The 72089-nt window shown below is 46.1% G+C and overlaps 2 protein-coding genes across 2 annotated transcripts; one reads left to right on the top strand and one right to left on the bottom strand.

Moving 5' to 3' along the window:
• Nucleotides 1-10548: 10548 nt before the first annotated feature.
• LOC148521193 (speedy protein 1-B-like) lies at nt 10549-12178 on the bottom strand. Its single transcript, XM_088475566.1, has 3 exons — nt 12099-12178; nt 11133-11292; nt 10549-10785 (listed from the first exon to the last, which is right to left on the bottom strand). Exons 1-3 carry the CDS (start codon nt 12170-12172, stop codon nt 10549-10551), a joined length of 471 nt encoding a protein of 156 aa, XP_088331692.1. The 5' UTR covers nt 12173-12178.
• Nucleotides 12179-32335: 20157 nt separating this feature from the next.
• ACTR3 (actin related protein 3) lies at nt 32336-61052 on the top strand. Its single transcript, XM_088475497.1, has 12 exons — nt 32336-32448; nt 44967-45022; nt 47726-47850; nt 50266-50376; nt 50561-50656; nt 51966-52073; nt 55804-55947; nt 57693-57866; nt 58114-58206; nt 58363-58488; nt 59940-60023; nt 60394-61052. The coding sequence occupies exons 1-12, from the start codon at nt 32405-32407 to the stop codon at nt 60487-60489; spliced, it is 1257 nt and encodes a 418-aa protein (XP_088331623.1). The 5' UTR covers nt 32336-32404; the 3' UTR covers nt 60490-61052.
• Nucleotides 61053-72089: the final 11037 nt, after the last annotated feature.

Raw genomic sequence — 72089 nt, 5'->3', positions numbered from 1 at the left:
CAACTTGCTCATATGATCTGTAAAGGAGCCGGCACATGAAATAAAAAGATTCAGCTCAGACAGGATGGCTCTACTTCTACATATAATTACTTACTGTGTTTGCTGGTCCTGTATATGCCAGAATTATATCATTCAGTACATTCGTATGATGTATTTTATAGATGGTCTAAGTGCTGATTATGCCCTCTTAATGGTAGAAAACAGTTGCAGCAAACAGTGTCAGTATTATGCTGGGCATTGAGGTATCATTGGGGGAATAGAATGCTTTAGTGATGCGTTATCTGACAGTAAGGGGTAATGGCTTTGACACTGCTTTATTTATCTATAGCACCTAAGATCTAGCTTTTATCTCCTTTGAATCATTATTATCAGCCAATAGAGGAGATTGTATTATATACTGTATTCTGAGCATTTAACTTACAAAATAGACAGAATACATGTGCTACAGTGAATTTCTACAGGGTGCACAGCTTATTATTGCAATCACTGCCCCAAGCAGCTATCACCGGGAAGCTCCATTCTCAGCTATGCTCCTACTTCGACAAATATACATTGCTGGAGGTCACGCAGCCTTCGCGTCCTGCCTATGAGGGGTACAACGCGTGCAAAGCAGCTAGTTCAGTTCGTCAGGGCTAACAGCAGGCGTCTGGGGAAAATGCTTCGCCTTTAATAATTCCACATTAAAATGTCGTTTTCGCCACCTCTGCTTGCGATGTGGTGGCAATCACCCAGTTGCCAAGTGTTTCAAGGGGGGTGCCCAGCAGCAGCCTGCACAGCCAGCAAAAGGCACAAGTGCTAGTAAAGTTCCATCCCCTGTCCGTGTCACAGCGATAGCAAAATGGTTGAGTTGGTACCCGGTTCTGCAGTACGCAGAATTTTCGTTAAAAGGCTTCAGTTTTGGTTTTCGTTTACCTATTTGCAGGGATGTCGACACATATTCGCCTAGAAATTTGAAGTCTGCCTTTGAATTGCCTCACATTCTTAGGGAAAAAGTGGCTGGCGAGGTTAGCGCAGGCGCATTGCTGGGCCTTTTGCAGAACCCCCATTAGGGATCTTGTGAATTCCCCGGTGGGAGTGGTTCCCAAGAAAATTCCAGGAAAATAAGGGCTCATGCAACATCTGTCTTATCCGCCAGGCTCGTCAGTAAATTATGCCATACCAGTTGAGGTTTCCTCGGTGGTGTACCAGTCTTTTGACGATGCTTTGGATGTCATTAGGTGTTATGGTCCGGGCGCACTGATGGCTAAGATAGATGTTGAGTCAGCTTTTCGTCTACTTCCTTTGCACCCAGAGTCATTCCAGTTTATGGGTTTTTAGCTTGGACAACGGATATTGCATAGACAAATGCTTGCCTGTGGGGTGTTCTGTGTCCTGTGCGTTTTTCGAGCATTTTAGCACCTTCCTACACTGGTGCGCGGAATTTATTTATTAATTTTTGCGGTAGTCATGGAATAGCCCACTATCTCGATGACTTTCTGTGTGTCGGCCCTTCCGGTTCAGGCAGATGCAGTTATCTTTTGTTTTCTTTACGAGCGCTGTTTTTTCATTTGGAGTTCCCGTTGCTGTGGACAAAACGGAGGGCCCTTCCCCTTGTCATTCCTGGGTATCGAGATCTGTACCTCGGTGGGTTCTTGTCGCATTCCTCTCGATAAGCCTGTCAAGTAATGCCATAGCGGAATGCACGGCTTCCAGTAGAATTACCCTGCGCCAGGCGCAATCCCTCCTGGGCCTGTAAAGTAATTCCAATGGGCAGAGCTTTTTCATGTAAATTGGAAAGGGCCACGGCTGGTGTCACTAACCGAGACATTTGCTACGTTTATCCTCAGAGATTAAGCAGGACCTCTCTGTCTGGGTCTCGTTTCTTCGGGATTTTAATGGCGTTCGGTTGTGGATGTCTCCAGCCGCTGACAATTTGCAGCTGCAGCTATTCACCGACGCAGCAGGCACCACGGGGTTCGGATGTTACCTTGATGGCTCCTGGTGCGTTGGCCGTTGGCTGGAAGAATGGGTGGGAAAGGGTTTGACTAAGGACTTACTCCTTCTCAAACTCTTTCCCATAATGGTTTCCTTGGAAATCTGGGGGGAATGGTTACGCAATCGCAGCATCATTATCAGGTGTGACAACCTGGGCATGGTCCATGCGATACAATCAGCAACATGCGGCTTCCCTGCTGGTTTTGCGCTTGCTAGCGCAGCTGTGCTCACATGTTTGCGCTGTAACATCATGTTTAAGGCAAGACACGTTCCTGGGGTGGAGAATGAGATAGACGATGCGTTATCACGTTTCCAGTGGGCTAGGTCCCGATCTGTGGCCCTGCTGCTGACGTTGTGCTTTGCCCCTCTTATGTTTGGCAGGTGATCGAGCCGGCATGGAGGGCTAAGCAGAACAGTCTTTAGCCCCCTCCACGTTGCGAGCATATCGGCAGGCATGGAATGAATGGGAAGATTATTCCCGTAGCAGCAAACAGGCAGGTAAGAGTCAGCATCGTTCGATGCTTTCTTTTATTTGGAGTCTCCGTTTGGCTGGCAGATCCAGGGCTTCTGTTGCGCGCTCTTTGGGGGGCATTGCATTTTATTGTAAATTGAAGGGCCAACCTGACTTTACTAAAAGTTTTCTGATAGTGAAGGCTTTAAAGGGTTGGGCACGGGTCTCCCGGCCAGTAGCTGACCGTAGGAGACCTGTGGACGCTCATCTGCTTCCGGCAGTATTAGGGGCGGTTCTCGGAGTGGCTCTTACTGCGTATGAGGCGGTCCTGATTCAAGTGGTGTTTTCGGAGGCTTTTCACGGCACCTTGAGGGTATCGGAGCTGGTGGCATCATCCAAATGGGTTGATGCCGCCATGCTCCTCTCGGATATCCTGGTCAGTGAGAGGTCTGTTCTCTGTAGGATTCGGCAGTCGAAGACCGACCAGACTGGTAGGGGTAGGTGGATCTCGTTGGGTCCATCTAGGGACGAACAGATCTGCCCCGTGGCACTAGCTATGCGGTATGAGTTATTGCGGCCGGATGTTCCTGGTTCATGACTCATGCATATGGACAGGACTCCGCTTACCAAATACCAGTTTGGTTGGTTTTTGAAGAGGTGTGTATCAGTTTTAGGCCTCCCGCCTCAAGATTTTGGTACACACTCGTTTCTGATCGGAGCCGCAACTTCGGCGGCAGCTGCGGGTTTCTCGGCATCAGAAATTAAGGCCCTAGGACATTGGAAATCGGATAGTTATAAAGGTTACATTCGACCTAGGCATGAAGGCCCTTTGTTTAAAGTCATTTCACAGTCTGTTCCGGTTACGTTTATATTTTATGCTTGCCTGGTTTTTGTCTTGTCTCATGTACTGTCCTGTCTTGTCTGTTACCCCTGTCCGTCCTACTCGGGATTAGCTACTCGCCATTGCTGGCAATGGGAGTCTTGAGGGATTTTACAATTTTTACCTGAACTGACGGATTCAATTCGGCTATTCTCAATCATTTAATTAGGCCAATTCCCCCCCACCCATTCTTCCCCTTTGTGTCTTCTGTTTGTCTCAGCCACTTCAAATAGTAAAGTCGGCGACCAATAGAAAATTTTTCTTTTTGGCAGATACTCACTTATGTTCTATCAGATCCCACTAATACACCATAAAATTTTATTGTTTTATGACAATTACTAATTTTTTATTTACTGCTTTCCTCCACCTTTAGGATTGCTCTTTGACACGCAGGACATTTGGGTTATAGGCCACTCATATATTTTCTGGGCTGCTAGGTTTGAGTTCAGATCAAGCTCCAATTTTTGAATATTCAGCTAGGGTCCGTTGGATAGGTTCCAGAGGTATGAGATGGCATTCCTTTTGTCCTAAACTGTTAGAGTATGCAAGGCTTTTTGGTAGGCCACGTATTTTGGTGGCTTATTTAGGAGGCAACGACTTAGGGCAGAGGTCCACTGTAGAATTACGAGTTGATATTGTCAACGATTTGGCGAGGGTGCTATCGGCCTGGCCCTTGTGTAAATTAATTTGGTCTTACATTGTACCTCGACAGGTCTGGCGTGGGGTTAGGAGTTTTCCTGCTAATGACGAAGCTAGGAAGAAACTTAATTTCGCAGTTGCCAAATTTGTGATGGCCAATTATGGCCGTTTCATTTACCATAATAACATTCAATTTCGATTTAGTTATATGTATAGACCTGATGGAGTTCATTTAACAGAGGAGGGTGTGTCATTGTTTATTGGGGATCTTTTTGAGGAGTTGGCGTTATTGGGGTAGTACTTGGTATGGTGGCGGTGCGGCGGTTCTATAAGCTGAACCTTGCTGTGGCGGGAAAGAACGGCAGTTCACCAGTCCAGGTGCAATTATGAGTTAAGGGCGCTCCCTTCGTTGACTGGTAGTTGGCTGTACCAACCTAACGGGGGGCAGTATCATCACCTAAACGGGTGGGTAGTCAAGTTAGAGGGTGAGCGTTACCTTTTGTGTTTGACATGGTTTACATGGTTATGTGTATGCACTCTGGGCGATCTACGCCTGCTATGTCTTTTGTTGTTTGTGTGTGGGCATAGCAGATCTGGCTGATTTCTGGCCGTCCTTTCTTTGCCACCATACATCCTTAATTAATTTAAGAATTAATAAATAATATTAATTTCTCCAATAAATCGCCATCAAGTTATCTGCCAAATCCACGTCTCAGTGTCTTTATTTTATGTTAGTATGATAAGTGGTTTGCACACATGACAACACCTCATCCGATAGAAGGTTTAATAAGAATCCTGGGTTTTTTGCTGATTGGCTGTCTAGACAGCCTTGTTACTAGGCAGATTAAATGGTTAGGGGTCAGGTGGTTTGTTAGCTGACCAATGCCTGGAATTGTGGGTGTGCCTGTGGCTATCAGTATAAAAGGAGTGATTGGCATTTGATCTGCCTCTTTGGTGATTTCTGGATCCCACCCTCCCGCCCAAAACTTTGCTGTTCGTATTTTGTTGTGTTTCAATTTTTCCTTATTCAGGGAAGGTGCAGCATGGCGGGAGATAGCTGCATCTCAGTGGCTTTATTGTGATGCAAGAGAGCGTTGTGAGGGCGCTGGACCTCAATGTAACATGACAAGACTTTCCTTCTCGTACGAGGGGACCCGAGCGCTTTTTTACGGAAGCGCGTGGAGTAGACTGGCCCAGGAGGGAGGCGAGACCTTCATGGTGTAAGTGCGTCTTTAGGGGGAACGTTTTAGTCGTTGTCAGTTTGAAAGCTGGAACTGAGTATGCAGCGTATCCTGGCCACCATGGTTAGGTGAACTAATTAATTAATTAATTCAGAAATAAAAGCTGTGACCTTTTATCTAAGCTGTTATGGTGTCCGTCTCTTTCTTTATTAGATAAGTTAAGTGCTTAGTTAATTAAGGTTGGTTAAGGTATTTAATCAGCAATAAGCCAATGGAGATCTTATAACACTGAGTACAGTCTGCGTGTACATGTATAGGGGGTATTTAGCTCACACCCCTATGCTGGCAGCAACCTCTGTGTGTCAGTAATACAGCCCTGGTAATAACACTGAGTATAGTCTGCCTGTAGATGTATAGGGGGGTATTTAGCTCACACCCCTATGCTGGCAGCAGCCTCTGTGTGTCAGTAATATGGCCCTGGTAATAACAGAGTACACTCTGCCTGTAGATGTATAGGGGGGTATTTAGCTCACACCCCTATGCTGGCATCAGCCTCTGTGTGTCACAAATACGGCCCTGGTAATAACACTGAGTACAGTCTGCCTGTAGATGTATAGGGGGGTATTTAGCTCACACCCCTATGCTGGCAGCAGCCTCTGTGTGTCAGTAATATGGCCCTGGTAATAACACTGAGTACAGTCTGCCTGTAGATGTATAGGGGGGTATTTAGCTCACACCCCTATGCTGGCAGCAGCCTCTGTGTGTCAGTAATACAGCCCTGGTAATAACACTGAGTACAGTCTGCCTGTAGATGTATAGGGGGTATTTAGCTCACACCCCTATGCTGGCAGCGCTCTACTATTCATGCCATAATACACCCCATACCCCCACTTCCTTCTCCCCATTCTTGTACTCTTTCTGTAATGTTAAATCTGTGCAATAAACTAGCCTACATTTTTTTTTTCATCTTTCATTTCCTAAAGATATCTGGCCACACCCCTCCAGCTGATGACCACACCTGTGTAATAGCTGGCCACTCCCTTTTAGTGGGCCCATTCCATTGCATGTACCTGGTGGGCCCTTTATGTCCCAGTCCGACACTGATAGCACATAATCATAATAATAATAAAGTGCTATAAATAGAGCGCTGTTAAAAATAGAGCATGCAGGTAAATATTGCATAAAAGGAGAATTCATCCACTACCCCAAGTGACACAATAACCAAAGGAGAGAAATCTGCCATTAGCCAGCGCTCCCTATTTATACATGTATAATTACTACCTAGTGACTATTGCACACACTTAGGTGACTGAGCCCAGTGAACAAATAAGAATAAAATCAGTCACCAAAATGAGTTTTGCAAAGACCCATTAATTCCTGTGTATAGTAGTTTTCTTCTTTTATTATCAGGAAGAAACAGAGAGTTCCATAGGGCGATCATCCCATAGATATACGGTGTCCTTCTGGTATCTTCTCTGTAACAAGAAATGCGTCCCCCATACATGTGACCAGTGACAATGATCGGAGGACACAAGGACAGGAACAAGCCACAGTGCAGAGACATAACAATCACATTTATCACACAATGCACTTACACTATGAAGACATTTTGTACAGTATAAAATACTCCTTAGTGGTAACACAGGAGCATGTCAGTCCCCATCTTACAGTCCCGCAGCTGATAATAGGGAATGGTGGTAACACAGGAGCACGTCAGTCACCATCTTACAGTCCCGCAGCTGATAGTAGGGAATGGTGGTAACACAGGAGCACGTCAGTCCCCATCTTACAGTCCCGCAGCTGATAATAGGGAATGGTGGTAACAGGAGCACGTCAGTCCCCATCTTACAGTCCCGCAGCTGATAATAGGGAATGGTGGTAACACAGGAGCACGTCAGTCCCCATCTTACAGTCCCGCAGCTGATAATAGGTAATGGTGGTAACACAGGAGCACGTCAGTCCCCATCTTACAGTCCCGCGTCTGATAATAAGGAAAGGTGGTAACACAGGAGCACGTCATTCCCCATCTTACAGTCCCGCAGCTGATAATAGGGAATGGTGGTAACACAGCAGCATGTCAGTCCCCATCTTACAGTCCCGCAGCTGATAATAGGGAATGGTGGTAACCTGGGCCGTAGCTAGGATAGTGCGGCCGGTGCCATTGCACAGGGCACCACAGGTCGGGGGGCGCTGTTTGGGCCTGTCAAATGTCTGTTTATTATCATTCTCACTTGTAGCTTCCTCTTATTTCATCCCCAGCATCTCCTGGCCACCACTATCTCTTCCCTGGCCCTTCCCCATGAGGCCATTCCCCTTTTTTGAGTGCACTATGTCCCTTTGAAAAATAAGGGGGACGCCAATGCTCTTTGTGGCACAGGGCACCAAACAGTCTAGTTACGGCTCTGGTGGTAACACAGGAGCACGTCAGACCCCATCTTACAGTCCCGCAGCTGATAATAGGGAATGGTGGTAACACAGGAGCACGTCAGTCCCCATCTTACAGTCCCGCAGCTGATAATAGGGAATGGTGGTAACACAGGAGCGCGTCAGTCCCCATCTTACAGTCCTGCAGCTGATTATAGGGAATGGTGGTAACACAGGAGCACATCAGTCCCCATCTTACAGTCCCGCAACTGATAATAGGGAATGGTGGTAACACAGGAGCACGTCAGTCCCCATCTTACAGTCCCGCAGCTAATTATAGTGAATAGTGGTAACACAGGAGCACATCAGTCCCCATCTTACAGTCCAGCAGCTGACGATAGGGAATGGTAACACAGGAGCACGTCAGTCCCCATCCTACAGTCCCGCAGCTAATAGGGAATGGTGCTAACACAGGACCATGACAATCACCCTCTTACAGTCCTGCAGCTGATAATAGGGAATGGTGGTAACACAGGAGCACGTCAGTCCACATCTTACAGTCCTGCTGCTGATAATAGGGAATTGTGGTAACACAGGAGCATGTCAGTCCCCATCTTACAGTCCTGCAGCTGATTATAGGGAATAGTGGTAACACAGGAGCACGTCAGTCCCCATCTTACAGTCCCACAACTGATAATAGGGAATGGTGGTAACACAGGAGCACGTCAGTCCCCATCTTACCGTGCCGCAGATGATAATAGGGAATGGTGGTAACACAGGAGCACATCAGTCACCATCTTATAGTCCTGTAGCTAATAATAGAGAATGGTGGTAACACAGGAGCACGTCAGTCCCCATCTTACAGTCCCGCAGCTGATTATAGGGAATGGTGGTAACACAGGAGCACGTCAGTCCCCATCTTACAGTCCCGCAACTGATAATAGGGAATGGTGGTAACACAGGAGCACGTCAGTCCCCATCTTACAGTCCCGCAGCTGATAATAGGGAATGGTGGTAACACAGGAGCACATCAGTCCCCATCTTACAGTCCCGCAGCTGATAATAGGGAAGGGTGGTAACACAGGAGCACATCAGTCCCCATCCTACAGTCCCGCAGCTAATAGGGAATGGTGCTAACACAGGAGCATGTCAATCACCCTCTTACAGTCCTGCAGCTGATAATAGGGAATGGTGGTAACACAGGAGCACGTCAGTCCCCATCTTACAGTCCCGCAGCTGATAATAGGGAATGGGGGTAACACAGGAGCATGTCAGTCCCCATCTTACAGTCCTGCAGCTGATTATAGGGAATAGTGGTAACACAGGAGCACGTCAGTCCCCATCTTACAGTCCCGCAACTGATAATAGGGAATAGTGGTAACCCAGGAGCACGTCAGTCCCCATCTTACAGTACCGCAGGTGATAATAGGGAATGGTGGTAACACAGGAGCACATCAGTCACCATCTTATAGTCCTGTAGCTAATAATAGAGAATGGTGGTAACACAGGAGCACGTCAGTCCCCATCTTACAGTTCCGCAGCTGATAATAGGGAATGGGGGTAACACAGGAGCACGTCAGTCCCCATCTTACAGTCCTGCAGCTGATTATAGGGAATAGTGGTAACACAGGAGCACGTCAGTCCCCATCTTACAGTCCCGCAGCTGTTAATAGGGAATGGTGGTGTGGGTGCAGTTCCGGACTCTGGGCCTGATTCAGAGCCGCTTGTAAGCGGCCGCTCGTTCACTCCGAGCAATGTTCGCACATCTGCGCATGCGTATGGGTTGTAATGCGCATGCGCCAACCAGTCAGTGCGGTCAGAAATCGTGTGCTCGCAAAATAACGAATGCCTGCTAATTTGAGTGACAGAATGAGGCGTTTGTGGGTGGTAACAGGGGAAGGTGCTTGAAAACGGGGAGTGGAGATCCGAACGCAGGCGTGCCAAACGGTCAAAACGGGTGTTTAATGGGTGTATATAATTAACAAAGCAGCGTCATCGACCACATCACTTGGTTGTCTTTTAGCCTGAACTGCTCGCATGATTGCGGTAGGAAAATGCTTCCACATGAATAGCGAGCAGTTCAGACGCCTTTCGATGTACTCGATTAATCTAATAAATAGCAGAGATGACGTATGATGCGAGCGGCCAAGGGGCATCTTTACAAAATAGCGAGCGCATGTTTCGTTCGCACGCTCAGACATAGAGGTGTCAACACACCGCAAAGAGCGAGCGCTCAATTTAAAAATCCGGCCCCTATTTTAGAACGACTGTCCGCAAATAGCGTCCGGCTCTGAATCAGGCCCTCTGTCCCTGCCACCTGTGATGATGAGTGGTACCAGCAATTGTCCCCCGGAGTCAGATAAATAATACGCCAGGCTTAACGCATTTCAGACCACACCACACATATGCACACATTCTAAGTGATGTTGGTATTTGAGACTGGTCCCTTTACATTACTTTCATAATATATATATACTGTGATTTGTACAAATACTTCAATACCTTTTTTAAAGGTATTTCATATCTATGATAACCTACTAGTTAGAGCCTTTTGATGTCATTTGTGCTTGCTGTATATACTTTTTTGACTAGCTATTGTGTTGCTATAATATTATCAGGTCATTGTACCATAATGGGTGATAATTATACCACCACTGATTTTTGAGATTCTTTGTAATATTTCACTTGGCTTCACAATACCTGTGATATTGCAATCAGTCTTATGTTTGTGTCCTTATGTTGTCTGTTTTTTTGCTTCTTTCATTTGTTTACACATCTCTGCTGCTTCTCTAGCAGTAAGATTGTTTGGGTGTTAGTGGGTCTGTACTTGCAAACACATTTTTAATGCATATTTAATAAAAGTTATTTATTAAGACTATGAATTTTTGATACACACATTGTATATTAGAGTGCCCTCAAAAAGAGAGTTTTCTTTCTTCTCTTCCATCCACACCGGATCCTTTGTCAGACGGATTGTTTGAGGAAGTGGGGCCCCAAATTGGTGTCTTGCTTAGGGCCCCATGATGTCTAAATCCGCCTCTTCTCACCAGTGTGGGTCTTTATGCGCAGCGGCAACCTCCACTCCACCTCCTCTGTGGCACCTCGGCAAGGCGGACGCTGGCAGCTGGGCGTCCCTCTGCTCTCACAGGAGGTGGTCCTGTAACAGTATTCCTGGGGACCTCAGCTGCCATTTGGCGGGCAGGAATGGCGTTCCGGGGCAGATAGTGCCTTATGGCCCCTCCTAGGTGGACATTTCTCTCTCGTCTCCACGCCCAGTGATCGTCCCCTCTCATCACCTAGTAAAAAACATAAAAACATAAAATTATAATTCAACTTGTCAGGGACATAGGGGTTTAGTCATCATGACGTAATTATCAATGCTGATAATATCGGGAAAATGAGGCTCAGATTTTCGTTCTTGACCGACAGATTGGATAATGGAAGGAATGTGTTTCTGGATGTTTTCTAACCATTTTATCTGTAAAACGCTAAAACAATCATTCATACACACTATAACATAAATCAGGCCGATCACCCGATTATTGACAAATCGCCCCAATAATTGTATAGTGTGTAGGTAACATTACTCCCAGTGTGGCCCTTGACATTCTCATCCATGAACTTAATCTACTACATTACTCACCTCTTCCAGCTGTTCTGGAGCCACGTATGTGCGGTGCTGGATCCTGGCCCAAAATGCATCTTTTTTCTTCCGGAAGAACCATAATGGATGCACCCAAGAAATGTCATCATACATTCTTATATAGAACAGTTTATCTTCTTCCATTTGATTGGCCAGAAAGCTATAGAAACAGAAGAACACAGTAATAATAAGCATCACATCTGCAAACATGTCTAAATTACCAGTATTACAGAGGACCTACCATGTTTTCCACAGCTCCTTGTATGCCAAGTGCAAGGCTATGGATAGACTGTGGTATGGAAGGGTACAGCCCTTCTCTGGGCATAATGGTGTAAAGGGCCTCTCTTTACTGAACACAATTTAGTAATGAGATTTCCATAGATAATTTCCTCTCCAGCTATTGTATCATTTATCAACTATCCCAAACGATTCCTGTTTTGGTAGCGCCATCTCAGGATGGCAGTAACAGAAAGAATCATCTTTTTAAAAGAATGGGCATATCGTTCCTCCCCCAGAAATAAATAGTATTTTGGGGGATAATGTTGTATTTTTATATTATGCTGTCAGGTATACTGATGTCCTGGCCATGTACATACTAAGAGGAGAACTCTAGAGTGATAACTAACTTTTACAGCTCTGGATTTTTGTCTCCATGGCAGCTGGGTATTGGTGCTCACTTTCCATGGTAATAAATCACTGTTGAATCACTGTGATAAGTACACTTATATTGCCACGATAATCAGTGATAAAAGATTAGACTGGCCAGTACATTGCTGTGTCCTGATGTTACACTGATAGCTACGGTATAATTTGGGATGTTTAGTTTGAACTCAGGAAACTTTATTGTCTGGAAGTACAGTAAATTATATTTAGATGAGTAAATAACCCCTGACTTGTTTAGTCAGTTCTTCTGGAGCATTTTGCATTCTGGTCTCATCTGATGAATCAATGAGGTAAAATACTTACAGTGCGCAGTAAAAGTTGCCGATGGTGTATTCATCCACGGTGAGACCAGCCCTCTTGAAATAAATGAGGGCCATCGCCAGTAAGTACTAGAATAGAAATACCAGATACATTATTAGATGTAGAAATGTGTGTATACATACACCAGCAGTACTATTGTCCAATGTTGGGAATAAAATTGGTAACATAGATATGGGATTTGGGAGCGTAGTTTTGGAGGATCTAAATGTGGTCTAGTAAAACCCACTCTAGGATTTGCTTGGCAGGGTGCTGACCACCGAGGAGGGCACATTATAATTTTGAAGGGCAACATTTTGGGCACGAAGCATTGCTAAATCTGAAACATATAGTTATTGATATGCATTTAAATATGTACATAGAATCACTGAATATTATTTAAACCCTTTTGAATTCAATTCAGTAATTCATAATATGCCACACAATAGTGCACCCACCAATTCATAATATGCCACACAATAGTGCCCTCACCAATTCATAATATGCCACACAATAGTGCCCTCACCATTTCATAATATGCCACACAATAGTACCTCCACCAATTCATAATATGTCACACAATAGTACCTTCACCAATTTATAATATGCCACACAATAGTGCCCCCACCAATTCATAATATGGGGCATTTTTATCACAATCCACATTTATTAATGCTCACGACTTTCAAATGAAGTAATGTAGGTAAGTAAGTGTATGAGTACGATGCAGATAAATCGGTGGTGGTTCTATAATGGGCACAGGTCATCATATCTTTCTGGCAAGGTATTGGGAAAGATGGAGACTCCACAACAGATAGCAAAGACTTGGTCACTGTGCCAGATACATTGCTGGATAGATGGGCGTACAGTCGGGAGCAAGTATGGGGAGGGGCACTACATGGGCACAACCACAGCCAGCACTGGTATGGGGGGTGTCTTACTATGAGAGCCCCCTCATCTCTTAGCATGCCTCTGTGATAACCTTACACACAATGATCCTTATGTCAGAAGAGAAAGTCATTGGTATATGTTGGGAAGTACATTACTGGGAGCGACATGGGGAACTTCCATAATGAGAGATACAGCAAACACTAAAACATATGAAGTTGGAATCCCCTATAAAGTGCTGTATAGTGAGAGAAGTACTGGCTAATAATAATAAGGAAATACCTTGTCAGACATCCACATTTTCTTATCCCTCCTGAGAAAACGCTGGATTGTAGGTAATTCTGAAATGAAAAGCATGAAATGTAAAAAGGATTGAAGATATAGTGGAGAAAATGACAGGATTTCATTGGTTGATAGGTAACTGCCTTTCTACATAGCTACACTGGCGTCACAAGGGGGGTGCGGGCTGCACTGGGTGACACCATCCGAAGGGGGTGATACCAAAATAGCAGAGCTGCTCTGCTATTTTGGTGTCACCCAGTCGGATGGTGTCACCATGACGCCAGGACGTGGAGAGAGGCAGGGAGAGACTGTGGGCTGCCCCAGTAACTGCAGGAGCGCTGCGGAAGCCCACTGTGTGCCTAGAACAGGATGCAGTAAGACCCCCAAGATCGGCACACATAAGGGGTGTGACTTCGTGGGTGAGATCACGCCCCTTTCTGCAAAGCCACTCACCCTATGGTGCGCAGAAGGACTCAGACCGACCGCACTAGGTGTCACCAAGATAGGTGACGCCTCTGCATAGCTACCCATATAATAGTATTCATTATGCTATAAATGTAAAACATAAAGTAATGTAGCATATAAACAAAAGTTTGCAACTGAATCTTCTCTTATTAAAGTTTAAATCTTCCTGTACTGGGATGAGCTTACTCTGCCACCATGCTTTATAGGGGTTTGCTGAATGTTTTGTACCCATTGTGCTGGGATGGGCTTACTCTGCCACCATGCTTTATAGGGGTTTGCTGAATGTTTTGTACCCATTGTGCTGGGATGGGCTTACTCTGCCACCATGCTTTATAGGGGTTTGCTGAATGCTTTGTACCCATTGTGCTGGGAGGAGCTTACTCTGCCACCATGCTTTATAGGGGTTTGCTGAATGCTTTGTACCCATTGTGCTGGGATGGGCTTACTCTGCCACCATGCTTTATAGGGGTTTGCTGAATGCTTTGTACCCATTGTGCTGGGATGGGCTTACTCTGCCACCATGCTTTATAGGGGATTGCTGAATGCTTTGCACCCATTGTGCTGGGAGGAGCTTACTCTGCCACCATGCTTTATAGGGGTTTGCTGAATGACACATGTATCAGAGATGGAGGGATGAGCACAGCCGCTTGTGTCCCGCTCTGCACATCTGTCCTTCCCTGTATCAGGCCCAGTAGTCACTGATAAACTCCACTTGGAAGAACCAACAGTTGGTAAAATTCATCCATCACCAGAAAATGGGAAGAGAGGATTCTACAAACTATTAGGTATTCTAAGTAGAGTTTTTCAGTAAATACTGATTATTAAGCATCAATAGTGAAGTGCACCCTGAGATATTATGTGTAAGTGATAATAAATAATAAGAGAATAAGCCTTACCCAGCAATTCACAGAAAGCCTCTCTCTCCTTCTGTCCGAGGAAAGTAGACAGGGAATCTCGGCTGCTGTCTACTCTCCTCCTCTTAGCAGGATGTAACTCGGCTGGCGTCCTGTGATTAGAAAGTTTTCTCTATTATATATGATATTAATGATCAATTACAGTATTTTCAAATTAAAGATAATGGATACTATTTAGCATCCTTACATGCCCCTCTGCAATTCATTGTTTGCTGTATTTTGTGTGCGCCCAGCACAGGAGGGTAACATACCGCTTTTGGGAAATGCCATCATAAAATGGGGGTGCAGCTACTTTTGCAGGATTGTAGTTCTGGCTAATATGCTCATAGTGATAACAGTTATAGAGGGGTATTCAATATGGGAGCGCAAACATTGTTTTTGCGTTAATATCGGAGGTATGACATCATTATCGCAGGTTTTACTTTTACACCGTATTCAATTTCAAAGACTTATCGCAGTTTTGAAAAGTCTGTGATAAAAAACGGTGATAACTTTTCACCATTGAATAGGTGTCGAAAAAAGTGCAGGCAGAATTGGGGTTTAGGGGTGCAGGCTTAAAAAAAATAGCCTGCACCCCTGGGAATGACATTTAAAAAAGAACTGTGTAAAAAAAAAAAAAAATTAGGGACATCCCAAAAAATGAAATAAAAAATTGGGGTGAAAAGAAAAAAAATTGGGAAAAAATTGTTTAACAATAGGGAAATAGGTTCAGGGCTATTCTGCATGTATGGGGCAGGTGTATTGTAGAATAGATTTATAGCGGCAGGTGCACAAATGCAGAATTTAAAAAAACTGACTTTAGGGACATCAAAATATGCTAGTACCCATTTTCATGTACCCCAAATTTGATGGGACCACTTAAAAAAACGAAAAAAATAACCTAAGTGCTCTTCTGCAACACTTCTTCAATGTCGGGAAAAAAACACCTGCTGCGGCTATTTAAATCCCCGACTTTCATTTAACGGCTAAAACGGGGGTACCCATAGTGATCCCCCATGTTTTTACTACTTTAGGGGGGGTCTTACAATTTTTTAAGGAAAAATTTGTAACTTTACGGAAATCCAACTTCGGAGGTTCCCGTTTTCGTTAATTTTATATTGAATACGGGGATAAGCAGGCGCGCGCCCGATACTTTAACGCAGGTAAAAACTCCGATATGAAACGTTAACTTCGACAGTGAAGTTAACGTTTCATATTGAATACCCTCATAATGTAAGGTTATAATGTCATCCTAATGAGAGTATAACAGCAATCCCCAATTAGTGGCCTCTCCTAAGTGCTAATAGTAATACAAATGGTTTTGCAGGTGGAAACTCTGCAGCCACCCACAGATCAGGTCATTCCTCTGTAAATGTGCTTTAATCTTAGTTATATACTTTGTCCCAGATAATGATGATTTGCATGTGGAATCATTGTGAGAGTCATATTGGCTCTATGACTAAGTACATTTAGTTATATTTATTTTTTCAAAGAGAATATTAGATCTAAAACTATAACAAAGTTAGGGGTATATTTACTAAGCCTTGGATGGAGATAAAGTGGACGGGGATAAAGTGCCAGCAATCAGCTCCTAACTGCCATGCCACAGACTGTGTTTGAAAAATGACAGTTAGGAGCTGGTTGGCTGGTACTTTACCTTCATACACTTTATCTCCACCCAAGGCTTAGTAAGCAGACCCTTAGTTACAAATCTGTACCCTCTATACTGGCCTGCAGAAATCAGTGGTATTGTATGTCCGCATAATATTTGACTCTACTATGTGCACAGTCACCTATACATTATTTATATCCCCTTACCAGCGTGACCCCCTATTATTACTCACCCTATAGCTTACTATTGTAATGACTCGCTTATGGTACTTACCCACTGTCCATAACTCTGCTTGTCACTCACAACCAGCAAAGACTGAAGAGTATAAGTCCTAAATAAACTAAATAAAACTAAAATCTATCTAAAAAGTAAAAAAATATAGAAAATATAATAAAATACTAACTAATTCTAAGTAGAAAATAATAAAATAAATGAAATATATATAAATAGAAAAATGAAAAATATAATAAACTATAAATATAAATAAACTTATCCTACTGCCTATATCTAATTCTAAGTATAATATAATAAAATAAATAAATGAAATATATATAAATAGAAAAAATAGAAAATAAATGCAACTTATCCTACTGCCTATATCTAATACTAAGTATAATATAATAAATAAATGAAATATATATAAATATAAAAAAATATAAAATATAAAAACAACTTATCCTACTGCCTATATCTAATGCTAAGTATAATATAATAAAATAAAATAAATATATGTATAACTAACTAACTAATGAAATCAATAAAGAAATGCAACTAAAGTCTTATGCTCATCAGTGGTCTGGCTGTTATGTCATAAGACTCCAGAGCTCTCAGCCAGGTTGAAAAATCTCAAGTGATGTCACAATGACAACCTTTGATGACTAATGTTTTAGTGCTGTTGTCATGGATACAACATGACTTAAAGGGCCACTGAGGCTAAAATGCTGCATTACATAAAGGAACTAATAGTAACATTAACAAGTACATGAGGCAGTAATTGTGGTGGAAGACTTTGTCATATGCATATCAGTTTTCCAGTTTTTTATGTCTACTGAGAAAACCTGCAGTTAGCCTGACTTATCAGCAAATGGTTTGGCTGCTATGGGGCCCAGAGGTGAGAGGCCCAGGCAATGCTAAAGAGTAGAGCAGTGGGTCCAATGCATTCCCAGTGATGTCCCAATTGGCAGCTAGGGGGAAGGGGGTATAAGCGAATACTATCTACAAACTAGGCGATAGGCACAATGACAAAATGTTCCACAGAAGTGTATTAGTGATAGTGACCCGGATCTCTGTGATTACATTGTCTGCTATATTATGGACAGATAAAGGGCCTTATTTATAAATGAGTTTTATCATTCACAACGAGTGACAAAACTCGCTGCGTACGACAATGGTGCCACAGGGGAGGCAGCAAGGAGGTGGCAGAGGGAACCGTTGGGATCTCCTTCCCATATGAAGATGGCGCTTTTTCCTACAAGCAAACTCTGGTACCTGGCCCGGTAACCTAAATATGCGGAATAATAGTGTTTCCTCATGGTTACCGGCCATTTATTGTGTGATGAATAGACCCCATAGTCCTCATGCATTTATGAATAGTCTAATTGCACATACTTGAATTTGTGGTTACTTATATCAGCTACAGACTATTGGGCCTGATCCAGCATGGAGCACAAATGTAACTGCGTACGCATATCGGTCTATGGTGCGTACTGCGCATGTGTATACACAACAGTGCGCATGATAGCATTGCGGTCACATGGCTAATTTTCTGCACGCCCCTATAACGGCGTTCAAACGTACTGGCACGCCTGCATTTCACTGGCCACCCCCAGGGCCGTCCCGAGCCTAATAATTTTGGTAAGCGAAGATACATTTTGGCGCCCCCTGGCGGAATTTGCACGTGTCGAAGGTGGGTGCACCCGACAAAGGAAAGGAGTGTGGTATAATGGGAAAAGCCACAATCATGAGCGCCGCCCTGTAATTCCAATCATACTGGGTACATGCCCAGTGGTCTTGGAGCTGCTGGGCATGCTCTGTCACTTTCTCCAGTCAATAGATGCCGCATGCATGTGCATGGCATCTATTCACCATCCACCCCCCCCCCATCTGGGACACTTTCTTGCTACAATCGGGGTGGTAGGGAGGTATGCTAAAGGCGAGGTCTCAAAAGAAAGGGGTGTGGTCACACAATAGTATCCCCAATGCAAACTACACCACACAGTAGTGTCCCTTATACACAGTGCCATTATTAGTGCCCCTTATACACAATGCCCACAGTAGTAGTGTCCCTAATACAATGCCCACAGTAGTACTGTCCCTTGTACAATGCCTACAGCTATAGTGTCACTTACACATAATGCCCACAGCAGTGGTACCCCTTATGCAGTGCCCCCATTAGTGGAGCCCCTTCTGCAATGCCCCCATTAGTAGTGGCCCCAGTAGTAATGCCCCCAGTGGTAGTGCCCCTGTAATAGTGCCCCCAAACGTAATGCTCCCTGTAAATGTGCCCCCTGTAGTCATGTCCCCAATAGTAATGCCCCATGTAACAGTTCCCCCATTAGAAATGCCCCTGCAATAATGCCCCCAGTAGTACTGCAGCCAATAGTAAGGCCCCTGTAAAAGTGTACCCAGTAATAATGCCCCCTGTAAAAGCACCCCCAGTAGTAATGTCCATGTAATAATGCACCAAGTAGTTAGCCTCCAGTAGTAGTGCCCATGTAATAATGCCCCCAGTAGAAGTGCACATGTAAGTGCCCCCAGTAGTAATGCCCCTGTAATAATGCCCGTTATAATGCCCCCAGTAGTAGTGCCCATGTAAAAGTGCCCACAGTAGTAATGCCCCCTGTATATGTGCCCCCAGTAGTAATGTCCCTGTAAAAGTACCCCCAGTAATAATGCCCTATGTAAGAGTGCCACCAGTAGTAATACCATATGTAAAAGTGCCCCCAGTAGTAATGCCCCCTGTAAATGTGCCCCCAGTAGTAATGCCCCCTGTAAATGTGCCCCCAGTAGTAATTCCCCCCTGTATATGTGCCCCCAGTAGTAATTCCCCCCTGTATATGTGCCCCTAGTAGTAATGCCCTATGCAAGAGTGCCCCCAGTAGTAATGCCCTATGCAAGAGTGCCCCCAGTAGTAATGCCCCCAGTAGTAATGCCCTATGCAAGAGTGCCCCCAGTAGTAATGCCCTATGCAAGAGTGCCCCCAGTAGTAATGCCCTATGTAAAAGTGCCCCCAGTAGTAATGCCCCCTGTAAATGTGCCCCCAGTAGTAATGCCCTATGCAAGAGTGCCCCCAGTAGTAATGCCCTATGTAAAAGTGCCCCCAGTAGTAATGCCCCCTGTAAATGTGCCCCCAGTAGTAATGCCCTATGCAAGAGTGCCCCCAGTAGTAAAGACCTATGTAAAAGTGCCCCCAGTAGTAATGCCCCCTGTAAATGTGCCCCAGTAGTAATTCCCCCCTGTATATGTGCCCCAGTAGTAATTCCCCCATGTATATGTGCCCCCAGTAGTAATGCCCTATGCAAGAATGCCCCCAGTAGTAATGCCCTATGCAAGAGTGCCCCCAGTAGTAATGCCCACTGTAAATGTGCCCCCAGTAGTAATGACCTATGCAAGTGCCCCCAGTAGTAATTCCCTCCTGTATATGTGCCCCCAGTAGTAATGCCCTATGTAAAAGTGCCCCCAGTAGTAATGCCCCCTGTATATGTGCCCCCAGTAGTAATGCCCTATGCAAGAGTGCCCCCAGTAGTAATTCCCTCCTGTATATGTGCCCCCAGTAGTAATGCCCTATGCAAGAATGCCCCCAGTAGTAATGCCCTATGTAAAAGTGCCCCCAGTAGTAATGCCCCCTGTAAATGTGCCCCCAGTAGTAATGCCCTATGCAAGAGTGCCCCCAGTAGTAATGCCCTATGTAAAAGTGCCCCCAGTAGTAATGCCCCCTGTAAATGTGCCCCCAGTAGTAATGCCCTATGCAAGAGTGCCCCCAGTAGTAATGCCCTATGTAAAAGTGCCCCCAGTAGTAATGCCCCCTGTAAATGTGCCCCCAGTAGTAATGCCCTATGCAAGAGTGCCCCCAGTAGTAATGCCCTATGTAAAAGTGCCCCCAGTAGTAATGCCCCCTGTAAATGTGCCCCCAGTTGTAATGCCCTATGTAAATGTGCCCCCAGTTGTAATGCCCTATGTAAATGTGCCCCCAGCAGTAATGCCCTATGTAAATGTGCCCCCAGCAGTAATGCCCTATGTAAATGTGCCCCCAGCAGTAATGCCCTATGTAAGAGTGCCCCCAGCAGTAATGCCCTATGTAAGAGTGCCCCCAGCAGTAATGCCCTATGTAAGAGTGCCGCGCATACTGTACACACAAATAAAAACACAATACTTACCTCAAGCCGCAATCCTGTATCCTCTGCCATCCACCGCTCCTCGTTACTATGGGAGAGACGTCATGACATGTCTCCCATAGTGCCTGTGGGGGGAGCCGGAAGCTGGAGCTCAGGAGTGAGCTCCGGCTGCCGGTGGGTGGAGCCGGGCGCCCGCTGGTAGAATCACAGCGGGTGCCCGGCAAATGGACCTCCCTGCGGCGGCCGGAAGGGGGGGGAGTATTGCGGGAAGGAGTGTGGCGATGGGAGGGGACGGGAAGGAGTGTGGCCGCGCTATTGAGCTGTGGCCTGGTGACAAATCCAAGCGCCCTCTGCTGGCTGGCGCCGTACGCAGCTGTGTAGTCGGCGTAACGGGCGGGCCGGCCCTGGCCACCCCCCATCACCATCCCCAAATGGCCACTTCTTGCCAATCACTTCATGCTGAGACTGTGCGCTCACTGCGATCGCTTCCCGGTCACAGCGGCTGGTTCGCACACGTGCACTGCGATGCACACGTATGTGCAGGACGCAAAAATCAGCGTGCGTATTCTCATCTGCGTTCCTTGCTGAGTCAGGCCCTCTATTCACTAATATTACATTACCTAAATAACTGAGGGCCTGATTCAGAGGTGCTCGCTATTTGCGAGAGCTCGCACTGAATCAGGGCAGATTTTTTTTGTTTTCTTCAATTCCGCCTCCTGGCTGCTCGTAAAGCTGTGGGTGACCATCGCGACCATCGGGCTTGCGACGAGACCCTGTGGTAGGGTCTCAGCTCCCGCAAGCCCGAGTGGACATCCTGCTGTAATAGAGCAGGAAGTCTACTACTGACATCACATGTGATGTCAGTAGGGCCGCCTACAATCGGCAGGCATTTTTTCGGGAACACCTCCGTTTGTGCAGCCACCCCCATTACCCGCCTACAAAACGGGGCGAGCCGCCCCGTTTTGTTGCGAGCCCCAGAGCGAGTGAAGTTCTCACTCGCTCCAGGGCTCGCACACGTGCGTGGTACACGCCGCGCATGTGGACTGGCCCACCATCGACTCGTTTGCGAGTGCTATGCGCTCGTGATCGGGACTGAATCAGGCCCTGAGTCACTCGCTAACTGAATCGTGCACAGGTGTGACTGACTATGAGGTTTATTACTATGTTATATTCAGTCCTTATCTAGAATGTACTATTTACACAATTCATTAAATCCACATAATACAACAGCTAAGGTCAGCATTATAGCACCTGGGTGTGGTATGAGTTGCCGACAACTGTCAACATTCATCATGCCTACACGGATAATATGTCGACATGATAACTGTCCGTGGTGGGCTAGTAGTGTCTTATCTACTCCTAGCCGCAGCGACTCCATCCGGGTCACGTGTGGAGATGTTTTATTTCGGTGACTTGTCAACAACGGCGATCCGGTGAGTATTTTTCCCACTATCCCAAATCCTAATTCTTACCTACTAATCATAACCCTCCCCCTAGTGCCCAACCGGGGAGGGGGCTGTCCCGGCCTGTTTTCGGAAATGGAGTCATGTCTCCCCCATTTCCTGGGATTGGCTAGGCCAGTCTCAGTGTGGAAGACGCAAATTTCCTGGCCTCAGCAATGCAGGTAAGACGCCATAGTGAGAAGCCTTTGGCTTTCTCAGCTGGCCTGAAGCTGCGATCAATTGTTGCCATGGTGATTCGCTGTTGAGTCTTCGGATACAGCACTCAGATCGCAGATGCTGACAGGAGGCGTCTATTACCGTCAAACGTTTCCTGCAGCATTAGCCTATTACACATTGCTGGTGTGACCACAGACCTAGTAGCCATGTGTCCTGTGTCTACATCAGAATCCGGTCCCATGCTACAAAGTATTGTTCCGTGTCAGCCATGGGTGTACTCTATCTATAATGGCTGCAGTGTGGTTGTGTTACCCTCGGGCCCCTGTGCCAGTAACTGGTGTCTGTGTACACGGATTGTATTTACCACATATTCCATTACAGCGTTATCATGAAGCTGTTATTTATTTATGTTACACATACACTCTATCTATCTATCTATCTATCTATCTATCTATCTATCTATCTATCTATCTATCTCATATCTATCTATCTATATATCTATCTATCTATCTATCTATCTATCTATCTCATATTTATCTATCTATCTATCTATCTATCTTCTATCTATCTATCTATCTATCTATCTATCTCATATCTATCTATCTATCTATCTATCTATCTATCTCATATCTATCTATCTATCTATCTATCTATCTATCTATCTATCTATCTCATATCTATCTCATATCTATCTATCTATCTATCTCCTATCTATCTATCTATCTATCTATCTATCTATCTATCTATCTATCTCTCTATCTATCTCATATCTATCTATCTATCTATCTATCTCATATCTATATATCTATCTCTCTATCTATCTCATATCTATCTATCTATCTCATATCTATCTATCTATCTATCTATCTATCTATCTATCTATCTATCTATATCATATCTATCTATCTATCTATCTATCTCATATCTATCTATCTATCTATCTATCTATCTATATATCTATCTCATATCTATCTATCTATCTATCTATCTCATATCTATCTATCTCTCTATCTATCTATCTATCTATCTATCTATCTATCTATCTATCTAGAAGAATGTAGAAGGTGATATCTGCCAACAATTGCGCTACAAAGGCTGCTAAAGGGTAAATCTCCTTGGTGTTATCCTCACCAAAATTACATTAACACAAACAAAAATCCGGAGAATACCACTCTGCGCTCACCCAAGATATAGAATTTACTTATCTTCAATATGAAGTCCTGATCTTGGGACCTCAAATCCTTTTTATAATGGACACTTTATATGATAGGTGTGGGATGTGTGTTCCAATGTTGATGAATATGTGGGAACATAAAACATAGAAAACAGTCTAGTGCAGACGTATAAGAATTCACTTGAGTACACAATAATTCACATATAGGGGTGTATATGATCTACCCCAAATTAATACATATATAGTCCATTCAGGTATATGCTCTCCATATGTCCATATTAAAATGGAAAAAAAGGCACATTTAAAAACCAAAGAGACAAAATTTCCAAAAAAATAAAAGTGTTTTAATTGGATATATCCAAATGAAGGAGTTCCAAATAACTTTAAAAATACAACAATGCTTCACAGCTGAAATATCCACAAAAGGTGAAGATGGCTTCCTACCAGAATACAGTGGTTTTTTGTGCGTATAAGAGTGATCTCACTGCCCGCAGTAATGCACCCAAATCTTCGATGGAAATGGCACCGTCCTCCTCTGGTCTGGTCAGGATAGCTGTTCAACACCAATACCGCCAACGCCTTTCGATCAGTACTCTGATCTTCCTCAAGGCCTTTTTTTCCATTTTAATATGGACATATGGAGAGCATATACCTGAATGGACTATATATGTATTAATTTGGGGTAGATCATCATATACACCCCTATATGTGAATTATTGTGTACTCAAGTGAATTCTTATACGTCTGCACTAGACTGTTTTCTATGTTTTATGTTCCCACATATTCATCAACATTGGAACACACATCCCACACCTATCATATAAAGTGTCCATTATAAAAAGGATTTGAGGTCCCAAGATCAGGACTTCATATTGAAGATAAGTAAATTCTATATCTTGGGTGAGCGCAGAGTGGTATTCTCCGGATTTTTGTTTGTCTATCTATCTATCTATCTATCTATCTATCTATCTATCTATCTATCTATCTATCTATCTATCAATCTCATATCTATCTATCTCATATCTATCTATCTATCTCTCTATCTTATATCTATCTATCTCTCTCTCTATCTATCTATCTATCTATCTCATATCTATCTATCTATCTATCTATCTCATATCTATCTACATATCTCATATTTATCTATCTATCTATCTATCTATCTATCTATCTCATATCTATCTATCTATCTATCTATCTATCTATCTATCTATCTATCTCATATCTATCTATCTATCTATCTTTCTATCTATCTCATATCTATCTATCTATCTATCTATCTATCTCATATCTATATATCTATCTATCTATCTCATATCTATCTATCTATCTCATATCTATCTATCTATCTCATATCTATCTATCTCTCTCTCTCTCTATCTATCTAATATCTATCTATCTCTCTCTCTATCTATCTATCTCATATCTATCTATCTATCTATCGATCTATCTCATATCTATCTATCTATCTCTCTATCTTATATCTATCTATCTATCTATCTATCTCTCTCTCTATCTATCTCATATCTATCTATCTATCTATCTATCTATATATCTCATATCTAACTATCTCATATCTATCTATATATCTCATATCTATCTATCTATCTCATATCTATCTATCTATCTATCTATCTATCTATCTATATATCTATCATATAGTATATACAGCCACGTGCCACAGTACGCTATTGCGCGTCCGGGATCGCGTCTCCATTAAGTTTTATGGAGATGCACTTGCACATCCATAGGATTGAATGGAGACGCTATTGCACATCCCCGATCGCGTGAGGGTGTCTCATGCCATGCATGGCGCAAGACGCTGTGATACGAACAACAAACCAGCTGGGCACATCTGTATACATTAGTCACAGATAAGATAGTGACCTGTATAGTGCAATTAGTATGAGGCTCATAGTCCTCCTGATAGAGGCGAGAGCCACCTGGTACCACTGATGGAGGGGAAAGCCACCTGATACCACTGATGGAGGGGAAACCACCTGATACCACTGATGGAGGGGAAACCACCTGATACCACTGATGGAGGGGAAACCACCTGATACCACTGATGGAGGGGAAAGCCACCTGGTACCACTGATGGAGGGGAAAGCCACCTGATACCACTGATGGAGGGGAAACCACCTGATACCACTGATGGAGGGGAAACCACCTGATACCACTGATGGAGGGGAAACCACCTGGTACCACTGATGGAGGGGAAAACCACCTGATACCACTGATGGTGGGGAAAACCACCTGATACCACTGATGGTGGGGAAAACCACCTGATACCACTGGTGGAGGGGAAAGCCACCTGATACCACTGGTGGAGGGGAAGCCACCTGATACCACTGATGGAGGGGAAAACCACCTGATATGGGAGTATTAGGACTGAGTTTGAGTCAAGACACTGTAAGACTGCCACTGTGGTGGGATTACAAATCACAAAATTCCCAGTCTACTGCCGTCTACTTCACATGCCGGGAAGATTACTTCACCAAAGATCTGCCCCCATATTCAGTCACTGGTGCCCCAGGCCCCCGCCTCCCATGCCATCTTACTTGCAGCTCTATCTTGTGCATCCTTCTTAACATCCAGGTCCTGGAAGATCTGCAGCCGCAATTATGCTCGGGCCCTCCGCACAGGTCTGCGGCTAGAGCTGCCACCAGGGAGGAGTGGGACAAGGAGTTGTGGGTGAGGGGGGTGCTGGGACTGCTGCACAGGTCCATGGCTAGGGCTCCTGCCAAGGGAACGTGGGTGAGGGGGGGCACCATATGTGTCACACTGGCTTAAGAAGCTGCTGAGGGGCAGCGACACCAATTAGCGGGGACAGGCTATAGATAGATGGAAGCGGCAGCTGATGGTCTGACATGGAGCCCTCCACTAGTATATGTTATGGTAGCTTCTCAGGTGCCAGAAAGAGGTGCCATGTATTGGGCGGCCGTGACGTTACACTCCGGGTACATATTTACAGCCCTAAGTGGGTAGAATATATTGTGGGCAATGGAGAAGGTGCCCCTTCGGTGCTGGCACCCGGTGGCAGGCGACTCCATTGTCTCCCATAGTTCTGCCCCTGCACTGAGCAGCCAAAGAGCAGGTATCAATAGCTAATGGCTGCTTAGTTTGGCACAAGGGTGCAGGCACTGTTTGTGACACCGTGATTCCCAGCATAGAAGTGGATAGCTGTGCCAATCTAGGGCAAATATAGACGTAACCATGGCAGATCCCGTATAATCAGGTTTACAGCAGAGGGAGTCACAAGAAGCTATACAGTCTCCCAATTGAGAACAACTACGTGTAAAGGAAATGACTATATGCAGATTGAGGGACCGTGGCACCTGGCATTTTGCTTTCAACAATAGCTGTCAAGGAGATTACGTGCAATGCCGATTTCCAATTATCGGGAATCTGCACGTGCAGGACCCATGCTACGAATATGCAGGACAGGTCCTGCGTGATCGCACACAGGGCCCGATTCAGACCCGCTCGCTAGATGTGTTCTTTCACACCCAGCGTATGCAAATCCGGTGCACACCCAGCAAGGCAGGCGATCACATGGCAAGGCATAACCACGCTCACTATGTCTTGGCGTGCGATCACTTTGAGTATGCAGACGCCCACCAGCCTGTTATAAGACGCCCACTAGCGCACGTCATCTCCAGGAAGTGCATGAAACCATTGGTTCATCGAGTACCATCAGATGCGATCGCAGCGCTTGAGGTTGACCATACCCTGCCGCAAGCACTGCCATCACTTCAGTGTGATATACAACCAGGTGATGTGTACAATGACGCTGCCTGTTAATTATACACGCCTCTTAAATGGCGTTGGGATGCTCAGGCACGCCTGCGTTCACACCTCCACTCCCCCGTTTCTAGTGGCCTGCCCCTGTCACCACCCACAAACGGCTTCTCCTGTCACTTACTCTGCTGGGCAGTCTATGCGCAGCGAGCGATCGCTTCCCGATATCTCGCAGTGATTCGCGCATGCGCATTGCGATGCGTACGCATGCATAGAAAGCGACTATCAGCCAGCTACGAGCGAACGCATCCTAGCGAGCGGGTCTGAATCAGTTCCAAAGCCCCTTCTATGCCTGTGCGTGACTGACAGGCAGAGGCATTTAAGGGGTGGGGATGGACGGCGTTCCCGGAAACGGGCGTGTCTGCCTCGTTTTTCAGGAGTGGCAAGTTAAGGGGCTGCGTCCACGGACACAGTTTCCTAGGCTCACAAGCTGGCCAGCCTGCATAAGCTGAGGCCAGAAATACTCTGACACAAACACGTAAAACTCAATGTTGGAATTAGTAGATGAATGTAGCTAGTCACTATATACGGGATGCAGCCAGGAAGCCAACGGTCACAATGCCGATCACAAGCTTCCTGACTGTCAAATCCCAGCAAGGTACTAATGACAGGCGTTGAAATCCCGACGCCTGTCATTAGACCTAACGCCAGGAGCCTGATGCCCGTCCTACCGATCAAAGGTAAGCCGGGCGCCAGGCGCAGACAACCGCAGGTGGGGGAGGGTTAGGTTAGGTGCTCCAATGGAGGGCCTAGGGTCAGGCACCCCCCCAGGAGGTTTACGGTTAGGCTAGGGGAAGGGCGGTTAGGGTTAGGCACCCCCGGGGGGAGGTTAGAGTCAGGCACCCCCCCGGGAGACTTAGGTTTAGGCTGCGGGGAAGGGGGGGTTAGGTTTAGACACTTAGGGGGGTTAGGGTTAGGCACTAGGGGGGGAGGTTAGGGTTAGGCACCCCTAAGGGAGGGTTAGGGTGCGGCCGGCGGTAGTACATACTGATTCCCTGTATACCTAAGGTAAGTAAGGATTTATTTGAATATCACAAGAACCAAGACACAAACTGGATGCTGTGAATCTGCATACAACACAGGGCCTGACGCAGCAAGGATCGCAGTTGCTAATTCGCACGCAACCGGCCAATTGTTGCATTCTGCGCATGCAGATGCATCGTGCAAACTAGCCACTGCCATCGGGTGTGACTACGCAGACCCATCACAGAGTGACTGACAAGAAGTACCATTTGGGGTGGTGACAAGGGGGGGTGGTCAGTGAAACGCAGGTGTGTCAGTGCGTTTGAACACCGTTACAGGGGCGTGCATAATTTATCCACTGCGATGCCCTACACAGCCTGAGGCCTCATAGCGTGCGTGGAAGTTAGCAATTCCTGAGTAAGGTCAGAGCAAGTGTGCGTGAGGCTGCGATGGTACTCGCTGTTACCGATGGTGTCACAGTCTTGCTAAACATTACGGATGTGTGTAAGGTAAGGTGAGCGTCCCTGTGTATTGCTGCGACGGCATAGCGATTCCAATGGATTAGCATACTATCGCAGTTGTACTGCGTGCGTAATTGCAGTTGCGATCCGTAGTGAATCAGGCCCACAGTCAGCTCTATTAAATTGTCACTGAAACACTAGTAGGGTCCTACAGAGCTAGAACCTATGCAGAGCAGGATACAGTACAAAGCACTTTGGGCTCTATTTATTATCATTATTTTTACTAAAATAAAGTGAAAAAGGGTGTTTTGTGTTTTCACACCCTTTTCACATTATTTTAGTATCACCTAAATTTACTAAAGGGCAATTGGAGTAGAATTCGTAAAATTCTACACCAAACCCTAATTATCACATATTTTTAGTAAGCAGATCACATTTCCCATAATTGTAAATGGAAATGTGATCTGCCTGAGATTTAATAAAAATAAAATGTGAAAAATCCTGGGGGAAGCCCTCTGACAATAACGCTACCTGGAGGTAGCGTTATCCAGGCTTTCCCCCCCAGTTGCCGGACTCCTGCTCTGCTCTAACGGGCAGAGCAGAGCCCAGAGCCGGCCCTAGTGATCAGCTGTGTGGTCTAAACAGACCACAAGCTGATCACTGCTAAAGAAAAAATAGTCCAGGGTCAGCTGGTCTCCCGGCTCCTGCACTGTGACCCTGGTCAGCTGCAGCATTAAACAGCTGACCAGGACACAGTGCAGGATGGGAGACCAGCTGACCGGAGCCCCGGTGGGAGGACATAACCGGAGCGGCGATGACCTGACCGGAGGTAATTAAAAGTAAGGGGGGGTCACGGGGAAAGAGGGCAGCTGCGAGGGGCGATCACGGGTGGGGTAGGGCCGGCCTTGGGGTGGGGATGTTTAGCGGCGGAAGGTCGGCGCATATGCGGAACCTTATCACTGTGTTTTTTCCGAAAAATACAGTGATAAGGCTGTGGAGGGGATTTGCAGGGACATAGCTTTATCCCAAGCTCTGTCCCTGCAGGGGATTTTTACTAAATCCCTCTGATATTGCCTGAATTCACAATGCGAACTCAGTCGGAAATATCACACTACAACCTGCATTTTAATGCGGATTGTAGTAAATAGAGCCCTTTGAATGTATAATAAAATACAGTATGTGCACAATGTCAGAATGGAACCTTAACTAACAACTAATGCTGGGCATACACTCTACAATTATCAGGCCGTTCCGCCCGATATCCACGGACCGCCCCGATAATTGTAGTGTTCGTGTGTCCGACCAAGGGTTAAATATCGATCGGTCGGGGATGTCGGATCGTCCAGCATGCCCGTCCGATGCGATATTTCTAAGTTAAAATGTTGGCCACATCGGGCAGTGTATGCTCAGCCGCGGCCGACAGACCGACATTTACCCTGTTCCTTCCCATGGAAGGAATGGGGAAATGTCTCCTCCCCAGGGGCGGAGCGCAGATATCGGGGCCTATGCACTGTGAGACATCTGACAGTATATGTCCGCCATGTCTGCAGGCTGACAGGCATTTTATCTGGCAATGTATGCCCGGCATAAGTTATATTCTTTGGCTCCAAATAAAGAACCTGAGTCTGGATCTTTTGCTACTGCGCGCACGGAAATATCCCCAAAAACTTGCACAGGTGCGATATTTATGCACCGTATCAAAAAAGGGACTGCACAGACGGTGTAATGGTTAGCATTACTGCCTCACAGCACTGAGGTCATGGGTTCGATTCCCACCACGGCCCTAACTGTGTGGAGTTTGTATATTCTCCCTGTGCTTGCGTGGGATTCCTCTGGATACTCCGATTTTCTCCCACACTCCAAAAATATACTGGTAGGCTAATTGGCTACCAAGAAATAAACCCTAGTGTGTATGTGTGTGTGCATGTGGTAGGGTATAATAGAGGCCCTGATTCAGAGCCGAGCGCTCGCTCTGAATCAGGGCCGTCCTTCTTGATTTTTAGAGCGGGCTCCTGGCCGCTCGTATAGCCGTGGGTGACCACCCATAGCTATAGCGAGCGGCTAGGAAGATGGTCGCGATGGTCAAGACCATCGCGACCATCGGGCTTGCGACGAGACCCTTGTGGTAGGGTCTCGTTGCCGCAAGCCGGCTCAAGCAGAGCCGAAAGCACTCCCACTGACATCACTTGTGATGTCAGTGGGGCCGGCCCCAGACGGTAGGCGTTCCCATGGGAACGCCTCCGTCTGGGCAGCCACGCCCCCGGCACGCCCACCAAAGGGGGCGTGCTGTCACTCAACATCGACAGCACGCGCCCTTTGGTACGAGACCCGGAGCGAAGGTTTGCCCGTCGCTATCCGGGTCTCGCGCATGCGCCCTGGGCCACCATCGACCCGCTTGCGAGCGCTCAGCGCTCGTGAGCGGGTCTGAATCAGGCCCAGAGAGTGTAAGCTCTACTGGGGTAGGGACTGATGTGAATGGCCAAATATTCCCTGTAAAGTGCTGTGAAATATGTGTGCGCTATATAAATAACTGGTAATAATAATAATAATAATAAAAATGTCTTGGAAAAGTACAGGGTGTTCCTGGGAGGTGGCTAAGACGCACTGAGATGGTCCGTGTTATGGGAGTGTTGCGGGTGTTTGCGCACTCAGGGTCGGATGCAGATGTGGACGCCATGCCAGTATTTACGCAGTTGAGCGATTATCTGCCGACTGTCCATGTGTTGCGGTTGCACAGCGCTCGCGCCATGATATCTTGGCGATGGCGCTCGCAAGTGATTGACAGTCATGGACTGTTTGGGGGTGGTTTCGGTGAGTGGCGACAAATATGCAGGCGTGTCGTGGCCGTTTTTGGGGCCTCTCAGCATATTACTGAGCCAAATTTACGGCGTTGAGACCCTCAGACACGCCTGCGTTCGCACCTCCACTCCCCCGTTTCTAGCGGCCTGCCCCTGTTATCACTCACAAACGGTTTCTCCTGCCACTCTGCTGGGCTGTCTATGCGCAGCGAGTGATTGGGATGTCTATGTGCAGCGAGTGATCGCTTCCCGAGTTTTTGCACTGGTTCGCGCATGAACAGATTACAAAAATCGGCCAGCTACGAGCGATCGCATTCTAGCAAGCGAGTCTGAATCAGCTTCTAAGTGCGAAGAGTGCGAGTTACCGTTGCAACGGCCTTAAAACGCCAGCAACGGACCGGCACCTCGCATCCTTCGTGGCCTGCTCAGAGACCCAATTCGCTGAATTTTGCTCCAAGCCCTATGGCTCCAGGCTGCCGTAAAGTGCGACCATTGCCGCGATAACTCGCACCGGCAAGATCATCGTGGCTAATTGGATTGACCCCTTGCAGTAACCTGTCTAGTGTATTAAATAATAATAATAATAATCATAATAATAATAATAATAATAATAATAATAAAAATAATAAAAGGGCTAATATTACAGTATTCACGTCCCCACTTTCTAACTGGCTCTTATTTCTGATTGGCTCACGCCCCCGCTTGAGGCGGATGCGATTGGTTCGCCAGTCTATCCATCGTGCCCTGTGACAGTGGCCCTGCCTCCTCCAGTGATTGGCCATAGCGGCTCATCTGGCCCCAGTTATTGGCTACAGTAGCCTTGCTGTCTCCTGTGATTGGCTACATCGCCTCAGCTTGCACCCACTGATTAGCTGTATGTCATTATTGCTACGACGCTGATTAGTTGATCGGCGTCAGCTCTCAGTCTCTGATTGGTTGCCTTTCCTTTCTGGTTTCCTCAGCCTGGGTATTGGCCGCCATCTTGCTGTCAGTCTGTGCGGAAGCCGCTCCCGATACAGGACATGGCTGCCCGGCTCCCGGCCTGTGTGGTGGACTGCGGCACGGGGTGAGACATCGCCCTTCAGAGGGACCTCTGCTCTAAATATGGCAGGGGTATGATGGGCGAGGAAGGCACATGTGTGATAACACCACTGCTGGGCATCATAGAAATATGTCAGTGGCGGGTGTATAATGGGTGAGGTGGGCATACACTCACCATTATACACCTGCCCACCTGATCTGGGCACATAGTGGTCATTACTGGCTATATAGGGGAGGAGGGCACTGTGGTGAGCTGGTGTATGATGTGTGAGATGGGCACACAGTGAGTGGGTGTAATGGGCGAACAGGGCACATTAGTGAGTGGGTGTATGATGGGTGAGGTGCACAGTGGTAAGTGGGTGTATGATGGGTGAGGAGGGTACACAGTGGTGAGTGGGTGTATGATGGGTCAGGTGGGCACACAGTGGTGATTGGGTGTGTGATGGGTGAGAGGGGCACAGTGGTGAGTGGGTGTGATAGGCGAGCACATGGTGAGTAGGTGTGTGATGGCTGAGGTGGGCACAAAAGTGGTTAGTGGGTGTGTGATGGGTGAGGAGTGCACACAGTGGTGAGTGGGTGTATGATGGGTGAGGTGGGTACACAGTGGTGAGTGGGTGTATGATGGGTGAGGTGGGTACACAGTGGTGAGTGGGTGTATGGTGGGTGAGGGGCACAGTGGTGAGTGGGTGTGTGATAGGTGAGCACACGGTGAGTAGGTGTGTGATGGCTGAGGTGGGCACAGAGTGGTAAGTGGGTGAGGTAGGCACAAAAGTGGTTAGTGGGTGTGTGATTAGTGAGGTGGGCACACATTGGTGAGTGGGTCTATGATGGGTGAGCAGAGCACAGTGGTGAACTGCTGTGTGATGGGAGAGGTGGGCACACAGTGGTTAGTGGGTGACATGGAACCCACTGATAAGTGGGTGTATGATGGGTGAGGTGGACACAGTGGGGAGCGGGTGTATGATGGGAGAGGTGGACACAGTGGTGATTGTGGGTATATGATGGGTGAGGGGGGACAGATGTAGATGTGTTAGGAGGGCACTTAGTGGTGAATGAGGCTATGATGGGTTAGGAGGGTACAGTGGGGTGCGGGTGTATGATGGGTGAGGGGGGACAGATGTAGATGAGTTAGGAGGGCACTTAGTGGTGAATGAGGCTATGATGGGTTAGGAGGGCACAGTGGTGAGTGGGTGTATGAGGGGTGAGGTGGACAGAGTGGTGGGTGAATGATGGGTGAGGCCGGTGCATACTATTGAGCACGTTTATGTTGGGTGAAGAGGGTTTGTGTAAAGGGTGAGATGTACGTTGTGAATGCCAGCAATGGGGTCACTGATTGGTATGTGATGTGGTACATGGTGAGGTATGGGCGCTAAGCTGCCCCAATGTCCTCCTGGTGCTATTACTTAAAGGCAGAGTGTTATATTGTCCATAGGATTGTGCTGGTGTCTTAATGCTGCTCCTGGTTTATTGCTACATATATGAGACATTTAGTATTTATCAGTTGTGCTGTCATGTGTGTGGGGCATGCTGAAGTGGCTTGGGAGAGTCTGCTGGACCTGGTAGATCAGAAATCCTGTAAAGAGGGACCTGTGATATGTTACCCGGGGTCTGTGTCCTGGGCACTGAGGACCGGGTCTTGGCTGATGACGCATTTGGGTTGTGTGCGGGTCACTATTATCCGTGCACACCTATGAACTGTTCAACAACAAAAGTCAAGTGTGCAAAAAATTGTGGGAATTGATTGAAGTGCTGTAGTTGAGTGAACATGTTTGGGCTGGCCCTATTACACATACACAGAAGACCTGCACACCACACAGCCGGAATGAAGTATAATGCAGTTATATTCTGTATACTGTACATAGTGGGGATGTGTTTGAATTTCCGTGGGAACACCTGAGATAACCTTTCGCACCCAGAATGAGACCATTCTGCAAAACTTTTAAAACAAAATTGTGCTGGTGTCTAATGACAGCATTGTGAAAGCTGGATAGAAGGAAAGGATCCCAGACTCTGTGCCCAGAAAGCTGAGCTGTGGGATTGGGGAATGCAGGAAGACGGAGGGCTGTGGGGGTTACTGATGGGATCGGCATTCCTTAGGCCTGGATGGGTTGTGCTTGTGCATCAGACCTTCAGGTGTGCATTGGGGTGGAGGAGTAGGTTGGGCCACATAATAACTTCCTGCTTTTTCTCTTATCTACATATAAGGAAGTTTTTTCTTTGTCAACCTTCATACATTTAGTGGACAGGAAGTGTGCAGGCCAGAGCTGGAGTTCCACATTTATGTTCATTGGTTGTGCAATATGCAGCTTTTGCTCTGTACTAAGATTAGTGAGTGTATAAATCACTGCTGGTGTTCTACACCGTAAGCAGCGAGTGTGCAAAGCACTGCCGGTATTATTCTACAGTGCATGCAGTGAGTATGTATAGCACTGCTGGTGTTCTGCACTGTATGCCATGAGCATGTACAGCACTGCTGGTGTTCTGCACTGTATGCAGTGAGCATATACAGCACTGCTGGTGTTCTGCACTGTATGCCGTGAGCATGTAAAGCACTGCTGGTGTTCTGCACTGTATGCCATGAGCATGTATAGCACTGCTGGTGTTCTGCACTGTATGCAGTGAGCATATACAGCACTGCTGGTGTTCTGCACTGTATGCCATGAGCATGTACAGCACTGCTGGTGTTCTGCACTGTATGCAGTGAGCATATACAGCACTGCTGGTGTTCTGCACTGTATGCCGTGAGCATGTAAAGCACTGCTGGTGTTCTGCACTGTATGCCATGAGCATGTATAGCACTGCTGGTGTTCTGCACTGTATGCAGTGAGCATATACAGCACTGCTGGTGTTCTGCACTGTATGCCATGAGCATGTACAGCACTGCTGGTGTTCTGCACTGTATGCAGTGAGCATATACAGCACTGCTGGTGTTCTGCACTGTATGCCGTGAGCATGTAAAGCACTGCTGGTGTTCTGCACTGTATGCCATGAGCATGTATAGCACTGCTGGTGTTCTGCACTGTATGCAGTGAGCATATACAGCACTGCTGGTGTTCTGCACTGTATGCCGTGAGCCTGTACAGCACTGCTGGTATTATTCTACAGTGCATGCCGTGAGCATGTAAAGCACTGCTGGTGTTCTGCACTGTATGCCGTGAGCATGTATAGCACTGCTGGTGTTCTGCACTGTATGCCGTGAGCATGTAAAGCACTGCTGGTGTTCTGCACTGTATGCCGTGAGCATGTATAGCACTGCTGGTGTTCTGCACTGTATGCCGTGAGCATGTATAGCACTGCTGGTGTTCTGCACTGTATGCCGTGAGCATGTATAGCACTGCTGGTGTTCTGCACTGTATGCCGTGAGCATGTATAGCACTGCTGGTGTTCTGCACTGTATGCCGTGAGCATGTATAGCACTGCTGGTGTTCTGCACTGTATGCCGTGAGCATGTATAGCACTGCTGGTGTTCTGCACTGTATGCCGTGAGCATGTATAGCACTGCTGGTGTTCTGCACTGTATGCCGTGAGCATGTATAGCACTGCTGGTGTTCTGCACTGTATGCCGTGAGCATGTATAGCACTGCTGGTGTTCTGCACTGTATGCCGTGAGCATGTATAGCACTGCTGGTGTTCTGCACTGTATGCCGTGAGCATGTATAGCACTGCTGGTGTTCTGCACTGTATGCCGTGAGCATGTATAGCACTGCTGGTGTTCTGCACTGTATGCCGTGAGCATGTATAGCACTGCTGGTGTTCTGCACTGTATGCCGTGAGCATGTATAGCACTGCTGGTGTTCTGCACTGTATGCCGTGAGCATGTATAGCACTGCTGGTGTTCTGCACTGTATGCCGTGAGCATGTATAGCACTGCTGGTGTTCTGCACTGTATGCCGTGAGCATGTATAGCACTGCTGGTGTTCTGCACTGTATGCCGTGAGCATGTATAGCACTGCTGGTGTTCTGCACTGTATGCCGTGAGCATGTATAGCACTGCTGGTGTTCTGCACTGTATGCCGTGAGCATGTATAGCACTGCTGGTGTTCTGCACTGTATGCCGTGAGCATGTATAGCACTGCTGGTGTTCTGCACTGTATGCCGTGAGCATGTATAGCACTGCTGGTGTTCTGCACTGTATGCCGTGAGCATGTACAGCACTGCTGGTGTTCTGCACTGTATGCCGTGAGCATGTACAGCACTGCTGGTGTTCTGCACTGTATGCCGTGAGCCTGTACAGCACTGCTGGTGTTCTGCACTGTATGCCGTGAGCCTGTACAGCACTGCTGGTATTATTCTACAGTGCATGCCGTGAGCATGTATAGCACTGCTGGTGTTCTGCACTGTATGCCGTCAGCATGTATAGCACTGGCAGTTCTGCACTGTATGAAATGAGCGTGCTGTATGGCTGGCAGTTCTGTACTGTATGCAGTGAGCGTGCTGGCAGATCTGCACTGTAGGCAGTGAGTGCTGGCAGTTCTGCACTATATGCAGTGAGCGTGCTGCATGGCTGGCGGTCCTGCACTGTAGGCAGCGAGAGTGTGCTGGCAGTGCTATGTATAAGTTAGACTGACTGTAACATTGCAGCATGTGGCTATATAGGTGAAATAATAATTCTGTGGAAGGCATGTGTACGTATAGCTATATGTTTAGACTGTGATTGTTACTGACCTGCCTTGCTGTGAGAGGAGTTGAGAATTTTATTACCCGCACTATCACATATTTATATACAGGTAGTAGTATGGTGACAGGACAAGGTCCAGCGTGGTATTTATTCCATACTTGCCAACTCTCCCTCATTGTCAGGACACTCCCTGAAATAGAAGCAATCTCCCTGTCTCCATGAAGCGTCTACCAATCTCCCTGATTGCATCTTACCCCCATTATGCAGCTGATATATATATCTGTATCTCTATCTCATTTACATTTGGATGCAAGTCAGGTTTATGACACGCCTCTCAGATGTAGTAGGACACGCCCACTGTAACACATACTTATAGGTGCTGCTATCACAATCTCCCTGAACTTTTCAAAAGTAGGCAAGTATGATTTATTCCTCCCATTGGCAGCTTAAATTTGTCCGATTGCTGTTGTGTTTGCGCGGTGGGCGGGGCACTAGTGGTGTACTGTGCTATGACCAGGAGCCAGTAGGTTCATCACTTGCTGATTATCCAGTATAGGTCCGTCGTGTGTGTTTATACAATATAGATCAGAAGTAGATGAATGGTCTGGGGCAGTTTGTGTGACTTCACTACACTCGCTCACAAATATTGTTGTGGTCATAAAAAAGGTTCTCACTTAGGTGAAACCCTGAGCAATGATAGTACTCTAACTACCGGCATGTGGGGAGACACTGGGCCAGTGTTCTCCCCTCTCTACATATTAATGCGAGTTTCCGCTTTGCTGATGTTAAAAGTGGAAGTGAGTCATGATCAGCAGTTCCTACTTTACATTCACCACGTCCTCTAATAGCTGTGCAGGGAGCTGGCAGTATATTACTGCACTTTTTATACTAATAGTGATAGGGACCTGTTAGATCTATTAAGAAAGGGATATGATCTGCTCAGATTACTAGTTATAGATTGTTATCCTCCATATGTGTGGGGTTATGGATGGGGATGTACGTGTATAAATCTGAGGAATGGTGGAGACATAGATCAGGGCGTCCAGTGAATGATCAAGTGTAGATCTATAGCCTTTGGGTCTGACTCAGAGCTGCTCGCTCTGAATCAGGGCCGGGCTTTTTTTTTCTTTTGGAGCGGCCTCTTGGCCGCTCGCGTAGCTGTGGATAACCACCCACAGCTATAGCGAGCGGCCATGATGATGGTCTAGACCATCGGGATTGAGACGAGACCCTTGTGGTAGGGTCTCGTTCATCGCAAGCCCCAGAGAGCTTTCGGTTCTAACAGAGCCGGAAGCTCTCCACTGACATCACTTGTGATGTCAGTGGGGCCGCCCCCAAACGGCAGTCGTTCTCATGGGAACGCCTCGGTTTGGGCATCCACCCCCCCGGCCCGCCCACCAAAGGGGGCGAGGTGTCGCTCAACATCGTCAGCTCGCCCCTTTGGTGCGAGACCCGGAGCGACGGAGTGCCCGTCGCTAGCCAGGTCTAGCGCATGCGAACGGAGCCGACTCCGTCGTGCGCATGCGCTGTGGCCCACCATCGACCCGGTTGCGAGCACTCAGCGCTTGCGACCGGGTCTGAATCAGGCCCTCTGTTCTTTACTATACAGTATACATATGTAATAAGTGCATGACCTGGTTCTTTCAAAAAAGCAGAAGTTCCTTCCAATTGTGAGATTCCGTGTCTAACATCCTGTCCAACACATCTTGTGCTAACTAATTAATCGCAGGAGCTTATTACTACCTGTGACCATCCAAACGTTTATGACTGGATAGATTGGGTTGATTTTCACACCTGAAAATTCATCAATGCGCTAATCTGATCTGCTCACCCTGCATCCCTTATGGATTAAGGTGCATACACACAACGATTTTTTGAACGATTATCGATAACGATATCGTTGAAAAAATCGTTCACTTTCTGAGTTAAAACAATGAACGATTATCGTTCACGTTTGTAGTTCAGTCAGACTGACCAACTCAACGATTTTCAGTAAGGAAATATGCAAAAATCGTTGGTCGTTCAAAAAAAATCGTTCATTACATTTAGTAAACGATTTTCGTTCATTTTTCCCTTGAAAAAATGAACTAAAATAGTTTACTAAAATCGTTCATTTACTAAATCGTTGTGTGTGCGTGTGTGTGTGCGTGCGTGCGTGCGTGTGTGCGTGTGTGTGTATGCAGCTTTAGAGTTATGTTTATTAATTGCAGTGTCCTGGAGTGCCCCTAATCAGCATTGTGACCGATTTAAAGCCGTATTTAGTCAGTAAAGGGGCCGTACATGCAAGTGACTGTACAAGATATTACAGATCCCGAATTAGGTGTGATAGACGAGATAACTGCGCCTGACGCTGTATGTGGCCATCGTCTAAATGTGCTTATGTATCGCACTCTGATCCAGACATTCATGTCGAACCCAGAATGTCTGGATCTAGATTAGTTCATACACATCTATTGGATAATGTATGGTCATCTTAAGATTGTGGGGTATATTTACTAAAGTGAGAGTTTTTAGAAGTGGCGATGTTGCCCATAGCAACCAATCAGATTCTAGCTATTTTCTTCTAGAACCGGGGTGGGCAATAAACGTCCCTCCAGCTGTTGAACTACAAATCCCAGCATGCCTTGCAACCGTTTTAACATGGCCAAATAGCAAAACTGGTGCAAGGCATGCGGGGATGTGTAGTTTTACAACATCTGGGGACCTGCTTATTGCCCATCCCTATTCTAGAAGGTGCTAGTTAAATGTTAAGTAGAATCTGATTGGTTACTCTGGGCGACATGTCCATTTCTTAAAGCTCATATATATAATAAATATATAAAATAAATGTGTGTGTGTGTGTGTTCACTCTAGGTCCGGCGGCAGGCAGGACGCCGGACCTAGAGCAAGGGCACTTCTGCGCGTGCCCAAAAAGGGCGTGTCCCCTTTTCGTCACTCTTTGGGGCGTGCCTGGCACTTACGGACATGTTGGGCTGTCCCCAAGCGCCGAGGTCACTGTGAATGCATCCATTCACCGGCGGTGACCGCTGCTCTGCCGATTTCCCCTCACGCGGGACTCTGCGGTCCGTGGGTGGAGGACAGGACGCCCGCAGGCTGTTTCAGCGGGGCGCTGCGCTGAAGGGCAGGGTGCTTTCTGCCCTTCAGAAATAGGGCAGGGTGTGGCACCCCGCTGAAACAGCCTAGCGGGAACGCTATATATATATATATATATATATATATCATCCACACACAGTACTGTGCAAAAGGTTTAGGCAGGTGTGGAAAAAATGCGGCAAAGTAAGACTGCTTTAAAAAAATACAAGTGTTAGTTTATTTTTATCAATTGACAAAATGCAAAGTGCATGAACAGAAGAGAAATCTAAATCAAATCAATATTACCCCTTTTACACCAAAGTCCCGGGTCTGCAGCCCCAAACTTGCAAGGAACCTCCACCATGCTTCACTGTTGCCTGCAGACACTCATTATTGTACCGCTCTCCACCCTCCACAGTCTGTACCACAATGTTTTTACTGTAGTCAGGTGCCCGCAGTACTGAAGCTTGTACCAGAGCCGTCTTCAATGACTGGAATGCCAACTCACAAACGGGTAGCTAGTCCACTGACTTGGGAAGTCCCTCCCTAGTCAACTCTCTAAGGGAGGTAACTACAGAACTAAAGTAGTGGACAACTCGTCCGTAGGGCCCTACAGTCTGTAAGGTCAATACCTGTCTCAGGGTTGTGGCTGGGGACAGACTCTGGTTGCCTCTACCTCCACTGGTTTAGGCCTACCCCAGTCTCCTCCCACATTATACCCTAGGTATCGCATCTGTCACTTCCACCTGGCACCTGTCTGCCCTAACTGCCAGATTTGCCCTCCCATCCTCTTCTAACGATCCATGACCCAGGCCACCTACCTTGTCACCTAGGTCTACTCTTACCACCTTGTCCGCTGCCTGTTTTGACATGTTCCCTGTCTGCTCTATCCCCTTCTACCTTCCTGCCTACCCTGTACCTTAACGTCTTCCTGCCAGGTCACTCACTGCCACCATCCCTGAAAGGCCGCTTCCAGCTTGGCACCGCATGCCTTCCTGAGATGGGTTAGTGAGCTGAGCTTCCCTGAACTCCTGCCTGTGGCCCTCACTTCTTCTAAGTTGGGACACTATAGGGGGGTAGGGTCAGTCAAAGGGAAGTCAGTGTGGTCACTCATACTCACCGCCAGAGTTGGCAAACCACTAGGGACAGGAGCATCACTGGCCACAGAATTCAACAAGCCGGACCCAACATCCTCGGCGTTGGATCCTCTTGCCCCATTCCGCCTGCCAGTCGCGTTGGCAGTGCGACACTGTGATACTGCACCTGGCTCTATAAGGTGGCGGCTCACTACTGGGATTGAGGCCCCGTGTCTCCCCCGTGCAGGGGCCCCACTTGGACTGGTTGCAGGTGCCGCCACACTCCGTAGGACTGACTAGAGGGGGAATAGTCCAAATCCAGGCTCCACTCTGATTTGGGGCACGAGTCTGGGGGTGCTTGGGACAGTTCATCCTTAGATGTCCAATTTTCCCACAGCTGTAGCAGTTCTTGTCCAGTCAAGACACCCGGGTTGGAGTATGCTTGCTTTTGGGGGGCGATGAGCAGACGATGGGTGTACAGTTTTTTGGGGTTGGCTGCTGGTCTGGCACTTTTGCCCTTGTGGCCGAATTGCCACCTACTTGTCCGCTTCAAGTCTTGCACACACTCCGAAACGACTCAGGTGTGGTGAAATATCGCTGTAGGAGGGCACTTGCGACTTCATTAAAGTCACCGCAGTCCTCTGTGGCCACTCCTTGATAGGCCTTCAGTTCCTCTTCGTGCAGAGTGGGTGCTAGGTGTCTGCTCTATCTCTTAGGCAACTCGTGGACTCTGCAAGTCCTATCAAATATTTATTATTATTACTGCTAGTTATTTATATAGCGCACACATATTCCGCAGCGCTTAACAGAGAATATTTGGCCATTCACATGAGTCCCTGCCCCAGTGGAGCTTACACTCTATATTCCCTATCACATGTACACACACACTTAAACACTAGGGTTAATTGCTGTGAGGTAGTGATGCTAACCATTACTAGTGTTCATTCTAGCTCCGGTGGCAGGCAGGGCGCCGGAGATAGAGAGGGCAATTTTGTGCGCCCGAAAAGGGGGCGTGGTCATGAAAAGGGGGCGTGTCTATAAGACGCGTCCCCTTTTCGTCATACTTGGGGGCGTGTTGGGCAGCCCCCAAGCGCTGCAGAAAGGGAGAATAGATGCCGGGTGCATGCGCCCGGCGTCTATTCTCCGGCGGTCACCGCATGTTTCTCCACCCGCGAGACACTGCATCCCGCGGGTGAGAACGGCACCCGCAGGCTGTGAGGGCAGGGCGCTTTTTGCCCTCCTCCTGGAGGGCAGGGTGCTTTTTTGCCCTCCAGGAGGAGGGCAGGGCGCCGCGCCCCGCTAAAACAGCCTAGCGGGAACGCTACATTACACCATCTTAATACTGAGCCTTGCAGTACGGATGTCGGGTTAACAGCGCGGTGAATTGAACTTCTCCGGGAACTCCTTCCTCGGGCATTTTAGCATCGCGCTGAATTGAATTGATTTATTTTTCCTAAGTAGTTTTATTACCGACGACATATTGGTGTAGGAGTGTTCACTCTAGGTGCAGGGTGCTGATCAGTGAAGAGGGCGTATTTTACTTTTGAATGGCTACATTTTAGACGTGATGTATCACTACAGATACAGTTGCTGTAGTTATTTATCACGTCTAAAATGTTGCCCTTCAAAAGTAAAATATACCCTCTACACTGATCAGCACCCGGCACGTAGAGTGAACACTATTAGTGCCAGAGTACTAATTATTGCTGCAAAACTACACAGACAAGCAGGTTATTTATAGAGTTATTGAACGCATGTAACGGTGCATACACACGTAACGATTTTGGAACCAACGATTTTCTGTCAGATTTTCCCTTGAAAAAGTGAACGATTTTTTGAAGTGTAATACATACACACGGTCAGATATGTCAGATTAACGATTTTTGACACTCTTAAAATGAATGGAAATCGTCCAAAACTAACTACAAACGCATCAGATGTCCGATTATAGTTATCTGACAATGGGGAACGTGCATCGTTCATCGTTGCACGCATGTCCGATTTTTCTTTCAGATGTGAACGATTTTTTAAATCGTTACCGTTCCGATCTGAAGAAAAATCTGACCGTGTGTATGGAGCTTAATGAACGATTTTTACGATTAACAAAAAAATGTTCCTTCCCTTAATGAAAATCGTTTTGTTGGACAGCCTGAAATGGACGATGAACCTTAACTACAAACGGGAGCGCGCTGGAACGATTATCGTTCATCGTTATAACTCAGAAACTAAACGATTTTTTGAACGTTAATGACAAATCGTTCAAAAAATACCTGTGGGGGGGCTAATCACAGCAAGTGATTGACATCTTGGCGGACTGGCTTAGCATTTGGATTGGAGGATTGAGGTCCAACGATGAAGTGATGATTATCTCCATACCTCCCTCCATTGTTCTAGTCTGATTTCTTGATACTGAGTAAATGGCACAACTGCTTTACATGGTGCAGTAAATGTAAAGGAAGGGGGAGGGGCATCTTGCAATTATATATGTAGTAAAGGTAATGTATGATCCAGAAATGTGTATGCATGGTTCTTCCTCTCACTGGTACCTCTGTAGGGGCGTCTTTCAGTCTTAGCAGTTTTCTCTGTGTGGCTGCAGTCCCTGTAGGGGGTGAGTGTGTAGCCTGTGCTTGCACAAAACTACATGTACCCTAATGCATTGCACTAAGCAGTATCTGGTACTTGCTGGTGACAATCACCAAGCCACCTGCACCCTGGCTGGACCAGGTGGAGTCCTGTGTGCACGGAGCCAGCAGAGGTGGAGAAGGTGATTCGGGGGTACAGTGTGAAGTGGGGCTTGGTGGCCAGACAGCCACAGGGCTGCACAGCCATCTATTCTCTAGAGCAGGGGTCTTCAACCTTGGCCCTCCAGCTGCTGTGGAACTACACATCCCAACATGCACTGCCACCTTTTTGATATAACGGCATGCTAAAACTATGGCAGTGCATGCTGGGATGTGTAGTTCCACAGCAGCTGGAGGGCCAAGGTTGAAGACCGCTGCTCTAGAGCAAGGGTAGGCGATAAGCAGCCTTCCAGCTGTTGTGTGACTACACATCCCAGCATGCTCTGCCACAGTTTTGCTGTCCGGGTATGCTAAAACTGGCAGGGCATGCTAGGCTGTGTAGTTCAACAGGTGGAGTGCCGCTCATTGCCTACCTCTGTTCTAGAGGCATTCTAATAAAAGTTGACTCTGCCTGAGGCCGTGCAGTGCTGCATCTGCTGAAGTCCTGTGTTGTACTGTCAGGTTTGTGTGGCTTAGACCTGGTAAATGTAATGTGTGCAAGTGGACATGAGATAAGCGTACATTGTACAGCGAGAGCACTGACTTCCAGGTGAGGATAGAATCACTGTCTATTTTCCCTGGGGTGTGTATGCGTATAATGAAGGGGCAGGGGGGGGGGGGGGCTGCTGAAGAATGATCGCATTGTAAAACAAGTACTAGCAAGCAGAGGTTCTCCTGCAGGTTTATACCTGGGATGCAGAACACACTCTGCTCGCTGCCAGCCTGTGACTTGTCCACTTTCAAATACGTAATTTCCATTCAAAATTTAAACATTAGGATGCAATAAACGAGGCCATAACCAGGAGCAAAATAGGTGCCAATGTAATATCTACACCCAGAAAGCGCGGTTGTGGCCTCATCTGCTGAGATGCATGTATGCCCTTAGTACATGCCTGCGAGGTTTGGATTAAAGTACTGTGGAGAATACTTATGGCGAACACGTGTGTATAACCCCCCTACATGCTCTCAAATGTGTTTTACGGTTTGTGTTTTTCAGATATACAAAACTAGGATATGCTGGGAATACAGAACCGCAGTTCATCATACCATCATGTAAGTGCTCATGGTTTATAAAAGTTGTATGGTGTGACATGGCAGTGATTATAATGTAATGGGCAATGCGCTTGCTGAGGTGGAGGAACTGATTAAGATGTAGCGGGCTGTGCGCTTACTGAGGTGGAGGGGCTAATTATGATGTAGCGGGCTGTGCGCTTACTGAGGTGGAGGGGCTAATTATGATGTAGCAGGCTGTGCGCTTGAACTAGTGGAGTGGCTGATTATGATGTAGCAGGCTGTGCACTTGCTGGGGTGGAGGGACTGATTAAGATGTAGCGGGCTGATTATGATGTAGTGGGCAATGTGCTTGCTGAGGTGGAGGGGCTGATGTAGTGAGCTCTCTGGGGTGGATGGACTTATTATGATTTAGTGAGCTGTGTGCTTGCTCTAGTGGTGGGGCTGATTATGATGTAGCAGGCTGTGTGCTTGCTTTAGTGGAATGGCTGATTATGATGTAGCGGGCTGTGCGCTTGCTGGGGTGGAGGGGCTGATTATGATGTAGCGGGCTGTGTGCTTGATTAATTAGTAGGGCTGATTATGATTTAGTGGGCTGTACACTTGCTTTAGTAGTAGGGCTGATTATGATGTAGCGGGCTGCGCGCTTGCTTTAGTAGTAGGGCTGATTATGATGTAGCGGGCTGTGCGCTTGCTGGGGCTGATTTTGATGTAGCGCGCTGTGCACTTGCTGGGCCCGATTATGATGTATCGGCTGTGCGAGGGTCTGATTATGATGTAATGGGATGTGCGCTTGCTGTGGCGGAGGGGCTGATTATGATGTGGGCTGTACGCTTGTTCTGGTGGAGGGACTGATTATGATGTAGTGGGCTGTGTGCTTGCTGGGTTGATGGGCTGATTATGATGTAGTGGGCAGTGTACTTGCTGGGTTGCTGGGCTGATTATGATGTAGTAGACTGTGCGCTTTCTGGGGTGGAGGGACTTATGATTTAGTGAGTTGTATGCTTTCTCTAGTGGAGGGGCTGATTTATAATGTAGTGGACTGTGCGCGTGCTAAGGTGGAGGGACTGATTATCATGTAGTGGGGCTGTGTGCTCCCTGGGGTGGGGAGGCTGATTATGATGTAGCAGGCTGTGCGCTTGTTGAAATGGGGTGGCTGATTATGATTTAGCGGGCTGTGCGCTTGCTTTAGTAGTAGGGCTGATTATGATATACCGGGCTGTGCGCTTGCTGAGGTGGAGGGGCTGATTATAATGTAGCGGGCTGTGCGCTTGCTCTAGTGGAGAGGCTGACTATGATGTAGCAGGCTGTGCACTTGCTGAGGTGGAGGGGCTGATTATGATTTAGTGAGCTGTGCACTTGCTCTAGTGGTGGGGCTGATTATGATGTAGCGGGCTGTGTGCTTGCTGTAGTGGAGAGGCTGACTATGATGATGTTGTGGGCTGTGCGCTTGCTAGGCTATGCAGGCTGATAATGTGGCAGGCTGCATTTGCTGAGGTGGAGGGGCTGATTATGATGTAGTGGGCTGTACGCTTGCTGTGGTGCAGGGGCTGATTATGATGTAGCGAGCTGTGTGCTTGCTCTAGTGGAGGGGCTGATTATGATGTAGTGGGCTGTGCGATTGCTCTAGTGCAGGGGTTCCCAACCACGGTCCTCAAGGCACACTAACAGTCCAGGTTTTAGGGATAGCCATAGTTGAGCACAGGTGACTTAATTAGTACCTCAGTTATATTGATTTAACCATCTGTGCACAAGCATGGATATCACTAAAACCAGGACTGTTAGTGTGCCTTGAGGACCGAGGTTGGGAATCACTGCTCTAGTGGAGGGGCTGATTATGATGTAGCGGGCTGTGCGCTTTCTGGGGTGTAGGGGTTTATTATGTATCCGTCCGTGCGCTTGCTGAGATGGAAGGGCTGATTATGATGTAGCGGGCTGTGTGCATGCTCTAGTGGAGGGGGCTAATTATGATGTAGTGGGCTGTGCACTTCCTGAGGTGGAAGGTCTGATTGTGATGTAGCGGGCTGTGCACTTGCTGTGGCTGATTATGATGTAGCAGGCTGTGCGCTTGCTTTAGTGGAGTGGCTGATTATGATATAATGGGCTGTGCGCTTGCTGGGGTGGAGGGGCTGTTTATGATGTAGCGGGCTGTGCGCTTTCTGGGGTGGGGGAGTTTTTTATGGTTTAGCGAGCTGTGCACTTGTTCTAGGGGAGGGGCTGATTATGATGTAGCGGGCTGTGCGCTTGTTCTAGTGGAGGGTCTGATTATGATGTACCGGGCTGTGCGCTTGTTCTAGTGGAAGGTATGATTACGATGTAGCTGGCTGTGCGCTTGCTGAGGTGGAGGGGCTGATTATGATGCAGCGGGCTGTGCACTTGCTGAGGTGGAGGGGCTGATTATGATGCAGCGGGCTGTGCGCTTGCTGAGGTGGAGGGGCTGATTATGATGCAGCGGGCTGTGCGCTTGCTGAGGTGGAGGGGCTGATTATGATGCAGCGGGCTATGCGCTTGCTGAGGTGGAGGGGCTGATTTGATGTAGCAGGCTGTGCGCTTGCTGTGGCGGAAGTATTTAGTAAGAGTACATGGCTGGGATGAGTGAAAGGGCCGATTTATGATGTAGCGGGCTGTGAGCAGAGGGGCTTGTTATATTGTTACTGCTGTGCGCGCTTGCTGTTATATTAAATGAGTGCAGATACTATGTCTTTTGCAGGTTTCATAGTAATCTCCAGATCTGCTTTTTCTCAGGTATTGCCATCAAGGAGTCGGCCAAAGTTGGGGACCAGGCTCAGAGACGTCTCATGAAGGGTGTGGATGACCTGGACTTCTTTATCGGAGATGAGGCAATAGACAAACCAACATATGCCACAAAGGTATCGCACAGTAGTGTCTATGCACCTGACTGAGTTCATGTGGCTGACTAGAACACCTGTCATGTGGAAGTAACTGGAAATGGTGGATGTTCTAGAAAAAACACCATGACATCATGAGCAAGTCCCGCACATCACATTTTGCCGCAGATTCGTGTTGGAGAAACACTATAAACCTGGGGAGTGGTCACGTATTCCTCAATGCATTACTGCTGAGTTTTTTGGGTTTTTTGTATCTTTCTGTTAAAAGCAGTTTAGAGCAGGAGGTATAGATTGTAAGAGGACTCTCCAAAATTAGGGAGGAACATGGGGAAAACGTGCAAACTCCACACAGATAATGCCTAGGTCTGGGACTCAACGCTGCGTTGCAGCAATTCTAAGCGCTACCCCAAGCGTGTATCTTTCCACTTATTCTTTGTGAGACGTTATTTGATACTGATATTTGGGGGTCTTGTTTCGGTCGCTCCTAGATGCCCACTGCTGTCAGTTCTGATCCCTCCTTGTCATCTAGTGTGTATCTGCTCTCGGTCAGTCAATTCATGTGTTAAAGTGCTTCCCGGCATGACAGGGGTGTGCTATAAGAGATAGACAGTAATTGGTTAGACAATGTCTAGGTAGACACCAGATGTTAGACAGTCAATAGTTAGACAGGGAAAAAAGTTAGACACAAACAAAAGTCCGACACATTAAAGTTAGACATGTAAAAAGGTCGACAGGTACAAAAGGTCGACAGGGTCAAAAGTTCGACATGAAAATAGTCAACACAAAAATGGTCGACAATCTTTTTTTAATTATTATTATTATTGTTTTATTTTTTTTAGCCCTAATCTTCACCCTAACCCTCCCCTTGGTGCCTAACCCTCCCTCATGGTGCCTAACCCTAACCGTCTGGGTAAGTGCCTACCCCTCCAGTAAGTGCCTAACCCTAATCAACAAAAATAAAAATGTGTCTGTGTCGAACTTTTATCCTTGTCTAACTATTAACTGTCTAACGTCTGGTGTCTATCTAATTACTGTCTATAGTCCGAAACCCCATGACAGAGGGTCTGAAGAGGACTCACAAATCCTCTGCTTAGTCACACCTATGGTAGGAAACACGTATAATGCTGCAGGCCCTTTGCGGTGAGCCTTTCACTGTGAGAAGTAGTTACTGTTCTCATCCCATTACTTCATACTACAGTGTATGAATACGTTGTTACTAAACGCACCCGTTCAAAACACTGTAGCTCATTTCAATAAAAGCTGTAATCCCCACTTCTGCATCGGACAACCTCAAGGTGGCCACACACATACTGATGTACTCACGATCAGCCGATGTGTACGATTTATGTACGATTTCCCTTGAAACTCTCCCCGGTAGCTCTGCACGCGATCTGCACACAATTTGGTGTCCAATCTTCAAATGATCTCTCATGCATGCAGACTTTTCACTGTGTATTGTATCCTAGATTGTCAGATCTGCCCTACTGCACGGCAGATCTGACGATGCGATGTGCGACCAGCGGGGACGTGCATCGTGATCGTTAGTGGGGACTCACGATTTCCTCACTATTTTGGCATATTTTACACGATCTGTCGTTCCAATGCGTCGGAATCGGACAGATTGGGTAAAATATCGCTGTGTGTGTGGGCACCTTTAACGTCTTCTCAATCGTGGTTGTACAGGTGCCCACACACTGGACGATTTTAGACACTATTTGCACGAAAACGATGCATTGTAACGATACATTGTTTAAAAACTTGCAAATTGTGCAGCTTCCAGGAACGGTAACAATCCGATGCGCGGCCCCTGCGGATCATTTGTCGTATCTTCACATCTTGCCTACCGCAGGCAAGATCTGCCAATCTTATTAACGATGCACTGGATATCATTAAGGACGCACGATGGGTCGTTGGTTACATTGCACAGTTTAGCAAGATATCGTCTGTCCAGGACGGCCGGGGAGTTTAAGGGAACTCGTTGACGACATTGCATCTCTCGTGAGTCCTCCAATGTGTGGGCACCTTAAGGGTTGAAGTCCCTTTGGTGTTTGGCTGCTCATTATTGTATACAGCAGGCACATCTCACCGTACGTGTTCTGTACCACTCGTTCTGGGTAGCGCTGATGTATCTAGAATCTGTTTTGGTTCCACCTTCCATCGTTTAAGCTTCGGTCTCGTGTGTTTCCCATATCTTGCTATCAATTGTCCATTGTCCACATCTGTAAATGATCTATTTTATGTAATGTGTGCTTCCAATTTGCTGCCTGTGGAGTTCTGTATGGATTTGTTTTCCTGGTCTCAGGTGACCTGAAATAATCACCCTAGAACCTTGTATAAGGGAAGCGGAGACGTGTGAATGACTGTTATAGTGACCCCTTTGGGGATTTTAATGTAAATGTCATTGTACCTACTGGCTCTCCTTGCTTTCTCCGATAGTGGCCGATTCGTCATGGGATTGTGGAAGATTGGGACCTAATGGAGCGGTTTATGGAGCAGGTTATATTCAAGTATCTAAGGGCTGAACCTGAAGATCATTACTTCCTACTGGTGAGGGCTTTTCCTTCATTACTGTACTTCTGTTACCGCAGACTGAGCTGAATGTGACCTGGCCCCTGCAGCAGTGATCTAACACCTGTATCTCTCCCCGCGCTTGGTTAGATGACTTACTGTACCTCCTATCTGTGATGGGCATAAGAACCAATCTAACTATCTCTGACTTTCCCCCACACAGACCGAGCCTCCGCTGAACACGCCAGAAAACCGGGAATACACGGCAGAGATCATGTTCGAGTCTTTCAATGTCCCAGGGCTATATATAGCTGTACAGGTACGTTGTCTGAACTTGGGATATATTATTATGATGTATGTAGCGTCTTATTTATTAGCTCTATGGTTTAGGCAAATCTAGGATTGTTATTTTTTGTGTAACTAGGTAACAGGTATCACGGCCTAATGTACTACATACTATGTCAGTATTATTATTATTATCCTTTATATGGCGCCACAAGGGTTCCGCAGCGCCTTACACAGTACAGAAACAAATGAGCACACAAGACAACATTTATTAACAGTACAGAATGTAGGACAAGTACTTGATTAATAAACAATGCTGCATAACACCTAAATAAGCAGCAGGGTGTCAGTAACCAAGTTTTAGGTGCCATTGTAAATGAAAGTAAAAGTAAGGCAAGAAGAAGCACGTGAGGGACGAGGGCCCTGCTCGTGAGAGCTTACATTCTGAGGGGAGGATCAGAAAAACAGGGGTGACACAGATGGGCTAGATAGTGAGGAAGGAGCATAGAGTAGTGGGTTAGAATGAGCGCTGGAAAGCATTGAGGAAGAAATGGGTCTTGAGGGCCCATTTGAAGATTAAGAGCCAGGAAGCCAAGTGATGTAGGAATTTTGAATGAAGGCCAGGGAGACTAAATAAAGGCAGCTACTCGAAGACGTTGGAAGAGGCAAATGTCATGCGTGTCGAATGGAAAGAATGAGATGGAGGGTTCAGAAGGTAAGAGTTGGTAGGAGTGACCCAAGGATAGAAGGACCCCAAGACCACCTCTATGGGAACCTCCAGGCCAGGGTATGTGAGAGAATGTGAGGCCATCTGCAGGAGCATTGGTGTTAGATGGGTAACTGCCCTGCCTCAGTGCCCCCTATTGGTGTTAGTTCCGGGATTAGTGTACTAGTCATGTGCTGTGCTCCAGGATATTGCTCCTCCTGAGGGTGTTCAACAGGGGTATTCAACTTGCGTCCCTCCAGCTGCTGTGGAACTACACATCCCAGCATGCCGTGCCCTAGGTTTAACATGCCCTAACAGCAAAACTGGCCGTGCATGCTGGGATATGTAGCTCCACAGCAGCTGGAGGGCTGTCTGTTTTACGGCAGTATGTGTGTCATAGGTATAGGTCACTTCCAGGCTGGTGGGGAGTTTTATTGGGGTGTAGTAGACCTGTCCTAAGGTGAGGACAGAAACTTCCCATAAATCAGAAGCGGAAAGGTATGTATGTGTAGTAATTATTGTTATTATTACACGCATACAATGGGGAGTAACAGGATAATCATTAGTGCAGGGATGTTATTGCTGTGACGGATGTTTGCCCCCTCCGTACGAAGCTTATCTGTGCGTTTCTTCCCAGGCTGTACTCGCGTTGGCAGCGTCTTGGACATCCCGACAGGTGGGCGAGCGCACTCTTACTGGGACTGTAATAGACAGTGGAGATGGAGTCACTCACGTCATTCCAGTGGTAAGTGCCAGCTAGAAGAACTGTCCATGTATGTCACAGTGACCTCAGCTGTCCTACAAGTAATCGCATGTGATGGACTGGAAACCACAGCAACCCGCAGTTCGTTGCTCTAGAACACAGGTTCTCAAACTCAGGCCCTGATTCAGAGCCAGACGCTCTGACAGAGTGCTCGCTCTGAATCAGGGCCATCCTTCTTAATTTTTAGAGTAGCCTCCTGGCCGCTCGTATAGCTGTGGGTGACCACCCACAGCTATAGTGAGCGGCCAGGAAGATGGTCGCGATGGTCAAGACCATCGCGACCATCGGGCTTGCGACGAGACCCTTGCCGCAAGCCCTGGAGTGCTTTCTGCTCTATCCCATGGGAACGCCTCCGTCTGGGCAGCCACACCCCCGGCACGCCCACCAAAGGGGGCGTGCTGTCACTCACCATCGACAGCACGCCCCCGGCACGCCCACCAAAGGGGGCGTGCTGTCACTCACCATCGACAGCACGCCCCCTTTGTAGCGAGACCTGGAGTGACGGCTTGCGAGCGGGTCTGAATCTGGCCCTCTGTCCTCAGGACCCCCACACAGTGCATGTTTTCCAGGTCTCTTCACAGAATCCAAAGTGAAATAATTATAACCACCTGTGGATCTTTTAAAATGTGTCGGTGAAAACCATTCATTTAAGTAATTTGTGCTTATACGTCATCCTTATCGTCCGTTACGTGGTGGTGGGCAGGTTTGCGCTTCTGTTTGTCCACATTTTATGATTTGGCTGCGACCAGCGTTGGTTTTACCCATCACATTGACCATAAATAATTTGATTTGGTCCTGGACCACCAACCTGTGGCAGAGCTGCCAAGATCACCGTAACGCCCCCAGGGTGATACCACTAGGGCTGCTCGCATGCCCCTGTGTGGTGGTGGGTTAATAAAAAAATTAAATGTAGATTTCTTTTTAAACCCCCCCCCCCCCCCCCCCACTAGGTGCAGTACAAGTATCGGTATACCCAGGCCCCCTTTAAATTGCTGGGTGCAGTAATACAAGCTTCAGCATATGTTTGGCTGCCAGGGCATGCCTGGGACTTGTAGTGCACCAAAGAGAAATGAAGTGAAGAAAAAAGTAAATGGCAAAAAATAATTGGAAAATAAAATGATAAAACTGCCTGAAGCCAAGCGCATCCCCCCAACCCCCCATCACACACACTTCTACACTATACCTTTGCTCTACAGTTATCGCGCAGCATGGTCCTGGACAATGTAGGGAGAGAGATGTGGCCAGACATACCTTGGAACAATTTCAAAACACTTTACATATGCTGATACACAATACCGTTATGAAAAACTTGCGCTCCACGACAATAGTGCTGCAATAACCGCTGGGGTGGTCACTCACACCCCTATAAAGTCAAAATATAAAACGCAGTACAGGTTGAGTCTCCCATATCCAAAATGCCTGGGACCAGGGGTATTTTGGATATCGGAATATTCCGTATTTTGGAATATTTGCATAAAATAATGAAATATCTTGGGAAAGGGACCCAAATCTAAACACAGAATGCATTTATGTTTTATATACACCTTATACACATAACCCGAAGGTAATTTTATACTATATTTTTAATAATTTTGTGCATCAAAAAAGTTTGTGTACATACATGAAATTCATTTATGTTTCATATACACCTTATGCACGCAGCCTGAAGGTTATTTTATACTATATTTTTAATAATTTGTGCTTTAAACAAAGTTTGTGTACACTGAACCAACAGAAAGAAAAGGTTTCACTTTCTCAGTCATGCTAAAAATATTCTGTATTTTGGAATGTTCTGTATTTCGGAATATTTGGATATGGGAGACTCAACCTGTACTTGCGATTCTATGCGCTCTTCCAAGGTATTTATGGACCCTAAACTAGGGCATCCTTAATTTTGTGTCATAAAAATATCCTGGAATCCTCCCACTCAACTCGTCACAATGGATTATCCTTCTTGAAATAAAATGGGTGTTCCATATAGACTTGATCAGGTATATATTCGACTCTCCGTACATAAAACGTAAAAAAACAGGGTGTATATATAGTGAAGTAATGTTTATTCAATATAAAAACAAATCCATTAAAAAGTTCCACCAATTAATAAACAGAGCAGCGTACCGGATTAGCTGGGGTGTTGAGTTGCACACACCCAAGCTCGCATGTAAGGTATATTCAGTCACGCAGACACCGACGGGGAGACTTATGGGAACCGTGGTCCGGCGCTCCGGCGCACACATTCCTCCATCTCCTACTTGAACAGTGGAAATCAGATCTTGGGAGCAGAAACGCGTTGGTGAGTTTTGAAAGGCAGAGGAACAACCAGGTGACATTTGGGGAGTGGACATTCTGCACACATGATATGGGGTGTTCCAGGACCCTAAAACCCGGGAGGTGACTGAATATACCTTATTGCGAGCTTGGGTGTGTGCAATTCAACACCCCAGCTAATCCGGTACGCTGCTCTGTTTATTCATTGGTGGAACTTTTTAATGGATATGTTTTTATATTGAATAAACTAAACTTCACTATATATACCCTGTTTTTTTACGTTTTATGTACGGAGGAGAGTCGAATATATATCTGATCAAGTCCATATGGAACACCCATCTTTATATAAGGATATTCCATTGTGACGAGTTGAGTGGAAGGATTCCAGGATATTTTTATGAAACTGAATTAATGATGCCCTAGTTTAGGGTCCATAAATACCTGTACAGATGCTGACTTGCACTGATGCAGTGTATCACCTCTAATTATACAATGGTGTTTCAACCCCCTTCCCTGTTCCCAACTGTGATCTATTGAAGGGATATGGTAGTAGTGTATGTGACACTATATCTTATAAAAAGGCGGCTTACATAATATATGCACAGGTGCAGGCACATTGGGCAAGTGCATATTTTTTTCAAGGGCACAGTATACAAATCCGTTTTTGGAGGAACTTAAACTCCAGTTTCCCTGAGCCCCAATACGTGTATCCCATATTAGCAGTAAGAGCTGTGTAAGATAAATTGTATATTGATATTAGCACAGCAGTTGGTGCTCTGCTGCCACCATGTGATTGGAATATGTATTACGTCTTCTGACAACTAGCCACTAGCCTGCTGTATAGGAATTTTATATACGAATTTTATTACAAATGATCCTACTCCTCTAACTACAATATACTCTACAATTAACATCTCTCTTTTTAATGTCTCTTGGTACATTTCTGTCATTTACTCATTTGCTGTTAACAAACCCCCAATGAACCCTCCAGCAATTGTCTCCCTCTTTCCCTTCCCTATATTCCCCTCTACACGTTCATTGCTGAAACCCTCATTCAGTATTCTGCATACAGACCTTTCCCCTAACCGGCCGCTGGTTTCCTATATTTCTGCTCCAACTATGATTTATCTAATACTTCACCCAACAGTCCGTCTGCTCTTGTTCTAAGCCAGCCAGCCAGCCAGCCACGCAGGAGTTACTAGTTGGCCCAGTTACAGAGCCCTGGCCCAAAGCAATAAGTATCTTCCTACTTAAGGGAGCTTTTTTTGCTTGTACACCCAGTGCTGCCGGCTATTAATGATTATTTGAGTATCTTGCAGTCCTTTTCCCTTCTAGCATAACACTTGGCAAGCTACCAGACTGGCCATTAGTCAGCTAAGGCTGTACACAGCTGCTACTTATATAGGCTTGTGTATATTAAAACGTTTCCTTCTGTGTCTTTCAGGCTGAAGGCTACGTCATTGGAAGCTGCATTAAGCACATCCCCATCGCCGGAAGAGACATCACCTACTTCATCCAGCAGCTGCTCAGAGACAGAGAAGTTGGAATCCCTCCTGAGCAATCCTTGGAAACGGCAAAGGCTGTAAAGGTAGGGGGGGGGGGGGGGGGGGGGACTCCTCTCCTCTCCTCTCCTCTCCTCTCCTTTCCTTTCCTTTATAATGGCAGAACGCTGGCTGGAAGCTGTCGCAGGTCATGTTTTCTATATCCTATAGGTGGGATGTGTGAAGCAGTCTCTGATGTTTTTCTTATTATTTAGATTCTATTTACTTTGAAGGAATGAGTGGTACGATGATAATTCAGTTTAAGAGCCGTATTCAATTTGAGCCGAGCCGCGATACTTTTTCGTGTCCCGGACTTTTCGCCTACTTTGCTGGCGGAAAAGTATCGCGCGCGTGCTTGCTTTACCCCGTATTCAATTTGAAAGTAGGCGAAAACGGGACCCGGCGAAACTGTAACAAGCGGAAAGTACTGTCAGATTTGGGGAAATCAGCCTGACACCCCCCAAAAGATGCTCTGACATGGGGGTTCCCTATGGTACCCCCCGATTTGGCTTGCTGAAGGTATTTGGTGTTTTTAAACGGGCTCAATAGCTGCTAAATAGCGTTTTTGTATAAGTGGTGCAGAATAGTCTTCTGGATTTTTAATTTTTTTGGCAGAAAATAACTTATCTCAGTAAATTTGGGGTACTTGAAAATGGGGGTCAGCATATTTAAAAGTTGCTAAAGTTAAGTTTAAACGTGAAAAATCCACCAGCCGCAAGTACCTGCAATGATAAAAACACCTGGGGCGTACTCGGGGACCCCCCCGGAGTCAAGTTCGCTAGTTTTTAACTTTGTCCCCCAACATTATTATTTTTTTTTTTTTTTTGCCCCCAAAATCGTTTATTTATTTTTTTTTGGGGTGTTCTTAAGTCTTTTTTTTTTTTAAAAAACATTTTTTGACACCGTTTACCTTCCGGGGACTGTCTGAAGGCTGCAGGGGGGTTCCCGCAACGTTGCACCCCAAAACCCCATTTCTACACTTTTTTTCTGCCTGCTATTCATAGGTGAAACTTTTTCGCCCATTGCATTGAGGCAGAAAGTCTTTCAAATTGAATACGGAGTAAAATGAGAACAGGCGAAGATTACGTCATCGCCGAAAAGTTTTTGCCAAAAACACGCAAAAACGGCTTTTCGCTTCAAATTGAATACGGGTCCATGTGTTGCCCCCAAATGTTTGTGCTTAGCAAAGATCTTTCAGTGGAAATGAGTTTGTGATACATAGATGTCACCGTGTCGGCCTGAACATGACACTGCTGCAGAGATGATGGACGGTTCCTCTAAAGCCAGGAATTGGGTGCTGGCTGCTAGTGCGGTGTGATCATTTGCCAGCCAAGTGATACCTGTACTCTGACACTTAGGGACTGATTCAGAGCCGTACTCCATGGCGATGCACGAAAATTCCTATTAATTCCTACGGCGCATGCGTTGCACAGAGGCGCCAATGGGCACAGCCGTGTCTCCGTCCACCTCTGAGTCACGCCTGTCCTGGTGCTTTTCATATAAGACTGCCACATGGCAGTAATAATGTGCTGTATATCTATTGTGGTGTTATCAGTCATGTTGGTAAATGAGGTAGGGTCTTACCTGCCTTTACGTGAGGTCCTTTTTCAGCTACATTGATGGGAAGCGATAGTGTCAAGGGGGCTTGGTCGGAGCTATAGTCCATCACTAATGCGTGTATTTCTGCCCTCCTGTTGTCACCCTTTTCCCATTGTACACTGTATATCTCGTATGTGTCACCTTTTCTGTAGGAGATGTTCCCAGGGCTTAGTGTTAACCCCTTGTTTTCCAGGAACGCTTCAGCTATGTCTGCCCTGATTTAGTTAAAGAATTCACCAAGTACGACACAGATGGCAGCAAGTGGATCAAGCAGTACACAGGGGTCAATACAGTGTCCAAGAAGGAATTCAACATCGATGTCGGCTACGAGCGATTCCTGGGGCCTGAGATCTTCTTCCACCCAGAGGTTGGAATTTTCTTTGCGCGTCCGATAGAGCTGTAGTCTCCTACATTTATGTCCACAGTACTGGAAAACGTCTTATATAGGGGGATAGTTCCACATACCTGGTCGTATGCTCATGTCTGCAATGGTGGGAGATACAGTGCCTGAGCGGCTGGGATTAATGAATGCAGATGGAATGCGTTAGCTGGCAGCGGGCTTATATTTATACTCTGATCTTTATTGACCGATGGGTTTGTGTTTTTGTTTGCAGTTTGCCAATCCAGATTTTACTCAGCCCATCTCGGAGGTGGTAGATGAGGTTATTCAGAACTGTCCCATTGATGTTCGGCGTCCACTTTACAAGGTGATTGAAGTATATGTGATGTTCGCCATGTTCCGTGGCGTTGTTTTTTTTTTTTTTTCCTTGCATCCGATTTTCTTGTAGTTGACCATGTAATATCCCAGGTGTATGCAGGGAAGCTTTCGTGTTACTAAAATAGTACTTCCCATTTTTGCACAGAACATCGTCCTCTCTGGAGGTTCCACCATGTTTAGAGACTTTGGCCGTCGCCTTCAGAGAGATTTAAAGAGGACTGTTGACGCCAGACTGAAGTTGAGCGAAGAGCTTAGTGGTGGCCGACTCAAGGTGAGTACTCTACTCTAGTTCTGAGCCTGCTTCCTGAGTTTTTAGTTTGCCTTGTTCCTCACATTGCGTTATAAGTGCAGATCTGATGCTAAATAACCGTTGCACGCTGCATGCACAGGGACCAGTGATTATGATACAAAGGGAGAACAATAGTGCATTTTGAACCCCTTATATATTTATCACATTTATAGGGGTATTCAATATGGGAGCGATAACATCGTTTTTGCGTTAATATCGCACCTATGACGTCATTATCGCAGGTTTTACTTTTACACCGTATTCAATTTCAAAGACTTATCGCAGTTTTGAAAAGTCTTTGATAAAAAAACGGGGATCACTTTTCACCATTGAATAGGTGACGAAAAAAATTGCAGAATTGGGATTTAGGGGTGCAGACTTAAAAAAAAAAAAAAAAAAAAAATAGCCTGCACCCCTGGGAATGACATTTAAAAAAGGTGTCAAAAGAAGGTTAAAAAAAAAAAAAAAATAGGGACACCCCAAAAAATTTATTTAAAAATTGGGGTGAAAAAAAAAAAATGGGAAAAAATTGTTAAACAATAGGGAAATAGGTTCAGGGCTATTCTGCATGTATGCGGCAGGTGTATTCTAGAATAGATTATTAGCGGCAGGTGCACAAATGAAGAATTTTAAAACATTTACTTTAGGGACTTAAAAATATGCTAGTACCCATTTTCATGTACCCCAAATTTGATGGGACCACTTAAAAAAACGAAAAAAATAACCTAAGTGCTCTTCTGCAACACTTCTTAAATGTCGGGAAAAAAACACCTGCTGCGGCTATTTAAATCCCCGACTTTCATTTAAAGGCTAAAACGGGGGTACCCATAGTGATCCCCCATGTTTTTACAACTTTAGGGGGGGTCTTACAATTTTTTTTAAGGAAAAATTCGTAACTTTACGCAAATCCAACTTCGGAGGTTCCCATTTTCGTTAATTTTATATTGAATACGGGGATAAGGGGGCGCGCGCCCGATACTTTAACGCAGGTAAAAACTCCGATATGAAACGTTAACTTCGACAGTGAAGTTAACGTTTCATATTGAATACCCCTATTAATGGTTAATATAATGTTCGTTCTACCGCCCTGCACCTGTCACAGCCCGTGCAGTTCCTCTTTCCTGCCTGGGGTGTCGCTCTTTGCTCTGCTGATGCAACAAACTGCTGAGATACAAACTAGAGCAGAGAGCGACACCTCAGGCAGGACAGAGGAACTGCACTGGTTGTGACAGGTGCAGGCTGCTAGAATGAATCAGTGCTCTCTGATGATTTCAGCTCTACTTTTAATAAAGTAACATCTAACTTATTTCTGTAATGTTCCCTTATCTGCTAGTCTAACTAAGCCTTACAGCGGATTAATCAATCCTTAGCAATACTAGACTGTTTGTGTGACCCCTAACGAGACTCTTCTCACCGTCCCTTTTGCTCCTTAGCCGAAGCCCATTGATGTGCAGGTGATTACGCACCACATGCAGAGATACGCCGTCTGGTTTGGAGGTTCCATGCTGGCATCTACAGTAAGTCTATCCCCATTTGCTTTTGGTCATTTTGATTAGACTTAGCCGTGTCTTTTCCTCTCCTGCATTGCCTCCCCTTCCATATCTCTGCCACTGATCCCAGATAATATCACGTCATTAGTAAATGCCTAATTGTGCAACGGCGAGTCTGTAAAAGAAGTGTGCTGCTGATAAAAAGAATGAATGTTCTCCTTGTACAGCACGTTACATCCGTATAATCATTCCTATGTATGTTAGTATCACAAGATCTAGGATGTAGACAGTACGTCGGTGCTGTATGAATGGCCTCCTTCCTTTTATAACAGACAATCAACCATTTCCACCAATCTTACTTTGCACATCGGACACTTCTGTTCTTATTTCCTTGCAGCCGGAGTTTTACCAAGTTTGCCACACCAAAAAGGACTATGAGGAGATCGGGCCAAGTATCTGTCGTCACAATCCGGTGTTTGGGGTCATGTCTTAAATCCGGTGACCGGAGACGGGGGAGCTGCTTCCTATAGATCGTCCACTGCCGGAGGGTACTGGGGTGCAGCTCGTCGGCGTACGCCAGTCCCCTCTGGTCATTGCCAGGAGTTCTCTTCAGATTGTGGTTTAATAAAAGCGCTGGGTTGTAGTTCTGTGCCCTGGTATTTTGTATGGACTTACTCTCATCGTCTATGTAAACATTGGTTCACGCCTTTGTATCGGGACATAAATGTGTGTTACATATTTAGACCAGCGACCAACTTATGCGGAGCTTCCTGTGGCTGGTCATGGGAATCGCTTGCCGGCTTTTTCTATCTTTTTATTGGGACCAGTTTGTAGGTTTTGGTTCCTTAGTGTACGACCTGGAAACCGAGAGCTTCTATCATATGCTGTATTCTGTCTGCTTGTCTCCTGGACGTGGACAGCTTTCTGTTCTTCGCTTGCACACACGGCTCGACCAGATTGGCAAATGTATGGTCAATTTTGATTAAAATTAATTGGTAAGGTTGGTTTGTGAAGCCTAAAATTATTCCAATAAAGACCACAGTATCTTTTTTACAAGCCCATCTCTGCTCTCTTTCTGTATCCGTAGTGTTACGATTCCTATGAGTCCCTATGGACAGCAACAGGAACCAGTGTTCTCCCCAGTAAGCCCTCTAAGCCATGCGGCACCATGAGGCAGCTGGCACTATGCACCCTGCCTCCAGTGCAGGGTGGGTGGGAACCTATCTCCACCGGCAGCCTCACTCAGTGAGCACTCTTCGCTGTACACGGTGCCCCCTGCTAGCTGATGTCAACGAACTCTGCAAGCCGGGCCGTTGCAGGGCGGGGCAAAAAAGAATGCCGGGCCGAGCGCCCATCAATAAGGCCTTGGGGAGAACACTGTGCAACCTTACTGGACTTAAAACATGGGAACTGTTAAGATGAAAGGCACGACTTCCCCTATGACGATCAACGTCTCTTAAGGTGCCGCTGTGGAATATAGAATGTCCCTCACTCAGGAGGTTCGTGTGCTGTACAAAATTTTCCTCTAGAAACTTAGATTTGGATAATTATATACGGTTAATACAAGTATAAATCTCTTTAAGAATGCAGTCATTAAAGACAGGGTATTCCCTACACATCAATTGCTTAAAGATTTAATCCTGAAAAAATGCAGAAATGTCTGTCTAAAGCTAACAGACTGGCAAATCCGGCAAGTTCGACTTTATTCTTTAAAGTGGCAATTTTTAAAAGGGAAAAACAGCATGATTTTGCCTTTTAAAATTTTGCCGCATTAAAAAAATATGGGCTACCTTGCCAGAATTGTGCCCCGTACCTGCATCTTGCCGGTTTTAATAAGGGCCATAGAGTCTGGTTCCCTAAGGTAGATGCAGCAATAGATAACGTGTCAGGTAAAACTGCCCTTCCACTTTGGGGGGTCCCTTGGAGACCGCATGGATAGGAAAATGGAGAATTCTTATACAGCATTTTAAATTTCTTCAAGGACTGCATTGAAGTCTTATTGCCATGGCCTCAGTAACTAGAGCCCTCAGACTTTGGGGAGGAACATGTCAGACAGACTTTCAGGACAAGATAAACAGACAATACCTATGGGAAGCTTCCTTGGTCCCAATTACTGTCCCCGGCCAGTAGACGCACAGACTTACTATATCTTGACTACCTGCTGTTTGGAGATTAATTAGATTCCATGATGGTAAAAATCCTTAGGAGAAAGATCTAATCAATTGCCTCATGTCTGCATTATAGAAATGCCAGAAGTTATAAGCCAGGAAGACAATAGAACAGGCAGTATTTTCCTTTTAGCATCAGACATAGCCTTTTCGAGATTATAATTAATACATTTTATTTATAGGGCGCCGCAGGTGGTCCGCAGCGCCGTACAATACAGTACAGGGTGCACAGAACATTACATTACAATACAGTAACCAAAATATAAACAGAGCACGAGTAACAATTAGCAACACAATTCACAATACAGCTGGGAAGCTTAAGGCTGTCATAGAAGTGCTAGAGAAGAGGGCTGTGAGACAGTAGGGGGGAGGACCCTGCTCCTACGAAATTACAATCTAGGGAGAGACAGATGACATGAGGCATGAGTGTGTAGAGGGGGACCTGAGTGCAGGAAGTAGGCGAGGTAGAGATGGCTGAGGCAGGAGGGAAAGAGACCTGGTAACACGGTTATGTGGTGGAAGGGTATACTTTGATGAACAGGTGAGTTTTCAGTGCACGTTCGAAGCTCTGCAAAGTCGGGGAGCGCCTGATCGAGCGAGGGAGCTCATTCAAGTGAAAGGGGGCTGCACAGGCAAAATCTTGGATACGAGCATGAGGGTGGAGCAGAGGTAAGTCATTGGCAGACCAGTGTGGGCAGGAGGGAGTATGTAAGGAGATGAGGTTGGAGATGTAGGGAGCAGTAGAGTTAGAGGGGGCCTTGTATGTGAAGGTGAGGAGTTTGAAGAGGATTCTGTAGGAGAATGGGAGCCACTGGGGGTTTTGGCAGAGGGGAGCAGTGGAAGTGGAATGGTGGGGGAGGAAGAAAAGTCTAGCTGCAGCATTAAGAACAGATTGGAGGGGAGCAAGATGGCAACATGGGGAGAGGCCAGTGAGGAGAAGGTTGCAGTAGACGAGCCGAGACATTATTAGTGAATGAATAATCAGTTTGGTAGCATTCTGGGAGAGGAAAGGCCTAATGCGAGCGATGTTGCGTAGCTGGAACCAACAGGATTGAGCCAAAGATTGAATGTGGGCGACGAAGGAGAGGGTGTAGTCAAGGTTGACACCCAAGCAGCGAAGTTGGGGTACGGGAGATTATGTTGTTGTCAACAGTGATGGCGAGATTGGTTGGGGTGGAGACTCTTTTAGGGGGAAAGATGATGAGTTCGGTTTTGTCCGTGTGCAGCTTCCGAGAGCGCCCGGACGTCCAGGAAGAGATGGCGGAGAGGCAGCTGGATACCAGTGAGAGGACAGAAGGGGAGAGTTCAGGAGAGGAGAGGTATAATTGCGTGTCATCGGCATAGAGGTGGTATTGGAGGCCGAAGGAGCTGATGAGTTCTCCTAGTGTAGAGGTGTACAGGGAGAAGAGCGGTGGTAACAAAACAAGGGGTAAAGTTTTTTTTGAATCTGCACAGGAATAAATAGAAAATGAATTTATTAATATACCCAGCCTATTATCAATATATTCATTGTCCTATCATAGACCTTGTATTAAATTACCTTGTGGCTGGTGGTGCACCACGGGAAAAGGGTCAATATATAGTTATATTGTGTGTAGAATCAAAGAATGATTCTACAGTAGAAGGTGCACTCATCTGACGAAAATTTGTCTAAAACTTAACCTTTAATTAAATAAGTAATTTAACAATAAATGGACTCCATAATACACAAAAAAAAAAAAAAGAACATACAAAATTCCTTAAAGATAAAAATACTCGCACAGCCAGCTTATAAGCATGTTGTTGCGGTATTAATCTGAATAGGGACAAACTAATAATGTTGTCCTCTATATTCAATAAAAACTCTGTCTTATATAAACCTGTCAGTTTAGGCAAAATACTTTCATATATCTAGATTGTAATGTATACATTCAAGGTTTATTTAGAACAAAAAAAGTGAATTAGAATAACCATTACCCTAATTATTGGACTCATAATGCTCCTGTAGCCAAGACAAGATGATATGTTACTTTCTGTCTTAATCTCATAAATACATTCGGGAAAGGTTATTTTGCTGCATAATATCACATCTATTTAAATTGCCCCATGTAGCCTTATAATTAAACCCTAATTAGGTAATTTAAACCTTGGTGCCTCCTCCACCAATTCTCTTCAAAATTTAGTACACAAAAGAACAATGAAAATATACAACATCATCAGTCATATACTGATAACAATACCCTATTCCTAAAATAGCCTCTTATATTGCTATATCATATCTTATATATAGTACACAGTTAATGCATTCACAAGGTTTATAAAGTGTCAATAAAAGGATTCCCCAACCATAAATGTGAAAATTATTAGGTAGTGATAAAACACATATATAACCTCTATTATAAAGTTGTGCAATTGTGTACACAAATATGATTAGCTTGTGTAGAAGACAAGGAAATATCAATATGTAACAGATGGCTCTGCCCTATTGGAGGAAGACCTCTCACCCCTTATCTGTTTACCATTGGTATTGAACAGACAAGAGGGAAAGTGAGACCCCCTGGGTGCAGAGCGAGAAAACAGTGGAGAGAATAGAAGCCGGTTTCTACTTTCCCTGCAAACACCGGCAACCCCCTGTTGTGAGTACACAGTGCAGGGCGGATTGACCGGTGAAAGCGGGATGAGAGCGCCGGCTGAGGTACCTGTTAGCAGGGCTGTGTCATGGGGGAGGTGTGCGGGAGCTCAGTCCCTTGCTGCAGCACGCGAGCTGTCCAATTTGCCGGTCACCTGTACAACATACGGAGGTCCGGTGAGGCGGCTCGTTCTGATGACGCGCGTTTCACTACAAAGCTTGTTCACATCAGAGCCTATATTTCCTTGTCTTCTACACGAGCTTATCATATTTAATTGTGTACACAATTGCACAACTTTATAATAGAGGTTATATATGTGTTTTATCACTACCTAATAATTTTCACATTTATGGTAGGGGAATCCTTTTATTGACACTTTATAAACCTGTGAATGCATTAACTGTGTACTATATATAAGATATGATATAGCAATATAAGAGGCTATTTTAGGAATAGGGTATTGTTATCAGTATATGACTGATGATGTTGTATATTTTCATTGTTCTTTTGTGCACTAAATTTTGAAGAGAATTGGTTTAGGAGGCACCAAGGTTTAAATTACCTAATTAGGGTTTAATTCTACGGCTACATGGGGTAATTTAAATAGATGTGATTTTATGCAGCAAAATAACCTTTCCCGAATGTATTTATGAGATTAAGACAGAAAGTAACATATCATCTTGTCTTGGCTACAGGAGCATTATGAGTCCAATAATTAGGGTAATGGTTATTCTAATTCACTTTTTTTGTTCTAAATAAACCTTGAATGTATACATTACAATCTAGATATATGAAAGTATTTTGCCTAAACTGACAGGTTTATATAAGACAGAGTTTTTATTGAATATAGAGGACAACATTATTAGTTTGTCCCTATTCAGATTAATACCGCAACAACATGCTTATAAGCTGGCTGTGCGAGTATTTTTATCTTTAAGGAATTTTGTATGTTGTTTTTTTTTTTTTGTGTGTGTATTATGGAGTCCATTTATTGTTAAATTACTTATTTAATTAAAGGTTAAGTTTTAGACAAATTTTCGTCAGATAATGAGTGCACCTAAAAGGGAAATCTTCTGCTTTAGAATCATTCTTTGATTCTACACACAATATAACTAGAAGAGCAGTGGTCCCAGGACAGAACCCTGCGGGACACCAACGGGATGGGGGGGATGTGAAGAAGCCAGAGGCAGACACAGAAAAGGAGCTGTTGGTAAGGTAAGAGGTGAACCAGGCATGGACGGTGTTGGAGATGCCAAAGGTCTGAAGGTTGTGGAGGAGGAGGGGATGATCCACGGTGTTGAACGCTGCAGAGAGGTCCAGGAGGTTAACCAGAGAGAAATGGCCCCTGGATTTGGCTGCAAGCAGGTCATTGGTGACTTTGGCCAGGCAGTTTCAGTGGAGTGAAGTGGGCGAAAGCCAGATTGGAGATGATCAATGATGGAGTTGTCAGAGAGATAGCTGGTGAGGCGGCTGTAGACAAGCCGCTCAAGTAGTTTGGAGGCGAAAGGGAGAAGAGAAATGTGGCACATGAGGACTGGTCAAGGTTGTTTTTTAAAAAAAAAATGTGTGATAAGCATGTTTGAATGATGAGGGAAAGATGTCGGTGGAGAGAGAGAGAAGTTGAAAAGGTGAGCAAGGTGGGTGCAGGCAGTGGCGGAGAGGCAATGTAGAAGGCGAGAAGGGAGGGGGTCAAGGGGCCAGGTGGAGGGGGAAGATGACAAGATGAGGGAGTAGACCTCGTCACCCGTGGTAGGGCTGATGGAGCACAAGGTGGAGTGGACGGGTGGTGGGGTTGCAGCAGAGAGATTGGAGGATATGTGATGGATTGCCTCAATTTTGGAAGAGAAGGAGGCAAAGCCAATTGCAGTGAGGGAGGATGGGAGAGTGTTGAAAGTACCAAATAGGCAGTGGGGATAGGAGGACTGAGAGGAGATGAGCGACTGGAAGAGAAGGGTTGCTTGGCAAGGGAGAGGGCCGAGCTGTAGGAAGAGAGGACAAACTTATGAAATTAAGGAAGTCGGCCAGAGAGTGAGATTTCCTCCACAGGCGCATTGCGGCATGCAAGCATTTTTGGAGAAACCGGTTCAGTTTGGAGTGCTAGGGTTGGGAACGACAGAGGGGGACAGAGGAGATGGGGGCAACGGAGTCAAGTGAAGAAGTGAGAGTGATGTTGTAGATGGTCAAGTGAGGATGACAGGACAGTAGAGTCGAGTCTCAAGATGGTGGCTTTGGGTGAGGGGAGGAGTTGAGAGAGTAGTCAGAAAAAGCGCACAGATGGGTGAAGACAAGGTCAAGGGAGTGGCCGAGACAGTGGATAGCGGCGGAGGTCCATTGAGGAAGTCCAAAGGAGGAGGAGAGGGCAAGAAGTTTGGTGGATGCAGGATTCATGATGTCAATAGGGATGTTCAAGTCACCAGATGAATGGGGTAGAAGAGACGGATAGAGTGGATTTCAAAGGTGGGAAAAGAGAGGGCTCAGGTGGGATAATGTGAAAAGGTGCAGTTGGGGGATTAGAGGATGCCCACTCCGCCCCCCTGCCTTGCTGGTTGCCAACTCTGACACAGTCGGTAAAGGAGAGGCCCCCATAGGGGAGGGGAGGCGGTGTCAGAGGAGGAGAGCCAGGTTTCGGTGATGACGAAAAGATTGAGAGTGGGAAATAAAGAGGTTGTGGATAGCAGGCAGTTTATTGCAGATCTAGTATTCCAGAGGGCACAGGATAATGGGAGAGAGGGGACAGGGATATATGGATGAGATTGGGTTGTAGGTGAGAGGGTATGGGCAAAGGGGAAGGTGTGAGATCAAGAACGATAAACAAAATCAAAGAACCCCATTTTGACCATTGTCACGATCCATCCCCTGTACCACCAGGAGGGTACAGAATCATGCAGACATATGGAAACATCCCAACAAGGTAAGTGGGCGTTTGAAGGTTTAAGAAATTATCGTTTTATGCGTAAGTCACCACAAGGGTTCAAACATCCATAAAATGGGATTAAAACTACAACAGGATACATAAATAGAGCCTAATACAGGCAGTATATGAATTCGCATAGAGACCCAATTACAGTTAGCATAATTATGTAGAGAAGGCAGAGGGCCCTGCTCACACGGGGGGGTATGGGTGGACACAATGGAAGAGGGCAGAAAGTGGAGGAGGGGTGGTAAGTTAGAATGAGGTAATTTTAAGGGCACACTTTTAGGTTAGATTAAAGCCTAATGGAGTTAGGAAAGGAATTCCTGAGGTTATGAGTGGCCTCGAAGAAGTCCTGAATATGGGACTGGTTATCAGCAGAGGGTGGGGAGGAGGTGTGTGAAGCAATGAATTTAGAGATGTTGGGCGGAACGTTGCGGTTGAGAGCTTTGCATGGTATAGGGAGCTAATAGAGTGACTGGCAGAGAGGGGCAGCAGATGGAGAGTGACAAGGCACGCAGAAGAGCTGAGGATAGATTGGAGAGGGTTAAGGAAAAAGGAAGCCAGAGAGGAACAGATTACAGTAGCCAAGGAGGGAAATGAGAGAATGAGTGACAGTTTTAGTAGTTTCCAGTGAGGAAGAGCCCGATTCTGATAATATCGTGGATATAGAAATGGGACTGGATGTAGGGAGAGAAGGAAAAGGCCCCTAGACATCAGACTTGGGGATTCTAGAACAGTGAGATGTCAACATAGGGTGACGGTTGGAGTATAGAGCGCCTTGGCTGGGAAAAGCCTGAATTCAGTTTTTTAAGTACTGAAATTTTAAGGAAACTTAGTGCCATGCGGGATGGGACGGTTGACAGGCAGGCGGTGGCACAGATAAGGACATAGAGAGAAGCAGATTTGTGTATTGTTGGCACGGAGGTGGGAGCGAATTCCAAAGGAACTGATGAGCTCGCCAAAGGAAGACGTATAGAGAGAACTGTTCCTGGTAAAGAATTCATCAGAAGCCTATTTTGACCATTCTGGACCTGGTTGGTTTCCATGGAATCGGCATACTATGTCCTCCCATCCATAGAACTTCAGGATGCTTACTTTCATAGACCTGTGGCAGTCCCAGATCACTTGTGTGTCCTTTGGACGGGTAACTTCTCTACGAGCCTTCACAAAGCTACCAGTGACATTAATAGCAGAAGTAGAATTCGTGTTATGGCCGCGTCCGGGTGGCATCCTGGTGTTAACTCTTCTACAGGGACAGGTCCTGATTGTGAAGCAATTCAGAAGCCAGCTCCTTGATTCACAAGAAATACAGTTTCTAGGAGTAATAATAAATACCAATCCTATTAAGTTGGCTCTGTCAGTGAAAAAATGTCGACATCATGTACAGACTCCTATAGGTATAACATTAAGGAAAGGTCTCCAACCAGATCTGATTCAACCAGGTTTTGCCGTTAGAAGAATTGGCGCTTACATTGTCGCACAGACACATAGGCTGCCCATGTAGGGGAGGATACATCTCGTGATACATACGGTATGGAGGAAAATACACAATATTATCAGTTCTCGTTCCTTTTCATTTATAGAGCATTCTATGCATACATATTCAATTGCTGTTTTTGGCTCTATTACATTGTATTTTTTGTGTACTATTTTTAGCTTTATTATATCTAATTATTGTCCCTTAAATTTTACTTGTTTTTGCTACAGATACTTTATAGACGATTCACTCCTATCCTCACCAGTATCTTACATTTTCATATTATTGCGATCAGTAGATTTATAAGACATCTGGTATGCGTGGTGGAACTTCGTCCCCCAGGTCTGATGTCAAAAGGCAAAGTTTAACCACCCCCACTTCTCTTACAGACTCATAGAGTGGAGCCTGACCCACAGACCCACGCTAATGAGCAATGCAACTCTCTAATGCTACAGGCAGTGCGCGGCCCAGACTACTAAGCTCCAGTATACATAAATATACCCATCTCATGGTTTTTTTGTGCTTATTTTTGTGGTTAAGTTTAGGCTTAAATAAGCAAAAAAAAAAAACCCTATACATGCCATTCCGCTGTCGACCTAAAGTCAATGTCGACATTCCGGATGTCGACTTTTCATACCACTTCCATGTTGATGTAGGGTGTGTGTTTAATTTTTATATACATTTTTTTATTAACTGTTTTCAACATGATATATTGTTATTTTAGATATATATTGATGGTGATTGGGTTCCTAAATTACTGCAGCATCAGAAAGTGAGGAGGAATTTTTCGAAAATGCAAAAGACTTTTCCGTTGTGCCGGGAAATAGCTCTGAGGAACAGTGGGCCTGATTCAGAGCCGGGCTTTTTTTTTTTTTTTGGAGTGGCCTCTTCGCCGCTCGCATAGCTGTGGGTGACCACCCACAGCTAATGCGAGCGGCCAGGATGATGGTCGCGATGGTCAAGACCATCGCGACCATCGGGCTTGCGACGAGACCCTTGTGGTAGGGTCTCGTGGCCGCAAGCCCCAGAGAGCTTTTGGCTCCCCCCCCCCGGCCTGCCCACCAAAGGGGGCTAGCTGTCACTCAACACCGACAGCACGCCCCCTTTGGTGCGAGACCCGGAGTGACGGATTGCCCATCGCTAGCCGGGTCTCGCGCATGCCGGCTCCGTCGTGCGCATGCGCTGTGGGCCACCATCGACCCGGTTGCGAGCGCTCAGCGCTTGCGACCGGGTCTGAATCAGGCCCTGTGTCCCGGCTTTATCCGTGTGATATAGTGGGGGAAACTACAATAGGTGCCTCGGTACAAACAGAATAAAATTGTGGCGCAATTTTTATAGATAGACCCCAAAGCAAAAACAAAACAAAACAGGTGTTGTATGTGGGTGAGAAAGACATGAGGAAAGTTCCATGCATGGCTGCGGGAATGACGGCCTACCGATGATTATATTCAGCAATTGTACACTACAGCCAGACTTTTTATCTGCACACTGCGAGTATTCATAATAAACAATGACATAAAATGTCTCTGAACGCCCCCCATTGAGCTCCCCTGCGGTTGTCACCATAAGCGAGGTTTATAAAAGAAAACAATGGGACAGATGCCGAATACGCTCTGACGTTCTAAGTTCTACCAATGAATTGTACAGTTGGGCAGAAATCGTCTTTGCCTTTGCCAGGAATTATAATAATTTCTGTATCTGCTGTGAACAACAAAACGGCATTTAATATGCTTTGATATTTTTTGTACAAAAGACAACAAAAAATGCAAAAACTTCTGAAGCAGCATAAAGTTATTAACGTGCCCAGGAGTTACCCGCGGTTACTTGCTAGATGGATAAGGCTTATCGCACTAGTAGTAGGGTTGCCACTCAGCTGCGGCAGGCAGGAGCCTGATAAGTGTTCCTTTCATCCTCTGGTTTCATTTGGCTGCAGGGCTCCTGTCCGATCAACCTACCCTGTAACATTCACTGATTTATTCTCATGCTCACGTTGATAATGCCGTTAGTGTTAGCAGTTAATTAATATTTAGCTCATTTACATTTGAAGTTTGGAAAAGTTTAAAGAATAACAAAAATGTAAAAATGTATTGCAAAACAGAAAGACATTTCCAGTGTTTATGAGAACAGAGATCAGTGTGAGATGATCAGGCCTGGCGCCAGGGGTTACGTGGGGCACACCTGTACCAGGCTCCAGCCATTAGGATGTTGCTTTCCCAAGGGGAAGGGAGCCTCCAGAGAATCGTATAATGGAACAATTTTAACCAGTGAGCCTGCTAAATACATCCTGAGGAGAGTAGCAGTTGGGTGAACTGGGGATACTGTGAAGGTAGACAATGTGAACACGGGGCACTGTGTGGCATATCATGTGAACTGAAGGCACTGTGTGGCATATCGTGAACTGAAGGCACTGTATTGCATATCATGTGAACTGAAGGCACTGTATTGCATATCATATGAACTGAAGGCACTGCGTGGCAAAGGTGAACTGAATGCACTGTATTGCATATTATGTGAACTGAAGGCACTGTATTGCATATCATATGAACTGAAGGCACTGTATTGCATATTATGTGAACTGAAGGCACTGTATTGCATATCATGTGAACTGAAGGCACTGTATTGCATATCATATGAACTGAAGGCACTGCGTGGCAAAGGTGAACTGAATGCACTGTATTGCATATTATGTGAACTGAAGGCACTACGTGGCATATAATGTGAATTGCTAATTTATGTTGCCAGAAATGTTTTGTTATGAGACCTTATTGCCGGTACCCTTAGTGTAATTACCGGTTACCAGACCCGGATGGTTACAATACCAGCTTATTGCTGGGGCCCTTAGTGTGATTACCGGTTACCAGACCCGGATGGTTACAATACCAGCTTATTGCCGGGGCCTTATTTGTGGAAAGCTGTTGTCTGACT

Source organism: Taudactylus pleione, unplaced genomic scaffold (genome assembly GCF_031769625.1).
Source record: "Taudactylus pleione unplaced genomic scaffold, aTauple2 ptg000173l, whole genome shotgun sequence".
NCBI lineage: Eukaryota > Metazoa > Chordata > Amphibia > Anura > Myobatrachidae > Taudactylus > Taudactylus pleione.
This window is presented reverse-complemented; position numbering and strand designations above follow the sequence as displayed.

Excerpts from the sequence above, each read along its gene's own strand:
- LOC148521193 (XM_088475566.1), bottom strand. The coding sequence starts at position 12,172 with ATGGCCCTCATTTATTTCAAGAGGGCTGGTCTCACCGTGGATGAATAC. Across the intron at positions 11,293-12,098 it reads GGCAACTTTTACTGCGCACT|CTTTCTGGCCAATCAAATGG; the intron begins GTAAGTATTTTA and ends CTGTTTCTATAG. Across the intron at positions 10,786-11,132 it reads CTCCAGAACAGCTGGAAGAG|GTGATGAGAGGGGACGATCA; the intron begins GTGAGTAATGTA and ends GTTTTTTACTAG.
- ACTR3 (XM_088475497.1), top strand. The coding sequence starts at position 32,405 with ATGGCTGCCCGGCTCCCGGCCTGTGTGGTGGACTGCGGCACGGG. Across the intron at positions 47,851-50,265 it reads AACCAACATATGCCACAAAG|TGGCCGATTCGTCATGGGAT; the intron begins GTATCGCACAGT and ends TTTCTCCGATAG. Across the intron at positions 58,207-58,362 it reads TTCGGCGTCCACTTTACAAG|AACATCGTCCTCTCTGGAGG; the intron begins GTGATTGAAGTA and ends ATTTTTGCACAG.